This window comes from Mytilus edulis, chromosome 1 (assembly GCF_963676685.1).
Source record: "Mytilus edulis chromosome 1, xbMytEdul2.2, whole genome shotgun sequence".
NCBI lineage: Eukaryota > Metazoa > Mollusca > Bivalvia > Mytilida > Mytilidae > Mytilus > Mytilus edulis.
In genome coordinates, this window is record NC_092344.1 from 103,636,159 (window position 1) to 103,708,247 (window position 72,089).

The 72,089-nt window shown below is 33.1% G+C and overlaps 5 protein-coding genes and 1 long non-coding RNA gene across 7 annotated transcripts; 2 read left to right on the plus strand and 4 right to left on the minus strand.

Moving 5' to 3' along the window:
* Nucleotides 1–4,925: 4,925 nt before the first annotated feature.
* On the plus strand, nt 4,926–7,818 carry LOC139498769 (macrophage-expressed gene 1 protein-like). Its single transcript, XM_071287312.1, has 2 exons — nt 4,926–7,130; nt 7,679–7,818. Exon 1 carries the CDS (start codon nt 4,955–4,957, stop codon nt 7,118–7,120), a length of 2,166 nt encoding a protein of 721 aa, XP_071143413.1. The 5' UTR covers nt 4,926–4,954; the 3' UTR covers nt 7,121–7,130; nt 7,679–7,818.
* A 7,883-nt stretch (nt 7,819–15,701) lies between these two features.
* LOC139498780 (uncharacterized) lies at nt 15,702–30,307 on the minus strand. Of its 2 annotated transcripts, none has more exons than XM_071287331.1 (4): nt 30,188–30,307; nt 19,250–19,491; nt 17,558–17,827; nt 15,702–16,409 (listed from the first exon to the last, which is right to left on the minus strand). In XM_071287331.1, exons 1-4 carry the CDS (start codon nt 30,192–30,194, stop codon nt 15,747–15,749), a joined length of 1,182 nt encoding a protein of 393 aa, XP_071143432.1. In that variant the 5' UTR covers nt 30,195–30,307; the 3' UTR covers nt 15,702–15,746. The 2 variants fall into 2 exon arrangements, with proteins under 2 accessions (XP_071143432.1, XP_071143422.1); XM_071287321.1 differs by lacking the exon at nt 30,188–30,307 and adding an exon at nt 21,757–22,103.
* Nucleotides 25,857–28,204, minus strand: LOC139498788 (tropomyosin-like). The gene is made up of 3 exons (XM_071287343.1): nt 27,847–28,204; nt 27,391–27,443; nt 25,857–26,686 (listed from the first exon to the last, which is right to left on the minus strand). Exons 1-3 carry the CDS (start codon nt 28,121–28,123, stop codon nt 26,027–26,029), a joined length of 990 nt encoding a protein of 329 aa, XP_071143444.1. The 5' UTR covers nt 28,124–28,204; the 3' UTR covers nt 25,857–26,026.
* Nucleotides 30,308–32,646: 2,339 nt separating the features above from the next.
* On the plus strand, nt 32,647–39,105 carry LOC139498805 (hematopoietic prostaglandin D synthase-like). The gene is made up of 5 exons (XM_071287365.1): nt 32,647–32,959; nt 36,393–36,485; nt 37,028–37,143; nt 38,106–38,216; nt 38,484–39,105. Exons 1-5 carry the CDS (start codon nt 32,827–32,829, stop codon nt 38,646–38,648), a joined length of 618 nt encoding a protein of 205 aa, XP_071143466.1. The 5' UTR covers nt 32,647–32,826; the 3' UTR covers nt 38,649–39,105.
* Nucleotides 38,709–39,153, minus strand: LOC139498813 (uncharacterized). Its single transcript, XR_011658022.1, has 2 exons — nt 39,033–39,153; nt 38,709–38,825 (listed from the first exon to the last, which is right to left on the minus strand). It is a non-coding gene; the product is annotated as an uncharacterized lncRNA (long non-coding RNA).
* Nucleotides 39,154–39,604: 451 nt separating this feature from the next.
* On the minus strand, nt 39,605–46,276 carry LOC139498795 (SUN domain-containing protein 2-like). The gene is made up of 3 exons (XM_071287356.1): nt 46,141–46,276; nt 41,783–41,918; nt 39,605–40,227 (listed from the first exon to the last, which is right to left on the minus strand). The coding sequence occupies exons 1-3, from the start codon at nt 46,145–46,147 to the stop codon at nt 39,690–39,692; spliced, it is 681 nt and encodes a 226-aa protein (XP_071143457.1). The 5' UTR covers nt 46,148–46,276; the 3' UTR covers nt 39,605–39,689.
* Nucleotides 46,277–72,089: the final 25,813 nt, after the last annotated feature.

Sequence of the window (72,089 nt, forward strand, 5' to 3'; positions counted from 1 at the left end):
CTTGTATTTGTTTGTGAGTGAATTGGTCGAGTTTATACACCAGTAAATTCTTTTAAAAAGGCGTGTAATCCTATAATATCGTCAATATAAAGCATCACTCCATTTAAGTTTGAATCAACATGTTAAAAGCATACGTTAAACAATTCATAAATAAAGGCAACAGTAGTATAACGTTGATCAAAAGTCATAAATCGATAGTGAGAAAACAAATCCGGGTTACAGACTAAAACCTAAGGAAACACATCAACTTTAAGAGGGGGAAACAACCAAACAACAAAAACAAACGCCGACTTACATTTAAACGGACTATACATAGCTATTTGATAACAACTGCAATAGTCCTTGCTTGGTACAGGACTTTAGAAAAATATGGTGTGATGAAACTAGTATATTGGCTAGCCGAACCTCTCGCTTACATGGTAATGTTAAAGAATATCGCTAAAATGATAACACCACGAGACAGGAATACATTTCGTGTTGCTTAGTCTTTAGATTTCTATGTTGTTTCTTGTGTACTATCATTTGTCTGTTTGTCTATTTTTTAGCCATGGCGTTGTCAGTTTATTTTCGATGTATGTGATTGACTATATCTCCCTCTGTTATCTTTCGTCCCTCTTTTACAAACAAATGCAAGCTACTGTACGAAAACTGTTGGCAGAAAAACGCCCGCCCGTCGTATTTTATCAATTACTCATGCCTAGTAAACATATCAAGTCATGACACAACCATGTCATGTCATATTTAAGTATCATTAATAATGACAATACCGTATGGAGTTATATCAAAACATCATTTAGTAGTTATAAAACCCATCATGTAATTACAAAGGATCGTCCGGCAACGATAAAACCCCGTCACGTAATGTCACAGCGCCACATAAGACAGCTATGGGAATCCAGTTTTGCACCAGTGCAAAATGTCTTGGAAATGGACGGAGACGTAATATACTAGACAAGTAATGTTCTAGTTTTCACAACATATTGTTGTTGTTGTTATATGCATAAGGTCAAGTGGCAAATACTTTTTGCATATTTAAGACAAAAATAACAAGAAAACAAATAGGTAAGTTTGCTAAGTGAGTCGACTGGAATGATAGATGGGATATTGCCACTGGAAAACGAAGGTGGTAAAAATGGAAGCAACACGTTATGAATTTGACGCGTCTGATAAGGTTTTCTGGATCTGCCTTCATTAGAAACGCTTAAAGCCGAATATGTATGTATGTATAAGGACCGAAAACGGACGGAGAAAGCATGCTGCCTTGCAAAAAACAACTTTTACATACCTGTGGATGAGTTGTTGAAAAGGTTCTCTGATGTGCACAGACACTCTTACTTCACAAGTCACCCAATTTTACGTCCGTGTTCTGGTGTAAATATATCCCATAACCAAGAGAACACGTTCACTGTCGAATGGAAAAAGTCAAGGTTACCATATTTCTCCACCTTAGTCCACCCTCGGCATTACTTTATTGTCATACTATGAGATATAAGTAAACTAACAAAAATATCGAACCCCAATGAAAATTGAAAACGATAAGTTTCTTACGTCTAAAATTCTGGACTTAACCTGATCTTAGAACTGGATAAATTCTCATTTGTTGACCATGATGATACATATTTCATATCAAATTCACAAATATTGCAAGATGGTCTTGAAGCATAGATTCTGGGTACTGACGTTGTTCATCATCTTAAGGTGGTACCAAACACCTTAACTAAAATAAATTTGGCTCGTCTAATTTTCATAAAATTTTGACAAACTATTCACTTTGACCCTTTGACAAAAAATATAGAAAAAATTTGAACCAAACACTTTCTCGGAGAATGTGCATTGAATATATAACAGTTTGACAAACACTTATTTTGATCATTGAGAGGCTTACTAGTTCCTTAACAATCGATGTGATTAAAACGTTTGGTTGATGATACAGAGTTATCTCCCTGTAGTGTTAGGTATCACCTTAATTACGTGTTCTAATATGACGTCCTTATGAAGCTTTGTAAACAAAGCCGTGTCAGACGAGCACAACATTAATTTGACAAATCCGCACAAATTTAATGTTTTTATTCTCGTTATTTTTATTTTTATAAAATATAAAATTGAGAAAGGAAATGGTGAATATGTCAAAGCGACAACCACCCGACCATAGAGCAAACAACAGCCGAAGGCAACCAATGGGTCTTCAATGTAGCGAGAATTCCCGCACCCGTAGGTGTCCTTCAGCTGGCCCCTAAAATATGCATAATAGTACAGTGATAATGGACGTCATACTAAACTCCGAATTATACACAAGAAACTAAAATTTAAAATCATACAAGACTAACAAAGGCCAGAGGCTCCTGACTTGGGACAGGCGCAAAATTGCGGCGGGGTTAAACATGTTTATGAGATCTCAACCCTCCCCCTATACCTCTAGCCAATGTAGAAAAGTAAAAGAATAACAATACGCACATTAAAATTCAGTTCAAGAGAAGTCCGAGTCTGATGTCAAAAGATGTAACAAAAGAAAATAAATAAAATGACAATAATACATAAATAACAACAGACTACTAGCAGTTAACTGACATGCCAGCTCCAGACCTCAATTAAACTGATTGAAAGATTATGTCTTCATCATATGAATATCAGGTACAATCCCTCCCGTTAGGGGTTTAGTATCATACTATCATAAAATATATGAGAAGAACATAACCCGTGTCATGTCAACAACTGTTTTTTTAGAAATAAATGTGTTTAGTTCCGATGCAAAGACCCTATCAGTGAATCAATGTTAAAGCCAAAATATGCAATCTTTAATGACCTGACAACAGTATCGTAACTATATCCCCTTTTAATAAGTCTATTTAAAGGTTTTGTTAGTTTCTGAGGAGAATACTGACATTTTTGTGCTTTATAAAGAATATTTCCATAAAATTTTGGATGTGAAATACCTGAACGTATAAGATGTCTGCATGTTGAGTTATATTTACGAATTATTTCCTTATACCGGTGATAAAATTTAGTAAATGTTTTGACCAGTTTGTGATATCGAAAACCCTGGTGTAATAATTTTTCAGTAATACATAAATTTCTCTCGCTAAAATCTAATACATTGTTACATACACGAGCGAATCGTACAAGTTGAGATATATAAACACCATAAGATGGTGACAAGGGAACGTCACCATCTAAAAATGGATAATTAACAATAGGAAATGAAAAATCATCTCTTTTATCATAAATTTTTGTATTAAGCTTCCCGTTTATGATATAGATATCAAGATCGAGGAAAGGGCAGTGGTCATTGTTATCATTAGCTTTATTTAAAGTAAGTTCTACAGGATAAATTTCTTTAGTATACATACTGAAGTCGTCATTATTTAGAGCCAATATATCATCCAAATATCTAAAAGTATTGTTAAATTTTTGTATCAAATGTTGTTTTGATGGGTCTTGTATATTATAGTAGCTGACATAAACGTTAATTATATATTGTTTATGAAAGAACATATATTAACGGTTTTTAGTTTTAAAACTTAATTAATATGAAAATACAATGTACAGACTCAACGGGCAGAAAAAGAAAACAGCCAAACATTTTTAAGGAATTTTCGTACGCTTCGAACTATAAAAATACAGTTTTTACTGTATTTGTCCTATTATAATCGAAATAATTCCTTCGTGTCATGCTCTATGCTCATTTTAACATGGGTAGGCATTATATTTGTCGATATTTTACAATGAGCTATATAAAATATTGACAAATATAATGCCTATAATGCCTGTTTTCTTTGCCAAATATGTCTAAGGTATATGCCTGGGATAAAAAAAATCCTTAGTTTTTCAACAAAAAAAAGTTTTGTAAACAGGAAATTTTAAAAATGGCCATATCATTGATATTCATGTCAACACCGAAGTGCTGACCGTTGGGCTGGTGATACCCTTGGGGCGAAACATCCACCAGCAGTTGCATCGACCCAATGGTGTAAATAGTTATCAAATGTACCAGTATTTTAATTTAATGCGCCAGACACGCGTTTCCTCTACATAAGACTCATCAGTGACGCTCAGTAAATGTTTGTTTATATATCTGTTTGTTTTTATAGTGGTTAAGATAATAACACAACGTTGACTGCTGTACCTATATTTTTGACATGTTTACCTATTATGTCAATTTGTTTTGTTCACATATCGGTGTCAATATAATGGAATTTTATACGACAGTCAGACAAGTTAGAGGTTTAGCTCGCTTCAAAACCATGTTTAATCCTCTAGTTTTCTATTTATGAAAATGACTATAACAAGTCAGGAATATGACAGTTTTTGTCCATTTGTTTGATGTGTTTGAGCTTTTGATTTTGCCATTTAATTTGATTAGGGAGTTCCCGTTTTGAATTTTTCTCGGAATTCAATATTTTTGTGATTTTACTATTTAGGGCAGTCGCAAAAGTAACATTATACTGACAACTATGCGTGAGCAAAACAGACATAGTAGGTATTATAGTCAACAATTGAGATACAGCTATCGTGAGTTGTTGCACATATATTGGTGACTATTTCCCCATTACAAATAGAACTACAAAACTTACAAGCATTTAATATTCTACTAGGGGACAATACTAACAATTTTCAATATGTGTTATCATCCAATAGAATCCATTTCATTAATGATTATCAATTGTTCAATATCATAAACCTCGTCAAATTAACGAAATGTTGGAATTTGATCTTTTATTATCTGTAGACAGATATGTCATATGTCCTTGCAATTTTACTTGTAAGACCCGTGCACTTAAAATACGAATTGAAAGTACGCATAATCTATGGGAAAATACATATCAAATTCGTTTATCATAACATGTACCTTGAGGCATCCGTACATTAGATCTAATTATCAAAGCAAAGATAACAAGCTAGATATATATAAATAAATCACCCAGCATTCGGGCTTATTTCTCAATCCGAACCAAAGATGGAAAGTCATAGCTTAGCTTTGATTGCCATTGTTTGTGTATCCTTGGTAGCTGGTGTTAGAAAGAGCCCAGAGGAATGTTTCAAAACACTTACTGACACCAAGCAAATTTTTGAAGTTCTTCCAGGAGTTGGCTGGGACAATTTACAGAACACTGAGCAATATCGAGTACTTGATATTTCTTACAATGAATGCCAAACAACTGCAGATCGGAAATTTCTGGTTCCAGATGGATTTACTGTTGAGCCAGTCAAAACTAGCGAAATCAGTATTTTTGCAGATACTTTCAGTACCCACAATTCATTTACCAGTGCAACGTCTGCATCCGTTAACAAGCAATTTTGCGCCAGCGATTCAACTCTGTTCGAAAAATCGCAGATAAGTGGTTCTTATTCTAATGATGCTCAATTTTCAGTGAACAAGCAACTTGAAACAGATTCAACACTGGTACGCGTAACTGCTAATTTCCCACGTTACCGAATTACAATAAAAGAGGATGCTCCTCTTGATCCTGTTTTTCGTAGACGGTTACAGAAAATAGCGGCCATGTTGGACACTAACCAAGATCAAATGGCAACCTTCGAATCAGAACTATTGACTCGCGACTACGGGACACATGTTTTGTCTGATGTATTGGTAGGTGGATTACTTGTGAAAAATGATTATATTATAAAATCCAGCGAATCTACAACTGTGTCTGCCTCTGATAGAAGTAGCATGAACTTTCAAGCAGGACAATCTTTCAATAAATTCTTTTTCAAGAAGGGAGCAGAAGGTAGAAGTTTTACACAAAATAATTCAAAATCTGCAACAGACACTGAAAAGTACGCGAACAGTTTACAATACTCCAAGGTAACCACATATGGTGGACCTGTATTTAATATGGGACAATTTAGTATGGACAACTGGGAAAAGGGACTAGAATCTAATTTAGTTGCGATTGATAGACGTGGGCAGTCTCTTTTTGATTTTATAAACCCATACACGCTGCCAGAAATGTCACCAACAACAGTTTTCAAAGTAGAAAACCTCGTATTGATGTCGTCCTCTGGTTATTATAAACATAATAGCGTGTATGGCTGTACCGATCCAAAGGCAATTAACTTCAATAGCAAAGCAAATATAGATGACGGTACATGTGGATTGAAAAGCGATTCCTTCTCAATCGGGGGATTTTTTCAAACCTGTGAAGAGGGCGACGGTCACTTATGTGATCATTTCAGCTTTGTTAATCCACGCACAAACCAATATTCTTGTCCTGCCGGGTACAGGACAGTTCGTCTTTGGAAAGCGTACAAATCTTATGGTGCAATTTGCCGTGACATGAAAGTTAAAAGTTTGTCTTGTTCATTCCTCAACTCTAAAAATATCAACGAATATACAGAGCTTGAGTATTCTGTTTACTGGTGTTCTCCAAATGCTCCACAAGGACAACCAGCACAATCTGCAGGATTTCTGTTCGGCGGAATGTGGAACCCGTCTTTCCAAAATAATCCAGTCACTGGGGGAAACTATTGTCCAAGTGGATTTTCTGAAATTACCTTGGGAGTAGATCTTCACTTGTGCTATGGAAATGATGTTGCTGCCAATAGACTCAAGGCCGTTACATTTGGTGGCCTTTTCAGCTCCATGTCTGGAAATCCTCTAGCTGGACCTAGTCCTAAAAATGACTCTGGCGATACAAATCAGTACGCAGAAAAATGTCCAGGAACATTTTCCAAATATCTAGCAACAGTCGATGAAAACGTTGACATTTACTACTGCAGCGTTCATCCCAAAGATACGGTGTTTGAGCCTAGAGAAGCCATTCGGCCACCCTTCATGAAGAGACCTCTAATCAAACCTTACGATTTAACAAGTGCCATGGTAAAAATGACCGATATGGAAGCAGCAACAATCAACTTGCTGTCGCTAACAGGTTCAGACTCAAAGTTGACGGCGTTTGAAAAGGCTGATCTTAAATACCAACAATTAAGCAATGAGGTACCTGATAACCAGAATAACGGTGGATCCAACGGACAGAGTAGCACGACAATCATAGTCGTGTCAACGGTTGCAGTAGGAGCAGTGATGCTTGCTGCAATTGTGCTGACCATCTACATAAAGAAGAGGCGAGGACAAAACGAAGAATACACTCGATTGACAAATAATTTACCAAAAAACTAAACAGAAAAAGGTTAGTTTGAATATATTGATAGATTACTTTAACGAAGTCCCGGTCGATAGGAAATTTATTTATTCGTATGATTTGGTGTATGCCAAAGCGACAGCTCGACAATAACAAAAAAAAAAAAACAGGAAAGACATTTTGAAATTAATGTACGGTTCTGAACAAGTGATAAGTCTATCCATAAAACTGGTTACTATTTTCCTCAAGTCTATGTAATTTGCGATACATGTTCTAACTTGTATAATTATCCGTACGTTTCGAAACAAGTGTTTACTGGAAATTATAAAAGCAACACTGGCGTTTAAAGTAATATCTAAATTGTAATCTAAAAACGTATTATTCTATTTGGTTTATATTGCGTTTATATTACACGATTGATTTTAGGAATAATGTAACCAAAAAAATATATCGTTTATGGTACAACTTACATGATTTAATTTTGAATAAAAAGTAGAACTTGAGAGTATGAGAGTATGATTTTGAACCTTAACCATTTTTAAGGGGCTGTCGGTAATACAATTTCTAGTTACATGTATATTATTTTTATATTTCAGGGTTTTGACTTAGACAACGACGCTTCCAAAAAGACTAAGAGACAAGTTGAATGATACAGACTCGTATTATAGTTGATTTATTGTGTGATCCTTATACGTATAGTTATAATGAAAACAGAAATATTAAATGATGTCTTTTACTTTTATTTGTTTTAGATCCTGTGAGGGATAATATACGGGTTATGTACTGAGTCGGTTTAATATAATTTTGACTATTTTCAAAATAATAAGGAGATGGTGTTTAATTTCCAATGAGACAACTAACTATCATAGACAAACGTACGAAGATGTTAACAACTACATGTCACTGCACTACTTTCAACAAATGAGCAACGCCCATACAGTAAAGTAAGCTTTTAAAACCCTGACATGACAAAGTGTGAGATTAAAAGGGAGATACGAAACCTCAAACATGAAGCTCCATAGAGATGATCGCTAACAAGGTAAAGATGTATGCAACATTCAAATCATAAGAACAGTATCTGGAAAAGCCCATGTTTCACACATGAGTCTGATAGATATATACCATTATCTCATTGTTCATATATTATTGTGTACAGTTAATTAAAATGTCTTTGCCTAACTTAAATCAAAGCGCTGTAAGCGCTGAGGGCAGTTAACCAACAACCAAGGCAAACGTAATTATGAAAACTGTGGCAGTGTTGCTTCAACATTAAACATTCATATATTGTACATTTATGTTATCTAATGAATTAATTATTAAGGCAAATAATGTTTATGTTATTAAGGTTTCAAAAGCAATGCATATATCGATGTATATGTTTTTATGGTGAGTCTGCAGAGTGGTACAATTTCGCAATGATTGCAGTTGTTCTAGTTGGTAGTTAACGTTGGTTTTAGTTGACTGTTAGTAGTACAAGTTGACTTAGTATGAACATTTAATAGTATGAATGGACTTGTTTCCATAGAAAGAAAACTGAGTTTGTGTTCTATAGTACAAAATTTATGAGACACAAATCAGACAAATGTTTTCTACTACAGGGATCAAATGTGAGGTCTGACTGACCTACCCATAGCAAATGTAAATGATTTGTGATATTGTCCCATACATGAATATACATGGTTTAGGGGTGGGGATCTCGACGGTTTTCATGTTTTCAAACAGGAGGGGTAGGGTGACCCCAGGTACTCCCCTATAATCATTTAATTTGTTATATTGTCCCATACATGAATATGTATGGTTTAGGGGTGGGATCTCATCGGTTTCCAAGTTCTCAAACAGGAAGGGGTAGGGTGACCCCAGGTACTCCCCTATATTTCATTTGATTTGTTATATTGTCCCATACATGAATATACATGGTTTATGGGTGGGGATCTCGACGGTTTCATGTTCTCAAACAGGAGGGGTAGAGTGACCCCAGATACTCCCCTATATTTCCTTTATTTTGACATTAAAATTTGTCAAAAAGTAATTTTGAGTTTCTGTATAAAATATTTTCTGTTTTTTTCATTTCTTTTACATATATCTTTTGGTTTTCAATTCTAGTGTTTATATTCATTTACCATGCATAGATGTATTTTGGCTGGATTATTTATTTTTGTAGCTGATCGCCAAAACCCGCAATTACACTTATCCGCTTCCGGACTCTGATCCGATATTGTAATTGTCTTCACGGCATTCATTGTCATTGTGTTTTCAATGTTGTTTTTGTCAGTCATATACGATTTTACCCGAATTTACAAATTATTTGTCGGCGATTTTCTGTATAAAGCTAGCGGTTAGACAAAATGAAAATCGCTGTCATGAATAATAATGATGAAAATAAGTTTTGATATCCTTTTATTTGGAGACTGGTGAAAAGGTTTGCCGCGAAAGTTATTTTTATTTTCTTTCAGTGGAAGGTCCGTCGGGCGTAGCTAGTAACCAAGTCGAAAGTCCGATTGCAACAGTGGAAGGTCGCGGACCTCGGACTACCGCTAATTTGAACCCCTGCCTCCAAATCGAAAAGATAAGAAAATTTCATCTTCTAGTTTGAAATTGCCGCCAACAGCATGAACAGTTGAACTTATGTAATAGACTACTATATTGTGTGAGTTTGTGGTCTAGTGGTTAAGACCGTTGGCTACAGTGCTGAAGGTCCCGAGTTCGATCCTGACTAGGGATGCTAAAAATGTCAGTACATCAGAAGGGCGATTTTAACCCTCTCATACACATCTGGTATCCAGACCGCAATTTAAACTATCTTGGATACTTCGGGGGACTCTGTAGGTCAAAGATGTTCCTAGCTTGACCTGGAGATCAATCTTCAGAAATCTCTTCGGGTTGTCTGTTCCTGTCGAGAAGCCCGGTGGTTCTCTCCGAGTACTTCGGCTTGCTCCACCATAATAACAGACTTCTCGGTGTCCTACATGCTCCCTTGGGCGGTGTTGGGATGGGGATTGTTCTGGTGGTGGGTTAATATTGTAAAGGACACATCTCCATTAATCCTTAGGGAGTGTACATGGATCCGCTGTACCCTTGCAGTCAATCAAGAGGTGCGTCTATACTGGCGGAATCTCGAAGTACATACATACTACTGATGTAGTTGTACTACGTATTGACGACAAACAATATTTCTACGACTTTTGCCATTTGGGAAATCTAAACTACTTGTCTTTAGAGATTTTCGGCGATTAAATATGTTATACAATTGTTCTTTGACATCGTAGCCAAAAGCACAGGTGATAATACACTACATAAGGATTCCTAATGAGCACTACTTCCTATGTGCAACTTCAAAACTTTTGGGTGATTCGACGATCATTTAAGGTTTTTCTGGTCATATTAAAAGTATTAAAAAAAGCGTTCAATTAGTTATATATAACATATACATGTACATTGGCGGATCCAGGGGAGGGGGGGGGGGGGGGGTCCGGAACCCCCCTTTTTTTGGCCGCTCAATGCATTTGAATGGGAACATATAGTTGGAACCCCCCCCCCCCCCCCCTTTGTCCTGGGTTGGGAACCCCCCTTTTTAAAATGGCTGGATCCGCCACTGATGAAGATAAAAACAATGTCACGTATTTCATCATTTATTGGGTAGAACACAAATCTAGGGTGATCGCATAATGCAGCTTAACTGCATAAAAATCACTTATAAAAAATACCACATTTGTAGTTGTGATAAGTGAATGTAGAATCAAAAATCTTCAAACTGGTATATGAAAGGACAATACAACATCTTGCTTTAATCCAAGGTCTTTTCAGAATAACTCAAACTTTGGTGAAGATAGCAGATCTTTGGTAGTCCTTGTTAAAACGTGTTCCCCATTCATCTACACTATAAACCCAAGGGTTGACTTAGGTATATATAAACTCATCATAGAGCATCATAGATACCATATTTAAAATTTTGGATGCAAGATGGGTGTTTCATCTACAAAAAATCATCAATGATGCTGCCGCTTTGATCAAATAAGTTAAGGCCAACTAAAGGACAAAGTTGAAGAGCATTGAGAACCCAAGATTAAGAAAGTGTTTGCCAAAGTTCACTCAAGGTAGTCTATACCTGGGTTAGAAAATCATTATGACCATATCAATCATAATTCATGCCGACACAGATGTGGAGACTACTCATTTATCTTCTCAGAGGCTGATTTAGGGGGCAGGGTGCCCAGGCCACCCCCTTTTCTGGAAAAAATATGGTTGATTATATAGGAAATCACTGAAGCATGACCGGAGCGGGTCCCCTCTTATGAAAATTTCTAGATCCGCCACTACTTCTTCCCACTAGTACTAAAAACATTGTCAGAGGAAATCTATTTGGCTGTACAGGATGTAGTAATTTGCAGCCACATCTAGAAAAATGGGAAACAAGTCCTGAGGGCCCTCTACTAGGGAAAATTTCTTTCCCTATCCAATTTATCATCATTGTCCAGTTGCATCCCAAATCTACCACCAGTCTTCCCAGTTCATAAAATTGAGAATGAAAATTGGGAATGTGTCAAAGAGACAACAACCCGACCATAGAACAGACAACAGCAGAAGGTCACCAACACAGGTCTTCAATATTTTTTACATTTATTTAAAAAGTTGTTTTTATCCTGAACATGCATGACATATTTGTCACTGGACATAAAAAAAACAAATATCAATCAATATATTTTATTCTATACTATGAACGATTTAGAACACTGTTGACACTAGTCTATAAAGACCTTTAGATGTTAATTCTGTTATTTTTCAAGGAGTTTCTGTCTCGTTTATACAATTATATCTCATAATATCTCTATAGTCAATAGTAATAAAATTGAGAATGGAAATGGGGAATGTGCCAAAGAGACAACAACCCGACCATAGAAAAAAACACAACAGCAGAAGGTCACCAACAGGTCTTCAATGTAGCGAGAAATTCCCGCACCCGGAGGCGTCCTTCAACTGGCCCCTAAACAAATATATACTAGTTCAGTGATAATGAACGCCATACTAATTTCCAAATTGTACACAAGAAACTAAAATTAAAAAAATACAAGACTCACAAAGGCCAGAGGCTCCTGTCTTGGGACAGGCGCAAAAATGCGGCGGGGTTAAACATGTTTGTGAGATCTCAACCCTCCCCCTATACCTCTAGCCAATGTAGAAAAGTAAACGCATAACAATACGCACACTAAAATTCAGTTCAAGAGAAGTCCGAGTCTGATGTCAGAAGATGTAACCAAAGAAAATAAACAAAATGACAATAATACATAAATAACAACAGACTACTAGCAGTTAACTGACATGCCAGCTCCAGACTTCAATTAAACTGACTGAAAGATTATGATTTCATCATATGAACATCAGGCATAATCCTTCCCGTTAGGGGTTTAGTATCATACCATCATAACATATATGAGAAGAACATAACCCGTGTCATGCCAACAACTGGTTTTTGAATAAATGTGTTTAGTTCCGATGCAAAGACCCTATAAGTGAATCAATATTAACGCCAAAATATGCAATCTTTAATGACCTGACAACAGTCTCGTAACTATATCCCTTCTTAATAAGTCTATTCAAAGGTTTTGTTAGTTTTTGAGGTGAATACTGACACCTTTGTGCTTTATAAAGAATATTTCCATAAAAAATTGGATGTGAAATACCTGAACGTATAAGAAGTCTGCATGTTTAGCTATATTTACGAATGATGTCCTTATACCGATGATAAAATTTAGTAAATGTTTTGACTATTTGTGATATCGAAAACCCTGGTGTAATAATTTTTCAGTAATACATAAATTTCTCTCGTTAAAATCTAAAACATAGTTACATACACGAGCGAATCGTACAAGTTGAGATATATAAACACCGTAAGATGGTGACAAGGGAACGTCACCATCTAAAAATGGATAATTAACGATAGGAAATGAAAAATCATCTCTTTTATCATAAATTTTAGTATTCAGCTTTCCGTTAGTGATATAAATATCAAGATCGAGGAAAGGGCAGTGGTCATTGTTAGTATTAGCTTTATTTAAAGTAAGTTCAACAGGATAAATTTCTTTAATATACATACTGAAGTCGTCATTATTGAGAGCCAAAATATCATCCAAATATCTAAAAGTATTATTAAATTTGTTTATAAGATGTTGTTTCGATGGGTCTTTGCTTATTTTTGTCATAAATTGTAACTCATAGCAATACAAAAACAGGTCCGCAATAAGTGGTGCACAGTTAGTCCCCATTGGAATTCCGATAATCTGACGATATACGGAATCCCCAAAGCGAACAAAAATGTTATCTAGTGAAAATTCAAGGGCATATATAGTATCAAAGCATGTCCAATTGACATAGTTTTTTTGTTTATTGCTACTAAAAAATGACCTAAAAGAGTTTGAACATATATATTCACATTCTGACTTTTTAAATGCCCATTTAATTAGATGTGTGAATTTTTTCTTAATGAGAATGTGAGGCAATGTGGTATACAGGGTAGAAAAATCAAAACTCTGAACAGATTTAAAATCACCAATATAAGCATGTAATTTATCAAGTACTTCCAACGAGTTCTTGACACTCCAAAAGTAATTAATTCCACTATTTTCGAAGGCCTTATTTGAACAATTTATTATCAGGTTTTTAATTGTACCAAGTGTGCTGGTAAGAAGAATAGACAATTTAGTAGTGGAACAATGGCTTGAAGACGAAATATATCTATATTTGTAAGGTGTTTTGTGTAGCTTCGGAAGCCAGTACATAGTTGGGACTTTCATTGTATTTGGCTCTGCTTGTAAAGCGGTAGCTAAAAGTTTATGTTTGTTACAGATGTCGTTTTCTGAAAATGGAGTCAGTTGGAATGTTGGTGAATTGGTGATTTCTTTTTTCAGAACCTTAATGTAAAATTTACGTCAAACACTAATAATATTATTAGCAGCTTTATCGGCCGGGACAAAAACAAATTTCTTGGCTAGTTCTTTTAGTTTATGTTTGATACGAGAAATAGGTTTTTTGTGGTTATTGTTAATAGTAAAATGTTCTTTAAAATGTTGAAAACGTATATCAACTATCTTCATTACTGAATTAAAAAAGAGTCCAAAGATTTTTTGTCAGCTTTTTCCCGTTTTATCCATTTCATACAGTAAGTATGGAGTGAGTCGTGGATGATATTACGACACTCATTCCAATTAATAATTGACGGGGGACGATATTTAGGTCCTTTACTTAGGAATGATTTTAACTCTCGGTCTTGAACGATGTTAGGATCTCCTGTTATAACATGGGAAATGGGTCCATAAATATATTCAGAGGTACTACAAATACATGAAGTAGGTGTATTTTCACTGATATTAACATCTTTACACAGTTGACTATAATTAAACACAATTTTCGGGTAGATTTCTTGTAAATATAACAAATAAGAGGTAGCTCAGTATTGTCAGGAATATCCAGGAATTTGTTCTTTAACAAAATGGTCGTTAAATCAGGAACATATATTGTTAGATATACTGTTCCCAGGTTAAATATACCGGCAATATTTACAAAATCAAAACCTTTATTGACATACTTTTAATAAAATGTTTTTTATGATCTTCAGGGCGATCAATTTTGGGAAATAGTTTAGAATAACAATATGCCATAATAATTTGAACAATTTCATACTTAGGACTGCTATATGAAATTATGTTGCAATCCTCCAAAATTTTATTTAACTTATTAACCGGTAATGAACAGAGTTTTGTTAACAGATAATGTCTGCGGATGTTTTTTGAAATAGAAATTAGGTCCGAAATATTGGTATGATTGGTCCGAAATTTTCTTTGATTGCGATTTGTCCTACGACCGTGAGAACGGTTTTTACGAACAGTTTTAGAAACTATATCCAAAATGTTAACGGAATCGGTTCTAGATATATTACCAATTCCCATGATATTATCATTAAGACCGAGAGGGTAGACTGTCTGTAATTTTTTAATCCAATTTAATTCAATTATTTTCCGTGATCGTACAAACTTTGAATGAGATTCACCAGGCTGCTTATTTACTACTTCTAAAGGTTGAACTGCTAAATATTTAAAAGGATGGTTGTGCTTTTTAAGGTGTTGGTAAATGATACTTTTGAACTTATTGGGTCTTTTAAAACGATACAGATGTTCTTGAGTGCGTTTAGATAAATATCGTCCAGTTTCTCCTACGTACTGAATACCACATCCGGGTTTGTTTCATGTGAGTAAATAAATAATACTGTTTGTTATTCAAGTTAAATCAGTTTCAAAATTCAAAGAAAATGTGCGACCATTAAACGTGGACCTAACCGTATAGCTCACATCAAGTTCCTATCTCAAAATGAATAGACAAACCGACATGATCAATCTTCATTATTTAAAAAATATTGGTGTATTCCGGGGTTGGAAACCCTTTTTTTTGGACGATCAATGCATTTGAATGGGGACATGTAGTTGGAACCCCCCCCCCTTTTGTCCTGGGTTAGGACACCCCCCCCTTTATAAAATGGCTGGATCCACCCCTGAATCTTACTGGTCCCCTGGACAGCATCTGACGTGGGACAATAATTTTGGTATTTTCCTCATAACCAGTAAATAAGTGTATGATATTAAACTTTATTATGAATCTGTATGAAATTTTCTTTCTTTATTTTGTTTCTTTGTGATGGTTTTCTTGATTTTTTACTGTGTCATTTTCAACCAGTGGATAACAAAATGTCAGTTGTTTAACTTTCTTTGATTTCTGGAAAGCTTCTGGAATTTCTTTCCTAAATTCTTCTACACAATGTCTTGATAACAAATCTGCTAGTTTATTAAATTCCCTTTGCTTGTGACAGGCTAAAAATTCAATGTTATACTTGTCCACTAATGATTGTAGAATTCTTGTTAACTTTGAATATTTAGAATATACTTTCCTGTTCACATATAATCCTCTATTGACAATATCTACAGTTGACAGACAGTCGGAATAACAGAGCACACGTTTATTGGCAAATTTATGTTTCCAGGTATAACAGGCTGTGACAAAGGCATACATTTCTGCAAACCTTGAACTGAAGGTTTTAACATGAAAAGACAAGTATTTGGACTGTACTTCCTGCGGCCAAAGTTCTGTAAACCACCGGACCTTATCTTCATTTTTAATGTTCAAATATGCACCAAATCCATAAAAGGATGCATCTACATGAATTATACAATCTGCATCAAAATTCTCTAAACTTGGTACAAATTCATGAAACAAAACACTTTTCCTTAGACTTCTCCTCTGTGGAAATTTTAAGTTATTTTTTCCATCAAGAAAGCAATAACACTGAAAAGAAAAATATCTCATATCATATAAAACTTCATCTTTTTCAAACTTTAAACTATAAATATTAAAACTTTTATGTAATGTTTTTCATTCATTTCTATTTTAAAGGAGTAGGTCCGGCAAGGGCCGATTTTGGCCTCAATTTTCAAGTTCATCTAACGAAAGATTTTAGACACTTTCTAAACACTTAAGTGTCTATTTCAATTGATTCAAGTAGTTAATGGGGAAGATTTTAACTTAATAAGTCATTTAAAACGCCCTGATTGAAGCTTAAATATGAAAAATCTATCAAATATGCCAAAAATCGTCACTTTTCAGCACAATTGTAGCATTTTAGTTAAATTTTAGACGGTTTCCGTCAAAAATGAAAGTGGCCGCATCCGTGTTCATCCTCAACCTTTATATATATTATGTATTATTATCAAATACAACTTACATTTCAATATTATGAATGAACACGAATGCGGCCACTTTCATTTCAGACGGAAACCGTCTAAAATTTAACTAAAATGCTACAATTGTGAAGATTTCAGTAATTTAGCATGACTTTATGATGCTAGTACCCGATATATGTGCATTGTTTTGTCAAAAACAGCCCATATTTATGTAGCAGAAGCATTCTACTTTGCAATAAATATCTAAACGATTAAATTTTCACAATTTTCTAAAACTGCTATATTTTGAGGCCAAAAAGGGGTCTTACTGAACCTACTCCTTTGACAAAGTAAAAGTAGCTATGCTATATTTTGGACATTTTTACCTATTATGTCTGTTTGTTTTGTTTTGATTCATGTATAACTTTTATTTACCTGTGCACTTTATTGTGGAAACATGTGTCTTCATGAATGTTACAATTCATTTTGAAATGAATGTTAATTTCAGAATGCTGCAAGATTGCCAATCAAAATAACCTATTATAATGAATCATACATCTAATGTATTTTAAAAAAGGACATGAACCTGGGGACATTTGTAGGTAACATGTCATCTCAGGGCTCTTTTAATGAGATCAATCCCATCTCTTTTTCAAAATCAAAATAATCTATTAGTTTTACCCATGCAACCCAATTTTTTTTACAGGTGAATTTTTAATATTACAAATGACATTTTTTTCCAGTCATACCCATGGCTTTAATGATGAAACTAACCTTGAGCTGCATAGCTGCTAGTAATGCTGCTTCAAACTGACTGTTGTATGGAGAGGTTCCGGTTGCATTCACACATAATATCAGTGGCCAGCGAATTTTAATTTCTGTCAACCAGCTGCTAATTCCATCCATAACAATTTGACTGGTACAATAATAAAAGTTTTTTTCACGTCTGACTTGTGGTCCATCAATTTCTTCATACATCTGTTCTATAAGCTCCCAAAGCCTCTCTGGAGTAACACACCCATTGTTATATAAGAGACCTAAATACTGAAATACATAACAGTACAAATGTCATTATTAAAGGTACACAATTACATTGGTATGAAATAATATATTTAATTAAAATGTCACCAGGAATGGCATCATACTGTTTTCGTTGTTGTTGTGTTAATATAAAACTCAGACTACACTAAAATAGTGACACAAGGGACAATTTTTCCCTATTGTTAATTTTCTTTTGGCACCATCTTACAATGTTTATTCATGTATATCACACTCATTCTCTATGCTCGTGTTTGTTGTGACATTTTGAATTTATAATGAACATAATTTATGTATTACTGGCAAATTATTATGTCAGGGATTTTGTTACCGCAAATAACTTAAAACTTTTATTAAACTTTTCTAGAGATACAAAGATTTGGTTTGAAAGTACTTGAAGAAAACTTATTTCAAACAGGATAGCACATCTTAATTTTGACAGAGCTGTTTATATATCGAGCCAAGAAATTAAGTTATGGTCTGGGTAACTCCTTTGAATAAACTTTTCCATAAGGTTACCCATTCACCACTGTAATTAGATCTTTGAATATTGCTTTTAATGGTATTAATATTGATTTTTTGACAGTAAACTAAAATCAAAGTTTAAAACTAAATATCATTAATTCTTTATATACATATGAACATTCATTACATTCTGTCAATACCTGTAATATGTCATTGCACAAGGTCATGTTTTTCTCTGACTGTTAATGACGTCTTTACACTAAATCCATTGAATACTAGATGTGTACTGATTGATATTTTAGTCTTAAATGCATGATTTCTTATTAGTTGTTATTCGCTTTGAACTAGCAGTCAGTAACAGTGAGTAATATCAGATCTGTTCTTTAGTGTCTTTTTTCGTGGGGATGTAGAAGTACCTTACATATGTCAGACCTGCAACGTCTGGTCTGTGTTTTTGTAAGATACATTTCTTTGTGTCAATCTTATATACTGTAACTGTGGATTCTTTTATTTTCGTGTGTATCAAATTTCGTGGATTGCTGAAAACATGCTTATTTGTGGATATCTGATGTAGTGGTTTTGCTAATGTCTGTCTAGAAAGCCTTTAAAAAATATGTTATTCGTTGAACATTTGGTTCACCTGTACACATGAAAACCCACGAAAATTGGTATGCAACTAATAATAATGAATCCGCTTAATATGATTGTAAATCGACCTAATATGACTATATTAAAAGTATCATAGCCAAGTGGGTAACTGTGGTGAAAATGTCTAAATCCACGAGATATGCAGTACATTTGTATATCCAAAATAAATTGTAGGAAATGCAATATCAATAAACCTGCAACAGAATTGACTTTTTCTTTCTTCTTTTATTTTTTGTAAAGAATTGTTATAACTCATCGATCACCCAATAGGCCAATACATTTCACAAGTTTTAAAGTATGCATTTTCTTACTCACCCAATACATTTCACAAGCTTCAAGGTATGCATTTTCCTTGGCTTTATTAAGGTCTGTATGTACACCAACACAAGTAAATCTTAAAGGAAATGTTAACTGAAGACAAGCCTTCCACAATCTGCCTTTAAACTTTGATGTACAGTGAAAAGTTAGTGCTCCTTCTCTACGTGATTCTTTCAATGGCTGATATAATCCCTCTATCAGTTTGACAGGCTCAGGAAATTTTGTTTTGTAGATTTTTACTGAAATGAGAATTTTGTATGTTGATCACATGTACATAATTTTCTTTAAAGTTTTAAGTTAACACAATGATACAATGCATTTGTTTTGTCCTTTAATTAATTTGACTCTTGTTCAACTTATTTTCAGTTATTTAATTATTTATTAGACAATTTTCATTGTGGACAGTTAAAGGTGTGCCACTGCTTTACTCTCACCATTCTTAACATGGAAAGTACATGTATGCAAGCTATGAGTAGATGAACAATGCATGTATAAAAATTACTCCCAATTTAAGATTGAAGTAAAAGCAGAAAGCAGACTTTTTTTTTAAAATATAATAATATTGATAACTAATTAACAATAAATGCAATATACAAATGAGTAAGTTCTGTTAGTGTCATATTTGGCCCCGATTATAAAATTGAATGGTACAAGATGAAATATGTTTAAAGTTGTCTTAAAGACATGTACGAAAGTAAAATAGAACTATTTGTGTCAAAGTTTTATTCTAAAGCCTTGATTTCTACATCCAAAATAGGTCAAAATAAGAGATTTTGACGAAATTTTACAAAATTGACTGGATTTCAACCAAATTTAGGACCAGGAAACATAGAGCGCAGACATCGACAAACTAAATATTACAGTAAAATATGTCAAATGTCATTACAAACATTGTGTTCAAAGCTCTTTGTTGTCGACATATGCGCTCAATGTTTCCTGTCCAATAATCTATGCAAATATACCAATTTTCATTGATTTTTCGTAGAAAATTAAAATAAGTACTGTTTGTAACGTCATCAGTAGAAAGCAGGAACGTAAATTTTTAATGAAAAGGCTTTTTTCCTATATTTGTATCTAGTCAATGTATTAGCTATGACTCTAATTGTGATATTGGTCAATAAATACTAATTTGAAATTTAAGGTAAAAAAGGGGGCCATTTTAGGGCATTATCGAACCTACTTCTTTATTTCTACTTTGATCAGAATTATCTCAATTTATAAATTTAAAAATCAGAGAAGACCTTGAACAGTGTATAAAGAAAGAGAGGTAAAAAATACCAAAGGGAACTCATAAATTGAAAACAAACTGACAATGCCATTACCAAAAACATTAACATGACAGAAAGACACAATCTAATTAAAAACCTATCTCTCATCACTCCCGTTTTCTGATATGTTGCGTAGGAGATCTAACGAAACCCGCTTTGAGGTCACATGTGACTGACCTCGTAGGTGTGTCTTTTTCGGCCAATGAAATCGAGTCTTCCACGATCCTGAAAGTTTATCGTAAGGCAAAGGGATGTAACTCATTTTATTTACGACGAAATTGCCAGTCAAAATAATTCATAAACTTTTTTGATTGGCTTATAAATAGGTCGTCAACTCATTTGCATATCGTTATAAATTCATAACTTCTAGTTCACTCATATGTGACCTCAAAGCCGGTTTTGTAAGATCTCCCACGCGACATATCAGAAAACGGGAGCGATGAGAGATCGGTTTTTAATTAGATTGAGAAAGACAAACAGTACAAGCAGTATAAAACAAAATACAACATAGAAAACTAAAAGACAGAGAAACAAGAACCCCACCAAAAACTTAAGGTGAAATTGGGCTCTCTGGAAGTGAAAGCAGATTCTGCTCCACATGTGGCACCCATTCAGTAAATCAAGTAAAAACAACTGTAAAACCTGGTTGTAAATATAATAAAGGAGGACTAGGTCACATTTGACATGTGTTTGAGGAAAAAAGGTTCTTTATTCTTTGAAAATTATCTTTTAAGTAATGTAGATTATTTACAATTTTTTTTATGTATGTACAGGTAGTCCATAGCTAGACTTGGAGTATTTTAGGTGCCTTTAGACAAGTTTACCTACAATGTATGGAATTTCAAAAAAATTAATCAAGCCATTGAACTTTCCCATTTGGGTTTTTTATTTCTTATGGCATGCACATTCTTTATTCATTTTTCACATCAAAAACTGCCATACACTCAGTATACTTCCAGGACTTCATTCCCACCAAAACTATACTTTTTGGTACAATCTTTTGAAATCTTCTGAGACTGACATTATATGATTATCAGATTATTGTGATGTTGACAATCATGACAATAAACCATTTAATTCTTAACAAGAATTTTGTTTAAAAGACAAACATTTCACTTTGGCAGCAAAAGGGATTGCTCATGTGTGTAAAATGGAAATAATTATAGACTATGAAGATGTTCAGAACTAGAGGGTGACACAGTACAATGTACAACACCAATATCCATATTTTCTTACCAGTCTCGACATCAGGCACACAATGTTTTGTTAGCAGTTTTGCTAAAAGTCTTTCTCTCTCTGCCTTATTGCTCTCAGAATGAATGTGGCATGGTAAAATTCGACAGGTTTCAATCTTAGAAATCAACGAACGTAAAATTTTAGTGCGAAAAGCATCTATTTTAAACATATTGGTTTTGAGCTTTTTTCGTTAAAGTCTAATGTTACTTAAATCATGCATCGTGTTATCCTTTATAAGTTGTTATTTGGGGTTTGTTTGTCTGTCTGTGTAGAAATATATATGAGAATATCATGTGCTGATGTTTTGAGGGCAAATTAAGTTCGGGGAAAGTCACGTTCATTAATGTGGATATTCTGTTATCTGTATGCAATATATTTCTACCAACATAGGCACACCTCCTATTTTTGAGTAAAGTTATCCAGGCTAACACCGCTATAATCATTGATTCCACAACAAGTACTAACACTTATAAAATAAATTGCTTCGCCAAGCGCAGATGAATACGACCGCAGAGGTCCAACCCTGAACCGTTGAGGAAAAAGTTAACACAATTTTCACACTTGATATAGGCTTGAATTTGGATTGTAATTAAATATTTGACACATAATAGGTTTCGGACACAGAACAACTGTAGTCAAAGAACTTAGAATTGGTAATATGCTCAATTTTTTGCTCTTGTCTAATACACTTTACTGTTGCGAATTGCCCCCTCCCCAAAATAAAAATTAAAAAAAAACTTTTTTAATTTTATGCAATACACTATGCACTGTTGAATATTTACCCCAACCTAAAAAAAAATTAGATTGTATCCCCCCTCCCCAATTTCTTTTTACACCCCCCATTTAAATTTTTTCCACCTCTAATTTATCCAAAAAAAAATTGTTTCCTTAACTGGTCATAATTTCAATTCAAATTTCCATTGGAGATGCAGCCATAATTACCTATTTTTAAAAATACATCTTTTAATTTAAAGGTCTTATAATAGAAAATTAATACATCAGCATAAATTTAATAGTTACTTCTTAAATAACCTCCTCAAGAAAATACAATATTTCATTATACATAATTTAAAACCAGTGTAAGGGAGGTAATCCAACATTTTATGTTTTTATGTTTAGAATACTTTTGGAATACCTCCCTTACACTGGTTTAAAATTTTCTTAATTGTCCATTAACCAAGAAACCCTTGTTTCCCCCCTTTCCCCCCCTAATTCCTAAACGGTTTGAGCCATGACCCCCCTCCCAAGCCATTTATAACCATCCCTTTGTGAGAGGGGGGGGGGGGGGGGGTAGAAGGGGTCCTGATCCCGAAATCCCGGGCTTAAAATAACGAAATCTCGAGGTCCCGAAATTCGAATAAAGAATTCCCGGATCCCGAGAGGGTCAATCCCGAAATCTCGAGCTTAAAAACATTCGATCCCGGAGTCCCGACAAAGGACCTATCCCCCCTCCTTTGTGGTATGGAAATTTGTGGTATAATTTCAGAGAGATCCATGCACTTAAACACAAGTTATTGTCTGAAACTAGAAAAATGCTTTTTTGAGCCTCTTTTTTGCCCATAATTCTTAAACTGTTAGGACCATATCCCCCTAAATCAATCCCAACCGTCCTTTATTGGTTAGTTATAAAACTTGTGTTAAAATTTTGTTGATTTCTATTGACTCATAATAAAGTTATTATCCGGAAACCATCTGTAGGGTGGTCATCTGTCTTCGGACGACACTGACGACGACGACGACGTGATACCATTATACGACCAACAAATTTTTAATTTTTGCGGTCGTATAAAAATATGTACAGGATCAACAATTTCATGTATGTTAATAATTTTGTGTAACATACTTATATAACAGATAAATAGTATTTCTTAAAACTATCAGTAAAAAAAATATCCAGAGGCAACTCTGCAAACACTCGGCTATGCGACCATGATATTTAATGCTTTATATCATAAAACAGCAGAAAAACAAAAATATGACTTGATATATATATATATAGACTTCGAACTATCATTGTTTACTTTTTACACATTGCCAGTGACTTGGATCAAGAGTCGGGCACTCAGGTCACATCTTCTTATTTCTATTTGTTCTGACAAGGAAGAAGGCAAAACTCAGAATGAAATTATAAAAAGCCACGGTAAAAACATAATATAATCCCTGGTTTCATATATCATGAGTGGAAGAACTGTGAAAAGACATTTACCAAAATATCATTAACAAAATTTTAAAAGTCTAAAAGCAGAGGGAGTATGTTTATGTGCAGCATTTCTAAGCGGCAGAAGCAATTGAAAAAAGTAAGAAATTGAGGATTTTTTGTCTGAATTACTGCCTCGATGCAAATGAATCTTCCATCCCAGTATTGGATACATAAACTACATAAACTACATACGTGTCCTTACAAACAACGGATATTGTAGAGTACATACAATCTAATACTCTTGCAAAAGTATTGATAGTTATTAAAACTTTTCAACACTTAACCCAAGCATTGAATTTCCCCATTCCAAACTTAAAGACAAATTGAAAGAGTTGGTATTGCTTTGTTTCATAAAAAAGAATGGCCAACGTAGATACTATAATCTTGTCTTAGGAAGGACACATCCTACTTTGTAAAAAAATCACTCTGATTCAACCAAAAAATTCTCTGAAACTGACTTCACGATGCTTGATTTCATGATTGACAACATATTTGTTGAGTTTAGAGGACGTGTTTTTTTCAACAACATATCGGCATTTCCATGGGAACCAATTGTGCCCCTCTTCTTGCCGACTTGTTCCCTTTTTATTGTGAGGCTGACTTTAAACGTGAACTTCTTATAAAGAAAGAAAAGAAGTTAGAATTATCCTTTAACTTTACTTTCCGTTTATATAGCTGATGTTCTCTCACTCAATAATTCAAAATTTGGTGACTTAGTCTATGTTGTACGCATCTATCCAATCAAACTATAGATAAATAATACAACAGATACAGTCAAGTCTGCCTCATATCTTGACTTACATCTAAAAATTGACAATGAAGATCGGTTGAAAACAAAACTTGTCGACAAAAGAGATTATTTCATCTTCCCAATTGTGAACTTTCCATGTCTATGTAGCAAGCCTGCATATGGAGTATATATCTCCCATTGAAGTATTACGATATTCCCGGGCTTGTGTTACCTATAATGATTTACTTGATAGAGGATTGCTGCGAGTGACTCATAAGGAAACTTTTAAATCAAGATTTCAAAATGGTGAAGTTGAAATCGTCCCTTCGTAAATTTTACCGACGCCATCACGAGTTAGTTGACCGTTATGGAATATCCGTTTCACAGATGATATCGGATATGTTCTTTATGTCGTAACTACAATCCCCTTCTCTCTTCACGAATGTGACCTACCGAAATAGACTATGAACCGGGTTTAAAATAGCATGAGCAACACGACGGGTGCCACAATGTGTAGCAGGATCTGCTTATCCTTCCGGAGCACCTGAGATGACCCTCAGTGGTTGGTGGGTTTTCGTTGCTTAGTCTTTAGTTTTCTATGTGGTGTCTTGTGTACTATTTTTTGTCTGTTTGTCTTTTTTTTTTTTTTTTTTTTATCTTTAAGCCATGGCGTTGTCAGTTTATTTTCAATCTATGAGTTTAAATGTCTCTGGTATTTTTCGCTTCTCTTTTACTGATTTTAAAATTTGCATCCTTAAAGGCATATTTATTCAAACATGTTGCCGATAGATATTTTTTATAAAAAGTTCACAAAATGTACATATATATACACAGAATATTTAAGAATTGAATGCTCTTTTTTGTAAATTTATTGGGGTGTAAAAGCGTTGACCGAAGTACATTTTGTATGAAGCGTACTAAAAATGTGCTCACGGTCAACGCTTTTACAACCCTATAAAGTTACAAAAAAAAAAGCATTCAATACTTATAATTACATTTTTACCTATAGGATCATGAAAACACGCCTTTTATCAAGTTTTTATTTCATTTACCTGTGCACTTTATTGTGGGACCTCGTGTCATCATGAATGAAAAGTTGCATTGTTTAATGCAATTGATTAAGGAATATCACGAGATTGCTAGATAGCCAATCAGAATAACGTATTATAATGAAACATACATCTAATGTAATTATTGTTAAATGTAAAACATGTTCATCTAAATAATGCATAAACATTACAATTGGTATTTTTTTGACATAGTACATGCGTTGAATAGAGTTACTATTAAGTGAAATCATTATGTTTGAAATAAAACTATGAATTCGAAGATATGTGAGTTTATTTGTGCTGTGTACGATATTTTGTTTTGGCGAGAACCAATGGTTGTCCTCTTCTGCCATACTGATATCGAGAACTACTTGAGTTACGGGGTGTCGTAACTTCACATTGTGCTTGTTTGTATGCCTTTAGATCGTTTAATGCGCTCATCATGTCTACGAATTTTTCTTCCATACTGTTAGACATGTCAACGATAGTTTGTTTTAGTCTATGTCGATCTTCACTAGCTTTTCCCAATTCTATTTTCAAGAGTTCCATCTGTCCTGACAAATAAGATATTTGTTCAGATTTTTCTTCGCTCTCAACTTTTAATTCTTCACATTGTCTCTGCAATCGATCAATCTCTTCGCTACGCTCACAAAGTGCAATTTCTATTATTCTATTCATTTTATCTTTATCTTGAAGTTCCTCTTCGATACCTGCCATTCTAACTTGCAGCTCTTCATATGATTTTAACTTTTCGTTTAATTCTGTGTTTTGTCTTTTGTAGTTCCGAACTTCAATTTTCAGCTCTTGAATTTTCTTGTACTTTTCGTTCAGTTGTTCTCTAACAATTGATTGCTGAGTTTTCAATCTGTCATTTTCCAATTTCAGTTCTTCTAAAGTTTTCTCTTTCACATATTGTTCATAATGTGACTTTTCTTCTCCCTCCTCTTCAATCTGAAAAAAGGAGTAATATAAGACATAGTGAACAACATATAATTGAAAAAAGTAACCCACTCATAAGAGTGGGATTCTGGATGAAATAGATGTTAATGAACGTTTAAGCAAACAACAATAGATTAACCATAAACGTGTAGACATATATACGTATGCAAATTGTTAACCCAATGTTCAGTTAACATGTTTCACTTTGGGTAAAGATATGAAAAACACAACAAAGTTGCTACTGAAAAAATTATCCTATAAAAGTATATTTATATACGTTGGTAAAGTTAAATGTTCATTTTAAAACATTAAAATTACATGAACCATATTTACTGCATTTCGACAATTAATGTTCCTTAATAAGTGATGCTCGGGGCCAAACAGAATGGAAACTTTCAAATCAAATGCAACCGTTAAAGAAAAGATAAACCATCAAAGGACCAAAACTAAAGAAAAATGAGCACAAAAAATAGGACTATGCATGATCGATATAGACGCCGAAATATAGAATGATTTCAAAATATGATTTACAGAGAATTTTAACAAAACATTATCTGTATTTTTAATGTGTATGTTTTATCTGTAAGAGCTGAATGCAGATCTACGTACTTAGTCTAAATTACCATAATTACCATTTAGACAAATGTAAATTAGACTATGACGCGTTTACTGAAAAAGATACTGAAACGTATATGCAGTTGTTATATAATACATACCGAGTTGACAGTGTACGTTTTCTCTCTGTTCATACCTTGATTGTCTTTTTGATCTAAAGAAAATACAAATGAAACAATCAAAAGACAGAGACAACAATACAACCAAAAGAAAAAAAATAGACGAAAAACAAGTAAATTATAGGCAAAAAATGCTACAGAAATCAAGGAGGATACACCCTCCTTGCAGAAATGTAAAAAAATAATTGTTGATTCTGCGTTAAAAACAATTGATTAAAAAAAAAAAAAACCAATTTAATTCAAATACAAAGGACACGCCAAATTGAATGTTCGAGAAAAAAATGCTGGATTGTTTTTTTATTTTGTTAGAATCTAATAATTAACCACTGTCAAATGCATGTAGGTTACAACTGTGCATCCACACGCAGATTAGCTGCAAATATGTATGAAGAAATTTAACATAGAATAGCATTTTCAAAAATAAATTTGAATTAATACCTTTTGGAAAATGTAATCCGACAATTTTATCCACTACATGATTGTTCCCTGTTGTTTTCAGCGCACTCAAAAAAGACTGATAAGCCTGTTTTCTGATGATCTTTTCGATGACCGAATGTAGCTGGTTTTCTAAAAGTGGATTTGCAAGAATTTGTGAACGTTCATCCATACCAATAATTCCATCCTCTATTAGTTTGTCTAAAATCTTCTCTATCTGTGTTGTGTTTTCTTTAATAAATGATAAACTACGTGTGAGTCTGCGAGTTTCGTCGGACATAATGGAATTCCAATGGTGGCAGACAGGCCTTCCGATTTCATAAGTAACCAACCTAACCACAGAGCTTCTGGTTTATTTAGAATCTATTTTATAGTATAGAATACATATCTGCCAAATATCTTTTCATATTTTAATGAATTTTTCAAACCTAATAAAAGACGAATAAGTCAAAGGTGCGATGGGACTTACAAATATGACAGGTACATTTTAATTAATTGCATGCCATTAACGAATATAATGATATTAAGGACTGATAATATTCAACTATCAGGGTTATTGTGGATACGTGATGGAAGGTATAAAAAACATAATAGATGTGCTGATTTAAAAGATTGTAATCACCATCAAAGTAAGGAAACATGATACCAATAGTTTAAAATCCATGCCAGTATTATTTGATATTTTATTTCAGTATACAAAATGTTTGTATATACATAAACATGCACCGAATTTGGCAACACTACAACAATTGCTTTAGTAACACGGCTACAATATATATCTATAATACTAAAATTACGAGGTCCAATTTGTCAGCCGTCATCGCGTAAAAACGACGAATCAAAGAATTCAACTTTATATACAACTAATATAGTACAAAGGTGTAGATTAAAAATTACACCACTCCAGGCCCTTTTGTTTTCCACGTAAATAATATTGCCAATAATTAGGAAGTTCCGGGTCGAGTCCGATAACGATACCAATAGTATAATCACCTGTTACCTATTACTTTATCTATACGTTCCGCATCTGACAGGCGCACCACCAAACGGTGTATTCAGGATTAATATGCTATATATACGGGTCATAATCACAGGGTTGACACTACTAAATTGTCAAAATGTTACCTATTGTAGTATTTTAATCCGTAAGACTTTCTAAGATAACAATACGAATACTAAAAATCTGGACTAAAAATAAGTTTCAATTTTTTAGCGGTCATGACGTAAAACAGCGAATCAAAGAATTCAACTTTATTTATAACTAATATAGGACAATGCTGTTGATTAAAAAGTACTCCATTCCATGACCTTTTGTTTTCCAAATAATTAATATTACCAATAATTGATAAGTTCCAGTTCGACGGGTTCAAACAGAAAGATTTGAAAGCAGAGAAAATTGTCTATCTTTTAATCGGCATGACTTTATCAGATGACAGTACTAATACTAAGATAAGGCTTGGGCATAGTTATATACTTTAATTCAGTCACGGACCCGCGATATCACGGGTATGTTCTAGTTCATATTAAACAAACAGGAAGAATCGCATAAGGCTTGAAAGACAATTACAAATAGATAAAAACTGAACTGAAAAACCAAACAACCGCAAGCTATGCATGAAGTTTGACAGTGAATAAAAAGTGAATCTTGAAGGTCGTATTCTCAACTTAAGAAGCTTGGTTTTCGTGTCGTTGGATTACTGTCTCATAAGTGCATACCATATGTGAAAATAAGGAGATGAGGTACTATGGTGGCCACTTTCCACCAAAGTTCAAATGAAGTGGACGTAATCAATCAAAGCCAACCGTAAGACCGTCAACGATGAGAAAAAAACCTATACCGTAAAGTCGGCTTTAAAAGCCTCCCACTCGAAATAAAATGTGAAACGATTCAATTGAGAAAAATGACGGACTAATTTATAAAAAAAAAACAAGAATGTGTCCCCAGTATACTGATGCCCCACTCGCACTATCATTTTCTTTTGTTCTTTTGTTCAGTGGACCGTGAAATTAGGGTAAAAACTCTAATTTGGCATTAAAATTAGAAAGATCATATCATAGGGAACACGTTTACTAAGTTTCAAGTTGATTGGACTTCAACTTCATCAAAAATACCTTGACCAAAAACTTTACCATGAAGCAGGACAGACGGACGGACGCACGCACAGACCAAAAGACATAATGTCCCTCTAATACCGTAGGTGGGGCATACAAAAAATAGTTGCCTCACACATGAACCACCGACAATCACTGAACTACATACAAAAGGAAAATTAACAATAGAGAAAGAAGTCGTCCCTTATGTCGTAATTTATTATGTAGAGTTTCTGGTGTATCACTGAAATACCTGTCATGTTAGGTGTCCATGTTCTGTGTATTCATGCAGTTATGCCACACAGTTAAGCGGGCTCCATTCATTGAGAGATGTAGTAACAGTACATTTCCTTGTGCAAATAGAAAACCAGTAATAAACAATAAATAAAGTGCATAACGACAACTAAAAAAATGCAAAACAACTGCATGTATTTCAAACGTAAAGTGTGTATTAAACTTTAAGAGAAATAGTTTAGATGCGCTGTGGCACCGTTAAAGTCCACAATTCCTTTAAAGTCAACAACACCGCTAAAGTCCACAGCAATTTTACGCTAAAGTTCACTTTAGCGGTGTTGTGGGCTTTAGAGGAATTGTGGACTGTAACGGTGCCACAATGCGCGAACACTTTTTATTTACATTTGCTAATCTAGTCTTTTTATCTAACTATGCGGTATGTGCTTTGCTCATTGTTGAAAAGAGCACGATGACCTAAAGCTGTGAATTGCTGTGTCATTTGGGACTCTTCTGAGGAGTTGTCTTATTGGCAATCCTACCACATCTTCTTTTCGATATTTCATACATAATCATTCTTTGCGGGACTTTTTTGTAAATGTATTTTGTACATGAAAAAGCTTTTAAGCTTTTGAGTCAGAATGCCAAATTTTCACAATATATAAAAAAGAAGATGTGGTATGATTGCCAATGAGACAACTATCCACAAAAGACCAAAATGACACAGACATTAATAACTATAGGTCACCGTACGGCCTTCAACAATGAGCAAAGCCCATACCGCATAGTCAGCTATAATAGACCCCCATAAGACAATGTAAAACAATTTAAACGAGAAAACTAACGGCCTTATTTATGTAAAAAAATGAACGAAAAACAAATATGTAACACATAAACAAACGACAACCACTGAATTACAGGCTCTTGACTTGGCACAGGCACATACATAAATAATGTGGCGATTAAACATGTTAGCGTAGATTTCTGAAATTTAACCAATTATATACAAAACATAACAAATTTTGTACAGTATGATCACTGTCCAGTCTGGCATTTAACACTGCAGACATTTTTGTATTCCGTGTTATAAAGACACACTAATGATAAACAAATTCAGACTTCTTTTTAATATGGTTCTTAATTTTTTGGCATTGTTATCACTCTTTGTCCAGTCCCATGTAATGCTGTTGAGATCATTCAAACATGCACCTATAGAATTGTAAAAAAGTAATGACCTCTTTTTTTTCAAGCTCTCTCAGTGTTATCTTAAACTAGATGCCATGTGTTTAGATATATAGAGTATGTAGTTGTTGTTTGCGTTATCTAAAATCAAGTGAAGTAAATAAATACATGTTAATTCAACATTTTTGTGTTTGTATTTTGTGCTTTTTCACGAAAATAGTTGTTTCAATTTTTCTGCATATGTAGCTTCCTCGGCCAAGGTAAAATATTTCGAACCCCTCATTATAGTGCAGACTATGTTTTGGGGGTTTAATACAGCCAAACAATTGATTGGAATGGAAACTGCAAGGGTCAAAGTATTTTGTTACTAGTAATTTTTGCTTACACAAGTTTTTGTCTATTCTTTATAGTTTTAAGATGATAAGCAAAAATGAAAAGAAGGGGTCAACATGGTTCAAGGATACTTCTCCTTTGAGAAGTCAATTGCATATTTCGGAATTTTAAATTATTCATAGATCTAATTTTACTGGTACAATGTAATTTTTGTTGTTCAAAGCTTCAGTTTATCTATTATAGTTTTAAAAATGTAAGGTCAAACACAAAAATATGTTTAAAACTGGTTTGAGGCTACAGACAAGTTTAAATACGTTGAATATATTTTTAGAACTTATTTTTGCTTTTACAATTTTTGTCTATCTATAATATATAAAACGTATTGCATATAAGGTCTGACCTTATATTAGGTGGTCCATGTGTGTCATTTTAAATCCTTAAAGAAATCGACAGATAATTTTTGCCATATTGTCCTATTTGAATATTATTTTGCTAATCATTTTCCTACTGGTCATGTTTGCAATTGACTATTTCTTGCTATCAACTATAGTTTCTGCAAAAACACATACATGATTAAATAGTCTTTCATGGAGTCATCTATATATATATATTATAGGTCTTATTTTGCAAATTAATTTTGTTTGTTATCCCTAGTGAGTTTTCAATATAATATCCTAAATATCAAAACATTAGTAAATACGTATACCCCCTCCCCCTTTTAAATGTAGTTAATAGAAAAATACGGGACTTCGTTTCATGTTAAAAAAAAATCTAAAAAGAATGCTAGTGTCGGCATTGAATGAATAGCAAAAACCGTTTATCAATTTTTGAAGCGCCTAATTTGTTTTAAATACACTTAAAATCTTAAAATTTTGAAATAACAATCGATTACCCTGTAGATTTTAACCACACAGATGAAAACGACTAGGTTAAAATATAGTAACAAGCAAAAGTTCTAAAAATAGCATTTACCTGTTTACAGTATTTGTGTAGATGTTGAGAGTTCTTTCTATTGACTATCATGTTACGGTTTTTAAACCAGAAAAGTATTGCTGTGTATTAATGATCGAATAGCCTATTATATGTTCTTATTTCTAATACAAGTACTATTTAGTGAAATACACATCATTACAGACGAACACCATCATGGCCGATTATAAACTGTACTATTTTCCTATTCGTGGTAGAGCTGAACTGACTAGAATTATGTGTGTCGCTGCTGGAATTAAGTTTGACGACATACGTATTCCAGGATCTGAATGGCCAGAGAAGAAAAAGAGTAAGTATTTTTGATTCACAATGTACAGATTCTGATATATTAAAAGAGGGGAAATGATGGAGCCGAAAATTTATGGGGAAAAGAAGGGGAGGGCAAGCACTGACCAAAATTTGAATAAAAACAGGTTTTGGAATGAAAATAGGTGCATATTCTACATAAACTCGTGGCAAATTAAGGTTCATCATAACAAATGGACAAATATGGCCGTATTTTTACCTAAAAAACTACTCTGTGTACAGACTTACCTGTGTTAAGTTGGAAAAGTTTAAATGCCTAGCATCCACTAGATATATAAAAGTTAAATGCATTTTTTGTTTAAGAAAGAAAGAATCTTTCTTGGTTTTTGATTGGCATTTTTTTCCTTTCTGCAGAAGGAATTACTTTGATACTGTCCACTCACTGACTCAGATAAACTCTTTAACTGACCTATAGTTGTAAAGATACCTCTTGTCCATGTTAATCAAGGACAATCAAAAAAATACAAACCGGTGTTTTACCTGAGGGAGCATCTCATAGTTGTACACAACTTAGTTAATTTTCACCACTTTTGCATGAAGGAAAAAAAATGGCCAACAAAATCCATAAGAGATTTTATCTTTCTGAAACACAAAATGCATTTAACTTTATTATATCTAGTGGATGCCAGGCATTAAAACTTTTCCAACTTCACAGGTAAGTCTGAACTCAGAGTAATTTTTGGCATGTAAATACAGCCATGTTTGTCCGTTTGTTATGATGAACCTTAAGGAGACCCGGCAACACACGAGACAAAACCTTCTCAATCTACAAAAAAAACTATATACTATTCCTCGTGGCATTTTCTCTTTACGTTTAAGGGGCCTGACAAATGCATGTTCACCGATTTGACTCAAATTCTCATACTTGGTTTGAAACATACATAAACCACAAACGTATATCCAAATTATAATATACAATTATTGTCCGTAGAAAAGGTGAATAGCCCAAAAGGTCAACACGAGAAGGTTTTTTCAATCAGGGCGCATACTCTTTTTTTCATATCTCGTAGGCTAGATATAGTGCCCCTTTATTATTAAAGAAAATAGCTTGCACTATCTCATGGCATTACTGAAGGGTTCGCCTGTTTCCCAAATTGTTAAATTCCTTCGAGGGTGGTTTATTTTAACGATTAAAAGCATAAAGTCATAATTCTTTTCAAGGATAAAATTAGTACAAGGCAATTTGAAATTTGAATGTTCAGTTTATTTCATCTGCTCCATCGCTATCATGTTTGGTGATATTTCGAACCATAAGCGGTAGAAGAAAGTCTACTGAGAATTGGACTAGGACTAGAAAATGAGACAGGCAAATCTTTATTGCATCTTGATCCTTTTAAAACGTAGTATTTTTCAATCATAAAAAAAATCCTTGCCGAATTGTTTTACTGTTTACTTCAACATAAATTTTGATTACAATTTTTAAATAATAAACAATCAAAGTATCAGTTGCTAAAACAATGATGTGAAACATACACAGGCGTACCAAAATTTACCCGTCTTTACATTACTTACATCTGCCACCAACTTCTGTCGCCACTCTCCCTAAACATTTTACAGAAATGACAGAAAAATTATTAATATATCAACATTGTGTGTATAAATAAAGATTGACATTAAACCTCAAGAAAAAAAAAAATGAAAAATGATTTGTGATATTTTGTTTTATATTGTGGTTGCAATTCCCGATGCCACTGAAACATGACTGATTATATCACTAGATAAATGAACAATTTAGAACTTTGTAAAGAATCGGCTGTTTCCAAACTTAATGAGACTGAAGAGTATTTTTCGATTAACTATTCTTAGCATAAAGCACATCTAGTCAATATACAATTGTTTAATTTCTGCTTCTTTTATTTTTCTTCCTGGATTTGATTTTTTTTGTCGAACCTGCGACTTTTGTCGCAGAAAGCTCGATATAGGGATAGTGATCTGGCGGCGGCGTCAGTTAACTTCTTAAAAGCTTTTTATTTTAGAAGGTGTAAGACCTGGGTGCTTCATACTTTGTATATGGATGCCTCATGTTACGAAGTTTCCGTCAGTCACATGTCCAATGTCCTTGACCTCATTTTCATGGTTCAGTGACTACTTGAAAAAAGTTAAGATTTTTTGTTATGTTAAATTCTCTCTTATTATAGGTTATAGGATAACTATATTTGGTATGTGTGTACCTTGCAAAGTCGTCATGCCCGTCAGACAGTTTTTACTTGACCTCGACCTCATTTTATGGATCAGTGAACAAGGTTTAGTTTTGGTGGTCTAGTCCATATCTTAGATACTATAAGCAAAAGGTCTAGTATATTCGGTGTATGGAAGGACTAAGGTGTACATGTCCAACTGGCAGGTGTCATCTGACCTTGACCTCATTTTCATGGTTCTGTGGTTATAGTTAAGTTTTTGTGTTTTCCCAATTGGTCTGTTTTTCTAATTCTGTAATGCAATAGGTCTACTATATTTGGTGTATGGAATAATTGTAAGGTGTACATGTCTAACTGGCAGGTATCATCTGACTTTGACCTCATTTTCATGGTTTATTGCTCAGTGTTAAGTTTTTGTGTTTTGGTCTGTTTTTCTTAAACTTTAAACAATAGGTCAACATTATTTATTGTATGGAAGAATTGTTAGATGTACATGCCTGGCTGGCATGGTTCATCTGACCGTGACCTCATTTTCATGGTTCATTGGTAAAGGAGTAGGTCTGGTAAGGACCGATTTTGGCCTCAAATTTCAGGTTCATATGACGAAAGATATTGACCGCTTTTTAAACACTTAAGTGTCTATTTTATTTCATTCAATTAATTTATGTGAACGATTTTAACTAATAAAGTCATTAAAAATGCTCCGATTCAAGCTTAAATATGAAAAATCTACCAAAAATGCTGAAAAATGTCACTTTTAAGATGGTTTTTGTTAAAAATGAAAGTGGCCGCATCCGTGTTCATCCTCAACCTTTATATATGTTATGTAATATCATCAAATACAACTTACATTTAAATATTTTGGATGAACACGAATGCGGCCAATTTCGTTTTACACGGAAACCGTCTAAAATTTAACCAAAAAGCTAGAATTGTGAAGATTTCAGTAATTTACCATGACTTAACTGTGCTAGTACTCGATATATGTACATAGTATTGTCAAAAACAGCCCATATTTATGTAGCAGAAGCGTTCTACTGTCAAATAAATAACTAAAAGTATACATTTTAACAATTTTGTAAAACTGCTATATTTTGGGGCCAAAAAGGGGTCTTACCGGACCTACTCCTTTTTAGTTTTCTTGGTTAATGTTAAGTTTATGTGACAGTTGTAATAAAGCTTTATATTCATTTCTATCAACATAATATCAATGATTAGTAAAGAAGGCGAGACATTTCAGCATGTGCACTCTTGTGAAATAATATATTTATTCTTCAGCCTTTCCTAATGGGAAGATGCCTATGCTAGACTACAAAGGACAGTATCTTACACAAAGCCTGGCCATTGCAAGGTTTATTGCAAAAACTTGTGGTAAGTTAAACACAGCATTTCCTTCTTCTGAACTCGCGATAGGGAAGAAATTGTAGCTTCAGTTATAAATGTTCGCAACAAAATCACAAAACTACTGGAAGATGAACAGTTACTGAACCAAATGTCACGAATAACCATAGCTTAAAATTTGTCAGAAAACTGGGAAAAAAGAAGAGAGAACTGATGAATAATTGTATTCAATCTGATTACAATTTAGATCGATCTTAACTCACTCACTCCCACCTGAGCATAAAAAAATCAGATATTTTATATTTAAAATAGATCAACTTATTTTACATCCTAACAGGTAATGATATACATGTATGCTTAAGAACGGCTAAAAAGAGCAGTTGAGATAATAACGGCTAATTATAATTATCGAATTGAAAATTATTACCTTTTGAAAACAAAAAAATATACTGCAGGATGGCTGTCCTTCGATGAATATTATAACGTAAAAATTTTCACAACTGCGTTTGATTTGTTAGACCAGTTTCATTTGTACATGTCTCTGATAATTGATTTATAGCTTCTTACTTCAGGATTAGCAGGTAAATCTGACTGGGACCAGGCCCAGGTAGACCAGATTGTTTATACCGTGAATGACTTGTCTGAAGAATTTTACAGCTATTATCTCGAGAAAGATTCTGACAAAAAGGTATGCTATACATTATATTCTATTATACACCACCCTTATCTTCTTAAGAACACCAGTTACCAGTAAAGGGAAATACTATTTGTGAAGTAAAAAAATGTTTAGGAAGTTTGTGAACTTTTCTGGTAATTGGTTAAGGTGAGTTAGTTCTTCATACTAACAAAAAAACCCGCAGTTGCCTGATTTCAGCATCTTCGCTAGCCAAGGATTACAGCTCTTGGTTGGTAAAGATAAATTTCAAATACTTTCAGTTATTGTAAGAATACTAAAATAGGTAGCTCTTGTCTTTTGTATATTGTTTAGAAACTGTAAAATTCCTTAGATGACCATAGAAAAAAAAGAACTCAAGATCAACCAAATAAACCAACAATCCACAACCCAACATATAACATTCTTTAAAAAAACAGTACAGGAAACTAAAGATTACCCAACACTAGTACAACAAACAACAATCCGCCAAACACAACACAGAAATAATTGATCATCACCCAACAAATAACAATCCACATACAGAAAAACACAGAAAACTACAGATCGAAAAACAAATAACGAGATTTGCATTCATTGTTTTTAAGTCTGACATTCTCTTGTCGTTAACGCAAATAAATATCCATCTATTATCGAAAGTATTGTATAAGGATCGTATCTAAAATTATGAGCTCCATAAACAACATTACTGTAAAAATGAAGATGTGATAGATATCCCGTTTGTATTAAGATTTCAGTCAAATTTCCAAACGATTTGTTTCAAATAACGAATTAAGTACAGAATTTAAGTAGTGTGTGGTAACGAAATGACCATCTGAATTATTTTCCAGTTATAATACATAGCCAACGTTCATTGAAATCACCGACTTATTATTTACCAGTTATAATACATAGATAACGTTCATTGAAATCACCGACTTAATTATTTACCAGTTATAATACATAGATAAAGTTCATTGAAATGTTTTTAATTGAAGGAGGAAAAGATTCGGAAAGTGTTGAATGAATATGTTCCTGATAAGCTTGCAACTTTTGAGGAATGGCTAAAACAGAATAAAGGTGGAGATGGTTTCTTCGTTGGTTCTACGGTAAGAAGAAGTAAATTTTGGAGTATTTTTTCTTCTTTTTTCGACGTGCTGTACAATTTCTGTTTTCATGTTAAGGATGAATGGATCTTTTGTCAACTATGAAACTTGTCTTTAAAAAATCATTTTACACTTTCTACAGGTTAAAGAATAATGATACAACATAATAAAGACAAAACTGCATGATAACAAATCTTACATTATACCTGTACCGGTTTTTGAGGGGTAATATTTTATTCAAACAAATGTAAAACATTTCCTTTATTTCAGCTTACAATGGCTGATGTAGCCGTATACGAAGGTTTGACCAGCGTTTTGCAAAAGGACACAAATTTATTGGACAAGTTTCCCAAATTGTTAGCTCATCGACAGAGAATAGCAGGTTATCCTAGAATCAAAGAATATTTAGCAAAACGGGAATGCACCGAAGTTTAAAAATATGGACTCAAGTCTGTATGTGTGGCTTGTACATATTACATATTTATAATATACAAATGCATGGGGTATATATTTATTGAAATGTAGTTTCTTTCACATTTATAAAATTCACTTTCGTTTATTTTCATTGCATACTTCTAATCAAGTTGTGACTACTTGTCGAATTTTATGAGCCTTTCTCTAGTTAGAAAACATCTATGAGCCTTTCTCTAGTTAGAAAACATCTATGAGCCTTTCTCTAGTTAGAAAGAAAACATCTATGAGCCTTTCTCTAGTTAGAAAACATCTATGAGCCTTTCTCTAGTTAGAAAACATCTATGAGCCTTTCTCTAGTTAGAAAACATCTATGAGCCTTTCTCTAGTTAGAAAACATCTATGAGCCTTTCTCTAGTTAGAAAACTTCTATCAATGTATTTTGTAACAATAAAATTAAAAAAAAACATCCTCTGCATGAGCTCAGTATTTTTGTTATTTTACCTTCCACATTAACCCTTATCATTCTTAAGTCTTGTAATGTCTTTAAACTCGATTAATGTATGTAGAATTTAGAATACATCCATCAGCTGACCTCACATAAGTTTGAACCCATTATATACTGGTACAATCAAACAACATTTCAATATAATAGCTTGTAGATGTATAATATTAACTGACACACTGTGTTTTGCAGAAAAGCCAATAAACTATGAACCTTAAAATTATTTCATTGATTATAATGAAACTTTAAAAAAAAAAAATTTGTATCGGGAAAAAAAAAAGACAATTTAATTTCTCAAATATGAGAGCCTGGAACATTTGTAGCAAGTGTCCATTTTTCATTCACACATATTTTAACTAACATAAAAAAATTTGCTACATTTCCGAAGTGTTTTAGTACACATGAATCAGCAGAAACGGTAAAACTTGTATAAACTTGATTTGTCAACTTACAAAGGTACACAGATAGCTTTGAATGAGAGACAACAATTTTATTTCATGGTGATGAAAAGACGAACATTTTAATAATGATATCATGATTTCTACATGTATTCCTAATTTTTATTCAGTAAATGATTTTGGAACATCATAGTCTTGTGTTTCCTCGTCGTCTTCTGTGAATGTTTTTGGTACATCATAGTCGGGTGCATCTTCGTCTTCGTCTTCAACATGTTCTAACGTCCTTTTCTTAATTGACTTCGGTGCCTGAGGCCTATCGTAAGTTTCAATTGTTTCTTCGACACCGTTCATATCGTTATCTTTTTGAATGTTTGCTTTCTCCATTTTAGTCGTTTTGTTTTCCTTTGGAGGCTTCTTTTTTTCCTTCGGAGGATCAATTTTCTTGTCTTTGAGATTTTCATAATCTATATCGGTATCTGCGTCGGATTCAGTTCTCTTTTTCAGATGAGTTGCATTTTCATATTCATGATTTTCAATGGACAGATATCCATCCGCTGTTGAAATTCGTACATTGATATCTTGCTTTTCTTTAATATCCTGAGAGTAAACAGGGTTTTCGAAAGAGCGTCTTGTTTCTTCGACTTTCGTAGGAACAGCTTCTTCAATTTTATTTGGATTATCTTTCTTTGAGGGACAACATCTAAAATATAGAACAGTGGTCAAGAATTATTTAAAATTTGTACAATACATCGGATATAAAAAAAAAATAAAAGTGTAGTCAAATACCCCGAAAGTGTTGATTAGGAGGATTAATTTTTAAAAAGGGGCATCATTGTCTGGTTGGTATAGACTGTAGATGGTTACATTATACAGTATTATACCACATTTTTTTAAGATTCTCACCATCAGTCATTGATACACACTTGTTCGTATCTTTTGACCAATTGCTTCGAACTCACATATATTTGAGTGTATGTTGATGATGGAAGTGATTAACAACCTAGACTGGCTATACAGCCCTCTCACGGTCAGCAATGTAATCTGTTTTAAATCGGATTTTCTGTGAAAAGACATGAGCGAGCTAAATAAATTTATTATTTCTAAAAAGAAACAACACAGTTTGGTACATTGTATGTAATGCACCAAGAAAACATTTTCAAAAGTTAATCTGATTTTTGTTTACTGGGTTTGAAGCTGTATATTCAAAGTTTTGAAACTCATGACATGCGTGTTACTCAGTAACTAAAAATCTAGTTTTTCCGTTATTAAAATAAGACGGGTTTGTGTCATTTGCTTGGTCTCTAGTGAAGACTTGTCTCATTGGCAATCATACCATATCTTCTTATTGTTATATTAACGGTATATCTTCTTAACGAGACTAACAATCTAGACTTATATTCAACTTCACGCTACATGGATTATGTCCTCACATCAAATAATTCAAAGTTTGGCGAGTTTAATGATTGTGATTGCGTCTATTCCAATGTACTTTAAATAAAGGAAAACATAGATAAAGATAAATGATCTGCTTCATAGCTTGATTGACCTATAGAAATTGACTGCGAGCTCAATCTTATTAAGACAAAAGAGATAACATGCAAATTTCATATTGGGAACTCTTCATTTTCATGTAACACAATCAACCAGTATCGCCTGCATCAAGATAGTGTATCTCACAATTGAAGACTTTCAAAAGCTTGCGATTTTAATTATGATTTCGTCTTTAGCTTACAAGGAACCATGTAAACCTGCACATTGTAATGATAAGAGTTTAACGGAACTCAACATGGTTTGTTTCAGTTACTAGATATTTGTGAAAGATGACCCAGATATGTTCTATATGTCTCGTTTAATACATTACTAGATTTCTTCTTGAAATGACCAACAATGGAGAGTGAACTTTTGAATTCCCAGTGTATTTGAGTTGTCTACCTTTTTGTAAAGTGATTGATGTTGCTCATGCTTCAGCCATTGTTGTTTCTATGTTGAAGGTCTTGTCTATTTTTGTCCCAGACTTTATTATTTCTTTTAAAAAAACTTTATTTAGAAATAATAAATATATTTAGCTGGCCAATACCTTTCACATAAAATCCGATTTAAAACAAATTATATTGATATGAACTTGCTCATTACTCTTCAAGTGTGTTCAAATTAAACACTTTTTGAAAAGTTATTTTTAGCTTTGTCATGTTTTAGTTGTGAAAAGATGTTGCCATTCTTACAGAACTTGTGTATTTAATATGAATAAAACTCACCGTCTGACTATAGCTTGGTAAATTGATGAAACTACAACAATTATAACTGCCACAGCAAACAGTGCTGCACCAACAAATATACCTGCCTTTCTGGCTGAGAAAAATTGTTCATAGTCTGTAAACTCACCGGTCCTCCCTTTGAAAAAAGTAATTTAAATTTAAATGAAGAAATGTAAACCTTTCGTTTGTTCGTTCTGATGTTCATTTGAACAAATACATGAATATTTGCAATAATAATATGAAAAGAAAATGTTTAAAGAGCAACAATAGTTAGTACTCTACTTATCTCCCCTGAAGGCCTTTGAATAAGTCCAATATTATAATACTAAATAAAAACAACTAGGCAGGTAAGCTTATGTAGATTAAGAGTTATTTATCATCATGGAAGTATTATATATTAATTCCATAGTATCAAAAAAATTTAATGATATCAAGAATGTTACTTACATCCTTGATTTTATCATGATAAGTCAAATATTTGGATGTTGAGAGTAAAGATACGTTCCTGTGATAGTTTTTTTCCTTGTTCTTACACATTACAAATATAAAGGAGTAGGTCCGATAAGGGCCGATTTTGGCCTCAATTTTCAAGTTCATCTAAGGAAATATGTTAGATACTTTTTAAACACTTAAGTGTCTATTTCAATTGATTCAATTAGTGTATGTGAAAGATTTTAACTGATTAAGTCATTAAAAACGCTCCTATTCAAGCTTAAATATGAAAAATCTATCAAATATGCCAAAAATAGTCACTTTTCATATAGTTTTTGTAAAAAGGAAAGTGGCCCCATCCGTGTTCATCCTAAACCTTTATACATATTATGTATTATCATCAAATACAACTTACATTTAAATATTATGAATGAACACGAATGCGGCCACTTTCATTTAAGACGGAAACCGTCTAAAATTTAACTAAAATGCTAAAATTGTGAAGATTTCGATAATTTAGCATGGCTTAATGATGCTAGTACCCGATATATGTGCATTGTATTGTCAAAAACAGCCCATATTTATGTAGCAGAATCATTCTACTTTCCAATAAATAGCTTAACGATTACATTTTCACAATTTTATAAAACTGCTATATTTTGGGGCCAAAAAGGGGTCTTACTGAACCTACTCCTTTTATAATTAACTATTTTGTTCTAAAACAAAAAAGTATGATACCTTTGTTTGAACTGTTCCGGTTTTGTTTTTTAATATATATTTTTCAACAAATCAGAGGGAGAATGCATTTTAAGAAGGCTAAATTGATGACGAAACGATTGAGTTAGAAATATAATATCTTGGATCTAGGAAATGTTATAACGTACGTTAATTGCAGGCAAATAAAAAAGCAATCGTGCCTTTTGGTTCGCAAAGCAAAATAACAAAAATTCAAATAATTCAAAAATATATGATGTATATATAATAGAATGGTCTCACGCTCATTCTTTTGAAGTTCATGCACTTTTGGATCCTTTCACTCCCAAATATATATTCTCTTGTATTCGGTTTCGCAAATGTAAGTGCAACCTATACACACGTTACTCACTGTCTAGATTGATGTGGCATTACACATGATAACGGATACGTTCCTAATGTCGTAACTTCAATCCCGTGCCCTTTTTTCTTAAATGTGACATGTTGATTTAGACTTATTACCGGGTTTGTAATACTATGAGCAACACGGCAGGTTCCACATGTTGAGCAGGATCAGCTTACTCTTCCGGAGAACCTCTGATCAGCCTTAGTTTTTGATGGGGATCATGTTGCTCAGTCTTTAATTTTCTATTTTGTGTTTTGCGTACTATAGTCGCCGTCAAGATCATACTGGTAAAGAATAAATAGTAGCCAAAATATTCAATATTTATATTCATTTACTTTTTTACTTTTGATGTTGTACATTTTTTTATAGGTATGTGGTAGTTAACATGTTTACAAGGAAGTTTAAAAGTTAGCATTGACGAGGAAGTAACTATATATATCACATGCATGAACACTTTGTTACATCGAATTATCTTAAATCCGGGATGACATATATTTATATACTTTTTTTATTGTGCGTGATTAAATCAGGTGTAAAGTGCTATGTTATCTTGATGGACAAATACGAGAGTAAAATGGTTAATGCACCTATGAAAGAACATTTAGTTTCATTTTTTTCAGAAAATTAAAATCTCTAGTTCTTTACGTTTTCAATTTGAAATGTAAGTCCAACCTTAAAACTTTTCTTTAAAAATACGAGATACATGTATACAAGAAGTGATTTATGCACCACTAAAACGACATGAGCCTTTTTTTCAAGAAATAGATTTCCCAGGTTTTGCTTTGACCATTTTTGATGGATGTTATAATGAAAGTGCTACACCAAAATCAAAGTCAATTTACAAAAATACAAAACATAAACTGAATGTAGTTATTTAGAATACCATTATTTAAATATTTTCACGTTTTACTTAGGGAGCTACCATTTGAGTTTTAGCTGGGACGCTAGGATGCAATTTGAAGAAAAACAGGACAAGTTTTGATTAAAAAAACAGGCAGGATTGGCAACTTGAAGACAATTAATATATAAAAAAGTCAGGATTATAACTAATAAAATAGTCAGGACCAAATAGATTGAAAAAAAAAACGGCAGGACAGAGGTTACAACTAAAAAAATGAAGGACGAACATTTTAATCCCGCCCCCCCCCCCCCCCATAAAAATCTGATGATAGCTCCACAATGACCTCCTTTTCCTCATCCAGGATTTTGGAAAGGGACAAAATTCCAGAAAACCGATATACGCCTAGGACGATATTTTGCTTATTCAAATTTTTATCCATCTATTATGACTTTTAAGATTTAGATAAAGGGTCGACTGACAATTTTGACCAGGCATATTTTTGTTTGTAGAACTTGTTTTGCTGCCTAAAACTGAAAACAGCATGATCAAATTTGTCATTCAAGGGCAGTAACTCCTTTAAGAAGTCGTTTAACAGTTTTGACGCAGAAAACAATTGGTAGAGCTCAACATTCTAAACATTTTTGCTCAGTCAGATTTTCTCTATTTTTAACGGTTTTCAAAATAATACACAAATCTTGCAGTTTACCCCGTATGTTCTTTTTTTCAGCAATGTCGGTCATCTTGGTTGGCAGACCTTGTTTCGGACAAAATTTGTATACTAGATACCCGAATGATGTTTATGGCCAAGTTTGGTTAAATTTGGCTAAGTAGTTTCAGAGAAGACGATTTTTGTAAACGTTAACGACGGTCGAAAACAGACGACGACGAACGCCAAGTGGTGAGAAAAGCTCACATGGCCTTTTGGGCCAGATGAACAAAAAATTGAAATCGTTTATATCTAATAAAAAAACAGCAAGCAAACGCCAAAAAATTGCCAAAAGATATACAGAAGACAAGACACAGTCATCAAAAAAGGACAGGTGTGTCTACAACATGTGGAGAAGCTCTGAATCATTCCAAGTCTATGAAAAACAAAAAACAAACAGAAAACAGAAAACGCGAGGGGCAAAACAAAACAAACAAAACAAAACAACGACAAAATGGCAAGTCTTATTTACAAAACATTACTAAGAAATCTAAAGATTGAGCAACTTTAGTCCTATCAAATTAGGTATTGAACTAAGATGGGGATCCCGTTGTGTTGCTCGTGCAAAAAAAAAATGTTAATACATTTTGTGCATTCAACTCTCTTCTGTTAATCTTTGAATATCGCAAGGTCTACGGAAAATAGATTATAACTACATCAGGTAGAAAAATCCGCTGTACTCAATATATCGGCGGTGTTACATTAGAAAACAAAAAATGACTGAATGTAAAACTATATTCTACTAAAATACGAAGAAATGGCAGCCATGAACCATAAGTCGAATAACAACAGACAGCACAACGGCCCAAATAATTACCAAAAACAACTGATAACACAATGGTCCACAACATAACGAAACGACAAACTTAGTCTACACTATTTTTTGTGTATTGCGACAAATACTGAAAGCCAACACATAACATCATATACATCCTCTGTCTGGACTAGTAAGGTAAAGTGTTCTATAATTTTACTTAAAATTCCTATTTTTGTTTTTTAAACGATTTATAAAACTATGTAATTAATGAAATATAATTCAAATGACGCACTCTATCTATATATTATTTTTTTTGAACTGTCACGTGATTTTTATCAAAATATATTTTTTTGCGATAATGTATAGAATAAATACAGAAAAAATATCAGCTAGCTCTTAAAAGCTTTTTATAATGAAGTATCATTATTATTGTACGGCCTTATGTTGAATTAGCGTAAATGCAATACATTACAAAATATATAAAAATATAAATTTTCATCAAACAAAAATTTCAATGTCTTACCCATCATTTAACCTTTACCATCCACATGACTTTATGTAATTGAGTATAACAATAATTTATATCCGGATGACGGTATTTATACCCCAACAACGGAAACTTTTACACTTCAAAATCATTATCAACCGTGTAACACTTCACTTCACTTTAGCAAATTATACACTACATATCCTGTAACATACATGTATGTGTAGATGCTGGACATCTTTTTGTGTCAAATCAAAGTTTATTCTTCTCTTTTGTTGGTGCTTGGTTATCTTTTAATTGTAAAGAACAGTTTTGAAAAATATTTACTTAAACAGAGTACTGCAACAAATTGAAAACAACACGTTTTATAATTCAATGCGACAACGTATGTTGTTTCTTCTTAAAATGTCCTATACCAAGTCAGAAATATGACAGCCCGTTTCTACCTAATACTATGTTGAAGTTTGCTTTTGTTGAGTTCAGTGTTTCTGTTGTTCCGTTGTTTCCCTCTTATAGTTGATGTGTTTTCCTAGGTTCTGCTTTGTTACTCAAGTTTATTTTTGATTACTCGAATTATGACTATTGAGCAGCAGCATACTACTGTTGCCTTTATTTGATACAGTTTGGATTTGGCGGGTAAATGCACGGACGCCATACAATGATCCAACCTTGAAGAAAATAATAAATTTTTAGTGTAAATGAGCGGAAGTTGAAGCGAGAGATTAACGGAAAGTATATGATACTTCATTTCCTGCTTTGGATACAGGTTTATCTTGAGAAGAAGGGGATAAGGGCATAAGAAAGTTTCGGGTTTATTTTTATTTTTTTTGTAAAAAAAAAAGAACAGGGAAGTAAAATGCCACTCAACTTCTGTTGCGAAAGGACTGCCATGATGAATACGAATCTAAATTACAACAGGAATCGTTATTATAAATTGTCTCACACCATCCATCACACCATTTTTCTGTGCAACATATTTGATATTATTATTTCATTATGTACATTATCACTTTTCAGTATAATGCGCGTACGCGTATCATTACAAATTTTGTCATACTACTGAAGTTCAATAATATAATTTCCTCAAAATAGATTTATATTACGAGTAACAGAGATGCTGATATTTTTCAACTTATCTAGTATTTTAAATGACAAATGTTCCTTTTTTGGAACCTCCCTTTTATGGAATCATAAAACAACATAAACTTTCGAATACATATAAAACACTTTAGAAGTTAAAGATTATTTTATTCGTCAGTATGAGAAATATGCTCCTTGTGCATAAAGCTGTTAAACAATGAAGTTTCAATTTGCCCTCGATAGTTAGTACATGTATGGAGATATCCTTCTTTTTATATTATTTTCTTGACTAAGTTTTGGTCGTTTTAAACTAAGCTGATAAGCTGGACATTTCCTAGTTTGGTTAAACATATATTTTTTATACTCGAGTTTCATTTTTTTTTTTTTTTTTTTGCAGTTTAGACATTATGCAGAACGGGGAGTAGCCTAATTATGCTCCCTGAAAGCTATTCCTTCATACAGGTAGAACGTAGAGATACAAACCATGAACAGAACTGCTGAATGTGGAATTCTCCGTTGATGCAAACAAATATATGGACCTCTACATGAAATAAATACTTTGGGCGAACTTATTCCTTAATTATTGATTAAACAATCCTAAGTCAGTTGATTGATTGTATCGTTGTGGTGTTATCAATAAAAGCAAACTAAGTCTATCATGGAAAATAGTGAAACAATGCTGTAGTTTTTATGTTGTGGATCTCATTTATGATCTCATATTTCGGTTGCATCAACATCTAGGTTCAGCTGAGGTCTATTCAGAAATCCATTGTACTTGAATTAGAGAATAACTTTTTATGACAGTATCAAAAACAAAAGTATAGGATAGGTCACATATCTAAAGAAAAGAAGCAGATTTGAGGCGGAACATATATTTGACTCTAACATAGTTGTATACATTAAGTTTAAATAGTCATCATCTTAATTACTAGTAGTAGTATTCAAGACAGTCATAAACATTTTTAGTACGATTATATTATTGTACCGATTTGGTGTTTCGAGTACAAATTGACTACATTTAACACATCTATCACATCGAATTTAAGATAAGGTATACAACAAATTCATTCAGGTTTGCTTCTTTTCTTGACTTACATCTAGAAATTAACAATGAGGATAGGCTGAGTTCAAAACTTTACGACACACGAGTTGATTATAGCTTCCCAATTGTGAACTTACCCTTTCTATGTAGCAACATTCCAGCAGCGCCTACATAATGATCATATATTTCCCAGTTGATAAGATATTCCAGGGCTTGTATTACTTAGCATGATTTCCTTAATAGAGGGTTGCTGCTCTTTGAGAGATCTTAGTAGTGAAGTTAAGATCATCCAATGGAAAATTTTGACTGACGCCATCACGAGTTGGTTGACTGATATTGACAATATGTGTTTCAGATTGCTACTGATATGTCCTAATTGTCGTTACCCCAATCCCGTTCTCTTTCCCTTGAATATGACTAGCCGAATTAGACTTATCACCGGATTTGTACTTACACATGTACACAGGATCTGCTTACCCTTTCCAGGATATCTGAAATCACGATTTCGTGTTGCTCAATATTTAGTTTTCTATATTGTTTATTTATACTGTTGTTTGTCTATAGCGTTGTTCGTTTGTTTTCGACTTGTGAGTTTGAATGTCCATTTGTGTATTTTTTTGCCTATTTTTCTCATGGACACAGTTTTATCACGTATTCATTTGCTGTACATTTACTGTTAAAAAATACAAGAATGCGAAGTTTTTCTTCCCAGGCCTAGCCGTATTTAACGCAACTTTTGGTTTTCAATGTTCTTAATCTTTTATTTATTTTTATTTTTCGGCTTTGCAACAGTTATTGTTCAAGCACCACTAATGAATCTTTTGCAGACGAAATACGAGTCTGGCGTACCACATATATAAACCTAGTATATTTGAGGAGTTTTAACATAACAAAGATGAAAGTTGAAATATAATATTTACCTTCCTTGCACGTATATATATATATACTAAAATTTCATATATTCTAATGCTAGTAATAAAGAAATTTGACAGTTCTTTGTTTTTTAAAGCTGCAAACTCACACTGCATGGCATCCCTTCATGCTGTAATACATCTATACCATCATCTTCACTAGCCAAGGGTTACGATCCACTCCCGCTCTCTTCACGTGAAGAGAGCGGGAGTGGATCGTAACCCTTGGCTAGCGAAGATGCTATACCATATGCATGCTCTTCAAATATTTGAATGTGATAAGCCATTTTGGTTGTTTTGCACTTTGATAAGGGGGACGAAAAATACCAAAGAAACATTCAAACTCATAAGTTGACAGTAAACTGACAACGGCATGGCTTAAAACAAAAAACAGACAAATAATTATAGTACACAAAACACAACATATAAGTCTAATGACCGTGCAACACGAACCCCACCAGACAAGTGGTGTGATCTTATGTGCTTTGGGAGGGTACGCAGATCCTGCTCGAGTTAGTGCAAACACCTATATAAGTCTAATTCGGTAAGTCACATTTGTGAATGAGAACGGGATTGCAGTTGACATTGGGAACCTATCTGCCACTATCTGTGAAATGTAAACGCATATTCCATAACGGTCAATAGACTGTGTTATGAATGAGTTTTCGTAAGAAACACATGTCAATTTCACTGTGATGTACTCATGTGCGGTTCATGTGGATTATCAGCGGTTCCAAGAAAGTTGAAATTGAAAGAAAACATAAATATTGTTTGGGCTGTTATTATCTTCATTCTATAAAAATCAAATACATTTAATTCCAGGCAGGATCAGAACAATAAAATCATTACAATTATCATTGTTATTACATACATTAATTAACATTTCGTCTTACATCTAGACATGTAATAATATAGCTCCTTAAATATTTAAGTACAGACAAATTTTCATTTGTAAAAAAACAAACAAATTTTTACTCATGTATAAAATTAGGACAAATACAGTTTATCTCCTTGAAAAATATCTCCCTATCATTTTTGTATGCTGGACAACTAGTTATAAAATGTTGTTCATCTTCAACCAGATTTAGAGTACATTTCTTACAAAGCCTTTGGTCTCTTTCTATATATAATGTTTTATACCTGTCTCTTTCTATTTTGAGATCATGTGCACTGATTCTAATTTTACATATGACACTTCTCAATTGAAAATTGTTTAAAGATAGATACATTTCTTTCGAAAAACAAGTTTTAAGTTTGAAATAAGTATCTAATTTACTACTCTGTGTATCTGTTCTTTTTGTGTTCCAAAATTTTACAAAACTATTACAAAGTTTTGCTTAACTGATTTGATAAAAAAGTTGAGCTTAAATTAAAGCTCCGATGCCGGGAATCGTGTGAAAACCAAAAATCCTATGCTATCCGACTACGTTATGGAATGTACCATCCCTTTCAATTGATTCAATTTATAAATAATGACGACAATATGAATTGGAATTTAATGCATGTCTCAATTGCATTACATATATTGTCAATTTTGAATGTAAGATGTTGAATAAAGTGAAATCAGAACGTACATCCTAGGGTCATATCCATATTTATTTTCAAAAGGAGGGGGTTGTAATTGAAAACAATGCTGCGAAATATTTTTCCATGATTTTATGCTAAACATTATAGATCATCCCTATCAACGAGGGAGCAGGACGTACGCACTCCACCTATATATACATTCGAAGCTGACACTACTGGCTAGAGTTCGCTAAAATGAATGTGAAGGTGTAAACCACGAAATTATGATACGCCACATTCGATTGCATACGAAAATAAGTAGAAAAAAAATATTACATTGAATTTGACAGTTGTAGTTAATTAATCCTACATTTTATTCCAGTAAAATTTTATTCCAGTGGTGGTTATTTTCTTATATGCAATGAAATGTTATGTGAAATGTTTTTTTTATTTATAGTACTGGACAGGATAAAACACTCATGCCAAGTATTTCTTTATTTGAAACAAATTCTGCACAATTTTTTGAAAAGTTTAAATTTAAAAAAGACTAATAGGGGAAACTCAACGGTGGTAGTCACCTATAGTTCTTGACACATTATGTATGACTTGTTTTCCCAAATGTCACGAGGTATACACAAACATAATATATTCTACACCTTATATAACTTTTTATTTGCTATTTGATTTGTCACTTTTACACATTGTAGTTTTCTCGAAAAACGGTCGTTAATTATATCCATTAATCGCTTGTTACAAAGATGTACTTTATTACAGTTCAAAAACCTGTTTGCGCTAATACGTTTTCCATTTCAAAATAGCAACTATCATTTGCTGCAGTTATATTCCATCTGTCTGTACTGAAACATTTATGTAATCATATTAACCCTTTGAGCGCCGAGACGTTGTTTTTTCACATGGTTACGTTGCCATACATATTTCAATGACGTTACTAAAATGGTTCTCTTTCCAATCTTTTCCTCCCCCTCCCCCAAATTTCTTTGTATCTACTGTATTAATTTTTAAGACACGTCCATCTAAATTAAGTCTGATTGATCTCCAGCTAGGAATAGATATTGAAAAAGTCGTTATATTAAATTCCATTGAGTCTAAAACTAATCCAAATCAGATTTCTTTTATTCGGATATTCTTAGATACATTTCTTTTTTGGCGGAAATGACCAAACATTCAATTTGTTTTAACTCTCTTTCTGACTTTAAAACACTGATTTAAGATTTATGTTGTACGCAAAATATAATAAAATTTTTATGTTCAAGCTAAGATGAAAAAAAAGGGACGAGAAACCTTTCTTTTTTCCTATTTTGAAACTACGATGTTTGTACACAGTTAAATTTTGTCGCAATTTTAAGGCAGAAGTCGGATTCGGGGGTGGGGACGAACATGTCGTTCACCCTAGGATTGGACAAAGTATCGTGTTTTGCCTTAAAATCGTCAATATTGTTTTAGTCTCGCTACACTCGGTGATATATTTTTTTAATTTGATAGAATAACGCCCCTGTCAACATCTAGGAACCGCCCCTAAAGGTAAAAATAGATTTGAACTGTGCAGTATATCTGAGGTAGTTAATGCACACCTTTGCTGTGCATTATCCAGATTATAGTACAGTAAGAACAAAGAGATTTTGCCCATGTCATGTGTTAATAAAATGATACGTAACGTAACGTCAACACATTACCGTACAAGCACATGCACGTTTCCTCGTTAATCGATTAATTGGACATCTCATACATTCGGGGAAATTTCCTATATCTCTGGTGACCTTTGAATTAACTTGAGTACACGTAGCAAACTATGCGTAAATTCTATGTTCAGGGATTTTTGCTTAATTTTCGGGCTAAAATTCGAAGTTATTTTTATTCTTTTCTAGAATACTATTAAAAAAACCCGACAATATGGAAATGAATGAAGATTCTTATAGCATAAATATTATTAACAGTGAAAATATATTGAAGAACATATAGCTCAATTACTGTATTTTGATATTAAGAGGGTGGTAAAGGGTTATTTTCGTGTAACATGTTTTGCTATTTTTATATCACGTGCAGCCGTGAAAAAGGTTCATTATTCACCGTGTTTTGTGAAAACGGTAAAAAAAATCAACGTGCAAGAATTTGTAATTGTTCGTTCATCGTGAAATGGCAACTTTATTTCGCCTTCCTTCTTTCAGTTACCCCTTTTCTTTACGCCCCTCTATGAAGCATCATCATATGTAAGATTTGATATCATCAAATGATTAAAAAAAAAACGAGCAGTGTTCTCAGTTTCTTCATACTTAGCTCAGGTCTGGTTTTTTTCTCTAAAGCACCATCGATGAAGAGTTCGACTTAACACTTTGCAGATCTTTTCATATCACCACAATATTAGGGATACAAGTAAATAGCATTGTAATAATTCAACCATCATAAGTCTCAAATAATTGAGTACAAAATAGTTAAGCGGAAAACATTTCATAAATATACAACAATACTTATCTTTTTTTTTTCCGATAACGTATAATCTGAAATAACTTTGCTTTAACTTAACAATTGTGTGACTTATCTTTCATTTTGATTTGCCTATTTGGTTTTGAGGAATGTCACTTTTCTGACTAGACCAGTGCATGTAGTAGTGAACATTTAGCATTTATTTTGCTTCTTTTTTTTATAAATATATCCTAAACTGATTTTTTTTTATATTCAAGTCAATCAATATTTTACATGTCAACGGCATGCAAATTTTCATAATTTCACTAAATATTTTTTTTTTATGCAACACTTGATGTCTCAATTTAATGTATTAATATCTGTGGTTCACTTGACCTTTTAATGGTGTAATCTGATTTTTACAGATACTATTTCTATAAAATGTTATGAACTTAATATCAGTAAAAAACACAATTATAGGTCCGATGCTGCATGTGCTAAATACAAGTCCGACTTAACCTCAGTCATTAAACGGGGTCTGTCGATAAAAATATTTTATTTTTCTTGTTGCGATCTTTGACATCGATAATCTGATGTAGATCCCTTTTTCATAGGTGTGATTTCCGCAGAAAATGAGGAGAAACTATCTAATCGTAAAGACAAATTCTATTGGCAAGTTCTTTAGGTATTTTGTTAAAATCGACATAGCCCAAAATGCTTGAACTATTTTCTTTCATAGATTCCTACATTATGATGTATGTCTATTTTTGTTTAAACTAGTAGATGTACACGGTAAGGTTGAAGTTTGAAATAAAAGAGGTAAATGTTGGTACCACTAGTTTACTCCAATCATAACTTACGGACGACGTACTTTCCTTTTGAATGTGATTGATTCTATAAGTTTTGAATTTGATTTGAAACATGCACAAATATAATCACAAGCTCAATTTTAAAAAGAGATCCAGACTCGGTGTAAATGAGATTTGAAAATGACACTCCAGGACACAAACAAATTAACAAAGATATATAGAGGTCAAATTACTGTCTGAAAAGAAGATAGTCGGACATATGCATTATACGATATTTCAAACACTAAAAGCAAAAGTATAAATTGGCTGTGAATAGATTTATTCGAGACTACCAGTATTTGCTATATCATTCATTTCCTAAATCAAAATATAGCAGTCTGATATCAACGAACGCAATCGCTTGGACATTAAAAAAACCCCACTCAAATACTATCGAAAACAACGACTGAGACAATAAAACAACTCTCAGGCATGAGTGGAAAACATCGCCGATGACTGACACAGATAAATTGCCCCGGGTTAAAATGTTGTCATTCATATCCCATCCAGTTAGATAGAAGATAATACGCAATTTTAGACGACCCTTTATTTTCCAGTATTAAACCAAACGGAAAATTAAAAAAAACACTGGTCTCAGAATGACAAGAGATGCCTCATAATATGTTTTTATATTTTTAACTCTTTTCCATAGCTCTATTTGATTATATCTTGATCTTTTTTATGTTATAGTCATACGAAGTAGCTAGATTGGAGTCTTGTTTAATCTTTCCTAGTAATAATATTAATGAATCAGATGGACTGATCTACATGCTAACTTCTGTATATAAACAAGTTCGTATATCAATTGTGTGTGTTGGGTTTGAATTCTCAGTACTATAGTACATGTATACGTTTGTATGTAATTTTTATAGAATCATGCACTGCCGTCCGTGTTTATATATTGTTTATTCTTTAGCTGTTGTTGAACAATTATGTTTGTTAAAATAAATAATTCAGAATTTTCTTTTGGCACCAGTATTATTTTTGAAAGAGTCCGTTATGATATCTGAAAGTTATGATATCTGTAGTATGGTTTACAAATGAGACACATATAGCCACCACAGTCATCAGAACAAGGCTATAAACTACGGGTCGTCGGCGTACTGCCTTCGACAATAGTTATGTATATATGATCTCCCCCAGTTTTTGGTTGGGTTAATGTTGCTCAGTCTTTAGTATTCTTTGCTGCCTTTAACTTGTCTTTTGGACAGTTTTAGTGTTTTGCCATGACATTGTTAGTTTGTTTTCGACTTGTGAGTTTGACTATCTCTTTGGTATATTTTACCTCTCTCCTTGTATGCACGATTGGTCACTATATAATTCAATGTGAAACACTTAAAATGAGATAACCACGACATGCATGTTTAAGTATTGCAGGATCGAAAAAAAAACATGAAAAGAAAGTGTATGTGATACGACAACTTTGCCAAAGGCTTCTTCCTAGCTTTGGAATATCTCAGTAAATTTGTGTAGTCGTTAATTCCCTCCTCCAATCTAGAACTGTCGGGTACCAGTTTAACATTAGGATAAATAGCGAAAAGCTTTTAAAAAGAGCTTAACTTGTCAAAATTGGACCAAGCACAAAAAAAATAAAAACCAGCACAGTAACAAAGGACAAAACTAAATCCAAAAATACTCAGTAAGTGATGGGTAAATAAAAAAACACGATCTTAACTAAAAGTTGAATATGTATTCTAACATATTGAATTGACAACAAAGTGAGACGGATGTACAGTACACATAAGGTGGAGTATGCAGATTGTATGCCGTATTTAAGTATTAGAATGATCAATCAAAAAAATCCGGGTTTGATTTGGTTTTCGCAGAAATTATCTTATTAGACCGGCATTGTCAAAATTATTCCTTATAAGTTATAACTTTAATTGATTGTTTTAATACTAGTGAAGTAAACTAATGTTTAAGCCAACCCAAAATGGGTAAATTTCTCAAGAAATATGATGGGTAAAAGAGTGCATTCAAAAAGAGATATTCCCGGATTCTACCGACTATAGCTGCCGAGCTAACCTTCTAAATTTGAACAAACAGTTTTATTTAATATATTTACAAACAGCAAACTGTGTTGCCAATTATCGAATGATTTTCGATCTGTAACACTTCACATTGTAAAAATCGGTAAAAAATAAATGCTTTTACTGCAAAACGTTTCCAGTAATTTCAAGTACCTGCCACTTTTATACGCACAAACGTCACACACAGCACCAGTTTTGATGACGTCATTCAGATAAACGTTACAATTTAAAAATAAAATAACAACTGTATTTTTTTTAAGTCAACCATGTGAACTAATTTCATTCAGTTAACTTAATAAATAAAGGCATACAAAGTTTATAATTGGAGTATAGATTATGTAAAAATTTGCACATTATCACAGAAAAAATAGTTTTCAACACCAAAATTCAATATGTATTTGAGACTTTTATTTTTATTCTTGAAACACAGAACAAAGTCGATTATTTTTCTTTAAACCTTATATGGTTTCGGAAGTCAAATGAAGTTTTTTATGTATGTTTTTAATGCTTTGTGGTTTCTACTAAAAAAGCGACAAAAATGTCGTTTTGGCGTGCTAGCGGTAAACGACAAAAATGTCGTTTTGGCGCCGAAAGGGAGCTAACATTTGATTTTTAGGGGGAGGGACTACTAGGATGAAAATTGTTGTCCTGCCTTTTTTTTCAGTTGTAATCTCTGTCCTGTCTTTATTTTTCACTCTTTTCGGTCCTGCCTTTTTTTTCTTAGTTTATCCTGACTTTTGTACATAAATTGTCATCCTGCCTTTTTATAGGCCAAGTTCCTCATCCTAGACCCCCCTAAAAATCAAATGGTAGCTCCCTAATGAATGCAAATATATTTGCTGCAACTCATTTAAAGCCTTCTTCTCTAATGAGAAAGGTAAATGTGTTAGGTATACTTACTGGAGGTGTGATGAGATGATTGAAGCTGTTAATTTTCTCCGTGATAATATTTATATACGTTTCGGCAATGAAGTTTATCGACAGGTTGTAGGTATCCCCATGGGCACTAATTGTGCCCCTTTAATAGCAGACTTGTTTTTGTACTGTTACGAATGTTTTATTCACAGTTTATGACTAAACTCAGTAAAGACACGTCGAAATTGCATTTAATTGATAAATTCAACAACACTTACCGTTATCCTGATGATATTTTTTCTAAATAATCAAGAATTTTCTCAATATACTGCTTAAATTACCCCAAGGAACTTACTTTAAATAAATCAAATTTATTTGGTATAACTGTCCTTTCCTGGATTTAGATATTTCGGTTTTAAACGGGAAACTCCACACTAAAATTTACGACATAAGGGACGATTTTTCGTTCCCTATTGTTAATTTTCCATTTTTAAATGGTGATGTTCCTTTGGCACCATCTTACGGTGTTTATATTTCACAGCTCGTTCGCTATGCCCGTGTCTATTGTGACGATTTTGATTTTAACGAACGTAATCTATGTATTACTGGTAAATTATTAAACCAGGGATATCGTTACCATAAATTACTTAAAACCTTTAATAAATTTTTCCATAGATATAAATATTTAGTTTTGAAGTTTGGTTGTACTTCTAGAAAACTTATTTCAAACGGGATAGCACATCCTCATTTTTGTTGTTAACCGTGCCCGGAAATTTCGAAATGATCCTTGTAAACTTAATAAATCGCTATTTTAAATAAACTTATTCTAAAAGGTTACTAATTCAACACTTTAATAAGATCATTGAAAATTGTTTTTATTGGTATACTTTTTGATTGTGTTATCAGTAAATTAAAAGCAAACTAAATATTACTAGTATGATATATACATATACACATTCATGGATCTACAATCTGTCGATACCTGTATCTTGGCATTGCACAAGGTCATGTTTTTCTCTGGCTGTTTATGAGTCTTTACACTAAATCCATTGGATGTTGAATGTGTACGGATTGATTGTTTAGTCTTAGATGCATGATTTGTTTTATTAGTTGTTAGTGGCTTTGAACTAACAGTCAGATAACTGCGAGTACTCTCAGATCTGTTCCTAGTGTCTTTTTTGTCGGGATGTACAAGTACCCGGCCCCGTCCACTTGTATTTTTGTCCATCTGATGAGTTAAGCCTTTTCCAACTGATTTTTATAGTTCGTTCTTATGTTGTACTGTTATACCACTGTGCCAGGTAAGGGGGAGGGTTAAGATCCCGCTAACATGTTTAAGCCCGCCACATTACTTATGAATGTGCCTGTCTTATGCCAGGAGCCTGTAATTCAGCTGTTGTCGTTTGTTTATGTGTTACTTATTTGTTTTTCGTTCATTTTTTTTTATATAAATAAGGCCGTTAGTTTTCTCGTTTGAATTGTTTTCCATTGTTTTATCGGGGCCTTTTATAGCTGACTATGCGGTATGGACTTTGCTCATTGTTGAAGGCCGTACGGTGACCTATAGTTGTTAATGTCTATGTCATTTTGGTCTCTTGTGGAAAGTTGTCATTGGCAATCATACCACATCTTCTTGTTTATACTTGATGAGGTTTACAGAATAGAGAATAGAAAAAAAAAGAAGAAAAAAGAAAAACAAAGAATAGGAAAAAATGGGGTGTTAAGATAATAGAGAATATTGGTCAACATAAATAAACAATAGGAACAAAATTATAAAAAAAAAACATAAAAGAATAAAGAAATGAGGTACCCTTCCATCCAGACCCTCTAGATGATAAGTAACATTATGACAAAATAGAGGACATCATTTATATAGCGGAAAGTCAAATTAAAGGATAATGCTAACTTCTACAGACGAAGCTCCTGTGTATTGTCAGCCTCACATTAATAAAGGAACAAGTTGGCAAGGACAGGAGTACAGCTGGGTCCCATAGGAATGTCAATTGTTTATTGAAAAACAAGTCATCCAACCGTAACAAATACATTATCAATTATCTCGATAATGTCAATTTCAGAAAAAAAATTGTAAGAATAAGAGGAAGGTTGTAAAGCTTTCTAATATACTATACAGTACGGCTAAGAAAACAATAAAAAAAAATCGCAAAATTTGTTGTTGCAAATTTTAATTATGATCATTAAAACATAGATACATTTTACCTGCTACATAACTAATCTAAAGATATATCATTGGAACACTAATGTTTTAATGTGTTTGTATCATATTAATGGAAGAATGATCAGCTTTAATTATAAATGTCGTTCTTCAATTTCCCCAACTCATGACATATTTACAATAAATTGATGAAAGTTCTACCATCTGTCATTACAATTTCACAAATTTGCACATATAGATGTCGGTTATACGAAACAGCAACCTAGCGCTAAGATAACCAAAATCCATTTATAGGGCAACATATATGAACGATTTTTTGAAGGCTTACAAGGCGTGATACAAAATGAAACCAGAAGCATCTAATGTTTTTGTCAATTTTTTGTTAATAGAAAAATATAATTTAATCGGGGGAAATATGAAAATGACAAGATTGAAAAATCCTACGGCTTAATGGAAATGAAAATAATTATTCTCCCCCTTATTTTTAAACTATGCACCAACGCTGTTCATTTTTTTTTCTTGAAAAAAAACTTGTTTAAAAGTATTTATGTCTAGTACATGCGACCTAATGACCGGTATTTTGTCCTTGCACAATGACAGGTCGAAGTGTACGAATAAGAAATGATAAATGGAGAAAAGCAGTTATTTGTTCTTATGAATTTATCGTTACAAGAAGAGACAGATTATTTTGTAACTTACTATTTCTTTTATGTATTGTATCCACTCTATAGCCCGTCTTTTCAAACTTACAAACATATATAAGTTATTGTATTAATATGAATTCAGTAGGATCCAGAATCCTTGTAGCACAAATTTAAATTCTAACAAGTAGAAATTGGAATTCAGCTTTATGCTAATTTAAATACACTCAGTACAAATCAGAATTGGAATATCTACCACGAGAAATTGTGATATCCAGATTTGTACTAAAAGGATTCTAGATTGTTATAAAAAGCAGAATCATAAAAATACCGAACTTCGTGAAAAATTTAAAACGGAAAATCTCTAATCATACGGCAAAATCTAAAGCTCAAACACATTAAACGAAAAATGATACAAGTGTCATATTCATTACTTGGTACATACATCTTCTTATGTAGCAAAACAGTGGGTTTCAAACTTGGTTTTATAGCTAGCTAAACCTCGCATTTGAAGACAGTCGCATTAAATGACTACAATAGCTAGAATGAATCTGGATTCTACTTATTGTTTGTGCGTTAGTATTTTTCATTCTTACTGATACACTTGATAAGCCAGTTTGAGTAGAAAAATATAATAAAGGATAGAGCAATGCCACTTTGAAGACTTTTTTAAAAACAAGATATGTAAAATACATAAAATACATAAATTTCGTGAACTTGTTTATTCATATTAATGTTTACTAATGTCTTGTTTAATGATTGTTTTTTTTTATATACAAATTATTTGGATAACAGACATTTCAACGACACATTTAAAGTGAAAACTCGAAACATTACTGCATATTCAAACACCCTGTTCAGGGCCGTAACTAGGGTTCGAATGCAGGGGAGGCAGGGGTTTAGGGCCACCGATTGAGCCCCTTTGATAGGGGCGCAGCCCCCCCCCCCCCCCCCCCTCCGATTGTTTTCTCTCAGTCATTGGCTAAAAATTACCCGTTTCCCTTCGATTTCCTTACTTTAAGAAACATCAGTATTGCTTGAACCTGAGAGGAACTTTTATGCAAAAATAAGCTGAGATTGCTGTTCGGGGTGAGCCAAGGCTAGCTCCGTCTTGAAGGCTGTACTTTGACCTATAATTGTTAACATTAAATACATTGTGACGGTGGACTTTTTTCTCAAATGATATGGCTAAAATTACCTGTTTTCCTTCGATTTTCTTACTTTAAGAAAGATCAGTTTTGCTGGATCCTTCGATCAATTTTCATGCAAACAATTATAATCTGTATTTTCTGTATTTAAAAATATTTTTTTCGAAACCTGGTAAGTTCAAAAAACATATAAAGCAAGATTATAAAACGCAAGATATTTTTTTTTGATCGAGGATCTTGAATTTCAATATTGTCGAAAGCTGAACAGACATGTATATAACTACAACCAGGGACTTTCTATACTAGTCTAGTATACACTTAGTATAGAAAGTCCCTGCTACAACGAAAGGGAGTGTTTACCTACTAAGGCATTGACCATAATGTTCTCTTACGATCGGAAAACTTTAAAAAAAAACAAAAAAAAACGATCCAACAGCTGATTCAGCCGGTAACGAATTCCCGATATCTTAAAAGATTTACAATACAAAAGGAACTTCCTCTGCTTAAATAATTGAGCCCCCAAATAGATGTGAATAGTTAAGTTTTTATTCAAAATTATAGAAATCAAAGTTTCATATGTGTTCTCATATGAATACTGACCCCCTCAATACTGAATAACAAACGGACGGCCACACGAAAAAAAAAATAAAACAAACACTGAAACGGTTTACTTTAGATCAAAAATCCCAAAAACATATCACGTATCATGATAACACTGTTAAAACTGTTAAAACTGTTAACTTGTGTTGTTTATAATATAAATTCAAGTTCTTCGTGTACACATATTGTCAATATTTTATTTTTTTACTTCAAAAAAAAAATTTTGGTGTAGAAAATTCAGGGGAGGCAGTCCCCTGCCTCATAGGTAGTTACGGCCCTGGATATCTTAAAAGATTTACAATACAAAAGGAACTTCCTCTGCTTAAATAATTGAGCCCCCAAATAGATGTGAATAGTTAAGTTTTTATTCAAAATTATAGAAATCAAAGTTTCATATGTGTTCTCATATGAATACTGACCCCCTCAATACTGAATAACAAACGGACGGCCACACGAAAAAAAAAAAAAAAACAAACACTGAAACGGTTTACTTTAGATCAAAAATCCCAAAAACATATCACGTATCATGATAACACTGTTAAAACTGTTAAAACTGTTAACTTGTGTTGTTTATAATATAAATTCAAGTTCTTCGTGTACACATATTGTCAATATTTTATTTTTTTACTTCAAAAAAAAAATTTTGGTGTAGAAAATTCAGGGGAGGCAGTCCCCTGCCTCATAGGTAGTTACGGCCCTGGATATCTTAAAAGATTTACAATACAAAAGGAACTTCCTCTGCTTAAATAATTGAGCCCCCAAATAGATGTGAATAGTTAAGTTTTTATTCAAAATTATAGAAATCAAAGTTTCATATGTGTTCTCATATGAATACTGACCCCCTCAATACTGAATAACAAACGGACGGCCACACGAAAAAAAAAATAAAACAAACACTGAAACGGTTTACTTTAGATCAAAAATCCCAAAAACATATCACGTATCATGATAACACTGTTAAAACTGTTAAAACTGTTAACTTGTGTTGTTTATAATATTAATTCAAGTTCTTCGTGTACACATATTGTCAATATTTTATTTTTTTACTTCAAAAAAAAAATTTTGGTGTAGAAAATTCAGGGGGGCCTCCCCTGCCTCATAGGTAGTTACGGCCCTGCTGTTTAGCCGAGCAATCGCCACTCAGAAAGACAACGTAACTAGAAGTACTCAATTTTGTGACAGAAAGTCAACCATACCCTTGAAATCTGAATAATGTTCTAATAAAAAAAAGGATTCGAACAAAAATACTGATATTTATTTCTCAAAATATGAACGTGGTGAATTAATAAAAAAAAAATTAAAAAATGATACATTTGCTTATGACATGGTTACTATACTATATATAAAAATATTAATTTTCGCGAACCATTTAAGTTACGGAAATTCCAAAATATGGAATCAGTACGGAGAGTTGTACCAATAATGTGAATACACAGAACCCCCATCCAAATCATCTTTAGCTAAAAGTATTCATCTTTTTTTTAATTTTATATGTACTAACAACATTCCATTTTTCTAAAATTTCGGTTAAAATATTCCAAAAAATTTAACCAGCATCATCGCCATCATCAAAATTATTTATCGTTATCTTTGTGAAATTTCAGTTAAATATCTAGTTATATAGAGAAAATTTGGTAAGTATTACTTATTAATGTTAAGGTTCTCTAGATGTGCTTCTCTAAGACCTTTTTGACGGTATCCCCGATGACAGAAATGTCAACCCGACCTATTCGTGTCAAAAGTGAATATCTAATATATTAATTTTGATGAACTAATTTCTTCATAAACTGTACATACATTATTTCTGTATAACTTGATAACCGATCACATTCACGTTGCATGTTTGCATGATAATGGGTTATGTATTAGTGAATTGTGTAGCAGTGTATTGTACACTATTTGGCCCCTTCCCCTCAATCCTCAATCTTATGGCCTTATGACACAACTGTTCTCATTGGTGCATATTACGCCATATGTGTATCTTCCTCCATGTATTTTCCTCCATGTACTTTGATTTTGTTTTGCTGTTACGATTGAGGTTGCGGATGTTCGGGTATTTCAAAACGTACTGTTTTTGCAATAAAGGCCGAAATGATTTCTAACTTCCCCGTCATTTCCCTCCAAATTTGCTCAAAAGTCATACTCTATGTATTTGTGTCTTATATGAAGGAGGTTTTAGTTCATGTTTTCCTAAACACCTTATTGCTATTTGTCTTTATCTCTCTGGGTTGTTAAAATTAAATAAATTTAAATAAATAAAAATTAAAACCACAAAATCAAATATCCACGAATATGCAAGTTTTCAACATTCCGAGAAAATTGACATCCATGAAAAATAAATTAATCCCCAGTAAGATAACTTCCCTTTAGGTTTTGATAAATTTGTGAATGATACGTTTAGACCTTAAATTCGTTTTGGTCTATCCCAGTGATGAAATTTGCGTGGGAATTCGTCCATTGACAAAGTAATATTCTTTACGTTTGATTATTACGCTCAATTTTTGCAGCAATCAGAAGGACATTTAAAAACTTAAATGAAAAAACCTTCATACCACTATACAAAACATTAGTGAGAACAGACTTAGACTATGCTAGTTCAGTATGGACACCTTTCAAAAAGAAATCAATTGACAAAATCGAAAATGTACAAAAAAGGGCAACACGCCAGATACCTGAATTCAATAAATTCAGCTACCGGGAAAGATTGAAAAAACTGAAGCTGCCAACATTGTCATATAGAAGGGTCCAAGGGGACATGATTGAGACATACAAGAAACTTAACGGTAAATACGATCCAGAAAGGAGTTCATTTCTCAAATTAATTTCAAACACCGAAAAGAGGCATAGCACAAGAGTAAGTAGTAATCAAATCATTCACCAACGATTCAAAACAAGTCTAAGGAAAAACAGCTTTACAATTTAACCGTGATTCGTCAGATGTCTCAAATAATTATCATTTACTTTAACGTAATATTGGAAAACATGATTCGTCAAATTCAGCTGATTTTTTTATCGTCTGAAAAAAAATGTACATTTTATCGTCATGCACTATAAAAAATTACCGTTAACGTCATTTGGCAAGATTTACCCTTATACAACTAAAAGGTACCCCCATTACTACCCTCATACATGTAAATATATATGGTCCGATCATATGTTTTGGTACGTTATACGAATTTGTACTGTGCATGCCAGAATGAATTCTTAATAGCACGATAACCGATGAGAAGAGGATACATATGTCAACCACGTCAAAATGTGTGACACCCTATCAAGCTTGCGTTCACATTTTTCCACTTATTTAAAATCGCCAAATATCTCTCATTTTATATGACCGCAAAAATTGGTCGTACATTGTAAATATATATTGCAATGGCATCAGGTCGTAGTCAGCGTGGTCCGATGATTTCTGGCTAATAACTTAAGTATAAGTAAATAGAAATCAATAAAATTTTAACACTGTTGAAGGTTAATAGCCTTCAAAGGAAGTTTTGGATTGATTAAGGGGGTTTTGATCCAAACAGTAATTTGTTCAGGAATTAGGGGCCAAAAAGGGGCACAAATCAGCATTTTTCTTGGTTTCCACACAATTACTTTAGTATTTTAATTTTTTTTTAAATCTATGTAATTTAAAGACCAGCTTTATGACCACAAAAGGAAGGTTGTGATTGATTTTGGGAGTTTTGGTCTCAACAGTTTAGGAATAAGGGGCCAAAAAGGGAATCAAATAAGCATTATTCTTGGTTTTCGCACAAGGGTTATGACCACAAAAGGAAGGTTTGGGTTGATTTTATGAGTTTTGGTCCCAACAGTTTAGGAATTATGGACCAAAAGGGTCCAAACTTTGTTTCATTTCATCAAAAATAGAATTATTGGGGTTCTTAGATATTCCGAATCAAACCATGTATTCAGAATTTTGACAAAGGACCACAATAGGTAAATGTCCAATTTAAATTTAAATGTTTTAAGTTCTTAGACTACATTAATTATGTGTCAGAAACCTATTCTGTGTTGACCATTTGATCACAATTCAAATCTAGAGCTGTATCAGGCTTTAAATGTTGTGTCCATACTTGCCTCAACTGTTCAGGGTTCATTGACCTCTACTGTAGTATCAAGCTGCGCCCTGCGGAGCATCTGGTTTATTTTAAGTGGGGATGTTTCCAACCTGTTTATTAGTGGAATTGTGAATCAGGTCATTACTCTTTTCAATTGTATTAATGCATACTTTTCATGTCGGGACAGTTTCCCTCATTTTTAAAGGCTACATGGTTGCTTATAATTGCTTTGTAATTTGAACCTTTGTGGATAGTTGTCTTATTGGCAATCTTATTACATATTTTAATTTTTATGTGTATCCATCCTTCAGAAAAGTTGTTCCAAATGTAATGAATCCCCTCCAGGCTTGCCTTCATATTCCGTTATCTTCATTGGAACATATCATTTTTTTTTTGGGGGGGGGAGGGTTCCAAAACTGTTGTTTATAAGTTGTAAATCAGGCCATAACTTTAATTTCTTAATTTAATTGTTGCTTTCTTAACATGTCTGGACTGGTTTTTTTTCTCATTTTGTAAGGCTGTATTGTTGTCTATAATTACTTTGTTATTTTAACTTCTGGAAAGCTGTCTCATTAGAAATTATACCACATAGAATGAAATTCAAAACAGTGTGGCTGTGGCCATTGATTGACACATTAAATTCATCCATTGACTGGGACAATTTAGGTGAACGTTTGTATGTAACGACCATTGCTCACTATGTACTTTTTAAAGACACTTAAACTATGGGGTCACCAAAGGTTCTCAACACCTTTTAAGTAATTCAAAAAAATTATCAGAAATAACACGATGTTTTGATTTATATCAATTATATAAATCAAAACATAAAGGTTATTCCTGATTAATTTTTCGAATTATTTTATAATTAAAGGCGTTAAGAAACATTTGGTGACCCCACAGTTTAAATGTCTATCGTAGGTACGTCGTGAACAGTGGTCGTTACAGACAAACGTTCATGTAAATTGTCCCAGTCAATGGATGAATTTAATGTGTCAATCAATGGCCACAGCCACACTGTTTTGAATTTCATTCTATATACATATTTTTATATTGATTGCAGACCTGAAAAAGATGTTCAAAGTTGAATATGCTGCAAACTTCAAACAACCTACTACTTATTTACCATGTTTATCATGAAACTTTTGATCAGAACTATATATAAGTGATTTCACCATGTATTCATACGTGTACCACTATCAATCAACAGAACACATGCAAATTTTTTTTTTATATATTTGCATATGGTTGCTTATAATTATAAATATCTAGTTATATAGAGAAAATTTGGTAAGTATTACTTATTAATGTTAAGGTTCTCTAGATGTGCTTCTCTAAGACCTTTTTGACGGTATCCCCGATGACAGAAATGTCAACCCGACCTATTCGTGTCAAAAGTGAATATCTAATATATTAATTTTGATGAACTAATTTCTTCATAAACTGTACATACATTATTTCTGTATAACTTGATAACCGATCACATTCACGTTGCATGTTTGCATGATAATGGGTTATGTATTAGTGAATTGTGTAGCAGTGTATTGTACACTATTTGGCCCCTTCCCCTCAATCCTCAATCTTATGGCCTTATGACACAACTGTTCTCATTGGTGCATATTACGCCATATGTGTATCTTCCTCCATGTATTTTCCTCCATGTACTTTGATTTTGTTTTGCTGTTACGATTGAGGTTGCGGATGTTCGGGTATTTCAAAACGTACTGTTTTTGCAATAAAGGCCGAAATGATTTCTAACTTCCCCGTCATTTCCCTCCAAATTTGCTCAAAAGTCATACTCTATGTATTTGTGTCTTATATGAAGGAGGTTTTAGTTCATGTTTTCCTAAACACCTTATTGCTATTTGTCTTTATCTCTCTGGGTTGTTAAAATTAAATAAATTTAAATAAATAAAAATTAAAACCACAAAATCAAATATCCACGAATATGCAAGTTTTCAACATTCCGAGAAAATTGACATCCATGAAAAATAAATTAATCCCCAGTAAGATAACTTCCCTTTAGGTTTTGATAAATTTGTGAATGATACGTTTAGACCTTAAATTCGTTTTGGTCTATCCCAGTGATGAAATTTGCGTGGGAATTCGTCCATTGACAAAGTAATATTCTTTACGTTTGATTATTACGCTCAATTTTTGCAGCAATCAGAAGGACATTTAAAAACTTAAATGAAAAAACCTTCATACCACTATACAAAACATTAGTGAGAACAGACTTAGACTATGCTAGTTCAGTATGGACACCTTTCAAAAAGAAATCAATTGACAAAATCGAAAATGTACAAAAAAGGGCAACACGCCAGATACCTGAATTCAATAAATTCAGCTACCGGGAAAGATTGAAAAAACTGAAGCTGCCAACATTGTCATATAGAAGGGTCCAAGGGGACATGATTGAGACATACAAGAAACTTAACGGTAAATACGATCCAGAAAGGAGTTCATTTCTCAAATTAATTTCAAACACCGAAAAGAGGCATAGCACAAGAGTAAGTAGTAATCAAATCATTCACCAACGATTCAAAACAAGTCTAAGGAAAAACAGCTTTACAATTTAACCGTGATTCGTCAGATGTCTCAAATAATTATCATTTACTTTAACGTAATATTGGAAAACATGATTCGTCAAATTCAGCTGATTTTTTTATCGTCTGAAAAAAAATGTACATTTTATCGTCATGCACTATAAAAAATTACCGTTAACGTCATTTGGCAAGATTTACCCTTATACAACTAAAAGGTACCCCCATTACTACCCTCATACATGTAAATATATATGGTCCGATCATATGTTTTGGTACGTTATACGAATTTGTACTGTGCATGCCAGAATGAATTCTTAATAGCACGATAACCGATGAGAAGAGGATACATATGTCAACCACGTCAAAATGTGTGACACCCTATCAAGCTTGCGTTCACATTTTTCCACTTATTTAAAATCGCCAAATATCTCTCATTTTATATGACCGCAAAAATTGGTCGTACATTGTAAATATATATTGCAATGGCATCAGGTCGTAGTCAGCGTGGTCCGATGATTTCTGGCTAATAACTTAAGTATAAGTAAATAGAAATCAATAAAATTTTAACACTGTTGAAGGTTAATAGCCTTCAAAGGAAGTTTTGGATTGATTAAGGGGGTTTTGATCCAAACAGTAATTTGTTCAGGAATTAGGGGCCAAAAAGGGGCACAAATCAGCATTTTTCTTGGTTTCCACACAATTACTTTAGTATTTTAATTTTTTTTTAAATCTATGTAATTTAAAGACCAGCTTTATGACCACAAAAGGAAGGTTGTGATTGATTTTGGGAGTTTTGGTCTCAACAGTTTAGGAATAAGGGGCCAAAAAGGGAATCAAATAAGCATTATTCTTGGTTTTCGCACAAGGGTTATGACCACAAAAGGAAGGTTTGGGTTGATTTTATGAGTTTTGGTCCCAACAGTTTAGGAATTATGGACCAAAAGGGTCCAAACTTTGTTTCATTTCATCAAAAATAGAATTATTGGGGTTCTTAGATATTCCGAATCAAACCATGTATTCAGAATTTTGACAAAGGACCACAATAGGTAAATGTCCAATTTAAATTTAAATGTTTTAAGTTCTTAGACTACATTAATTATGTGTCAGAAACCTATTCTGTGTTGACCATTTGATCACAATTCAAATCTAGAGCTGTATCAGGCTTTAAATGTTGTGTCCATACTTGCCTCAACTGTTCAGGGTTCATTGACCTCTACTGTAGTATCAAGCTGCGCCCTGCGGAGCATCTGGTTTATTTTAAGTGGGGATGTTTCCAACCTGTTTATTAGTGGAATTGTGAATCAGGTCATTACTCTTTTCAATTGTATTAATGCATACTTTTCATGTCGGGACAGTTTCCCTCATTTTTAAAGGCTACATGGTTGCTTATAATTGCTTTGTAATTTGAACCTTTGTGGATAGTTGTCTTATTGGCAATCTTATTACATATTTTAATTTTTATGTGTATCCATCCTTCAGAAAAGTTGTTCCAAATGTAATGAATCCCCTCCAGGCTTGCCTTCATATTCCGTTATCTTCATTGGAACATATCATTTTTTTTTTGGGGGGGGGAGGGTTCCAAAACTGTTGTTTATAAGTTGTAAATCAGGCCATAACTTTAATTTCTTAATTTAATTGTTGCTTTCTTAACATGTCTGGACTGGTTTTTTTTCTCATTTTGTAAGGCTGTATTGTTGTCTATAATTACTTTGTTATTTTAACTTCTGGAAAGCTGTCTCATTAGAAATTATACCACATAGAATGAAATTCAAAACAGTGTGGCTGTGGCCATTGATTGACACATTAAATTCATCCATTGACTGGGACAATTTAGGTGAACGTTTGTATGTAACGACCATTGCTCACTATGTACTTTTTAAAGACACTTAAACTATGGGGTCACCAAAGGTTCTCAACACCTTTTAAGTAATTCAAAAAAATTATCAGAAATAACACGATGTTTTGATTTATATCAATTATATAAATCAAAACATAAAGGTTATTCCTGATTAATTTTTCGAATTATTTTATAATTAAAGGCGTTAAGAAACATTTGGTGACCCCACAGTTTAAATGTCTATCGTAGGTACGTCGTGAACAGTGGTCGTTACAGACAAACGTTCATGTAAATTGTCCCAGTCAATGGATGAATTTAATGTGTCAATCAATGGCCACAGCCACACTGTTTTGAATTTCATTCTATATACATATTTTTATATTGATTGCAGACCTGAAAAAGATGTTCAAAGTTGAATATGCTGCAAACTTCAAACAACCTACTACTTATTTACCATGTTTATCATGAAACTTTTGATCAGAACTATATATAAGTGATTTCACCATGTATTCATACGTGTACCACTATCAATCAACAGAACACATGCAAATTTTTTTTTTATATATTTGCATATGGTTGCTTATAATTTCTCACATCTATTTTATTTGAATTTTAAGGGAAACAAGTGCTATTTATATAAACAAATTGTATGTCGATATATAACATGATCAACAATCAAACATCAACACACACCAAACTGGCTATAATTGAAAGACATCTAGAGGTCAATATACAGTCTCAAACAAAAGACCAAAAAAGGGAAAATATAGCGAACTTTGGAGAATTTATATTACTACATGTTCACATGCATTTGAAATATTTAAAATATATTTTTTCACAATTTTTACTTTTAGGTTCCACCAAGCTACATATTAGAAAACTGGGACTTCAATGCTAGTCTATTAGAGGTACATTCCCAGTGGCGAATCCAGAAATATTCATAAGTGGGGACCCACTGAATGCCTAAGAGAGGGCCCGCTCCGGTCATGCTCCAGTGGTTCTCTATATAACCAACGAATTTTTTCCAGAAATGGGAAGGCCCCGCACCCCTATAAATCCGCCTTCGATTTCATTGGTTGTAGATATGGAATTTCATTTTATCAAGAAGTCAGATTTGAACACGACTTGGGGAATGAAGGTGAAGTAAAGACCGAATGTTAGTTTTAGTATTATGTATGTACTTTTATTTTAGACTTACATGTATATATGTGTATATATATCACTGATTCAGTGGCAATGGTAAATAGCTATATATAGTGTTACACCTCAATATGAATTAAAAAGACAACATCGAGTTCTTATACAATATTTATATATTGCAAACATGTACCAACTTTTCACATCGAGCAACAACCTTAAAACTGACCAGAAAATACATTAACTCTGTCTTTATCTTTGAATGTTAAACACATTAGAATAACCAGAAACTTTAAATGTTCTTCAGTGGCAACTTTATGGCCATAGATAAATAGCACTTAATTGCGACAGTTCTAGAGAGTTCATTCAGATGCTAAGAAAATATTACTATTTAAGTTAACAGGCGTCACAGTCAAAGTTCATTGTAATGTCTATTGCACAAATAATACTAAAATTTGCCTTTTAACAATAGACACTGACAAGTCTTAAATAACATTTTATAGTTTTGAATATTTCTTCATCAGTTGACTAAAATTAGGTGGAGGTATGTTTTTATTTCCAACAGAGGGCACTCATGATCAACCTATATCAATTTGTGCATGAAGCGATTGAGAGTTGCCAGATACTGAATGTCAATGATTAAACCACAATTTGTGAAAGTTTTAACCTGTGCATGCATATATACTTAAAATACGATAAAAAAATATAATTTCTTTTTCAGGCCTTCTGATCCAACCATTTAGTGAAATTGACTAGTATGCATGTTGCGTGTTGCGTGTTGCGTGTTGCGTGTTGCGTGTTGCGTGTCATGTAATGAAGGGTTATATAATCTGAGTGACGCCATTGAAACAGCAATCAAACAACACCAACAAAAAGAAAGAAAATACTTCCCTAATGTACAAAAAAAAATATTTTAATTTGTCCTTTAAGTCAACATTCAACACGCAACATTCAACACGCAACACGCAACACGCAACACGCAACACGCAACACGCAACATGCAACACGCAACATGCAAAATAGCAGTACCCCCATTTAGTATGGCATGTTATTGAGATATGGCTCTGGTTGATAGATGTTCATGAAGGACCTGTACTACAAAGTATATATCACTGGATTGAGCTCTCTGTCTAAGTATATTATTAAAGTGCTTTG

Bases quoted from the DNA above. Each gene is read 5' to 3' on its own strand.
- LOC139498769 (XM_071287312.1), top strand. From the start codon at position 4,955: ATGGAAAGTCATAGCTTAGCTTTGATTGCCATTGTTTGTGTATCCTTG.
- LOC139498780 (XM_071287321.1), bottom strand. From the start codon at position 21,925: ATGTTTAAAATAGATGCTTTTCGCACTAAAATTTTACGTTCGTTGATT. The intron at 17,828-19,249 runs GTGAGTAAGAAA...TATGTATTTCAG, and splicing joins AAGCTTGTGAAATGTATTGG to TATTTAGGTCTCTTATATAA. The intron at 16,410-17,557 runs GTTAGTTTCATC...TTTTCTTTTCAG, and splicing joins TAGCAGCTATGCAGCTCAAG to TGTTATTGCTTTCTTGATGG.
- LOC139498788 (XM_071287343.1), bottom strand. From the start codon at position 28,123: ATGTCCGACGAAACTCGCAGACTCACACGTAGTTTATCATTTATTAAA. The intron at 27,444-27,846 runs GTATTAATTCAA...TATTTTCTTTAG, and splicing joins CGGATTACATTTTCCAAAAG to ATCAAAAAGACAATCAAGGT. The intron at 26,687-27,390 runs GTATGTATTATA...TCCTTTTTTCAG, and splicing joins AAACGTACACTGTCAACTCG to ATTGAAGAGGAGGGAGAAGA.
- LOC139498805 (XM_071287365.1), top strand. From the start codon at position 32,827: ATGGCCGATTATAAACTGTACTATTTTCCTATTCGTGGTAGAGCTGAA. The intron at 32,960-36,392 runs GTAAGTATTTTT...TTTATTCTTCAG, and splicing joins ATGGCCAGAGAAGAAAAAGA to CCTTTCCTAATGGGAAGATG. The intron at 36,486-37,027 runs GTAAGTTAAACA...TTCTTACTTCAG, and splicing joins GTTTATTGCAAAAACTTGTG to GATTAGCAGGTAAATCTGAC.
- LOC139498795 (XM_071287356.1), bottom strand. The intron at 40,228-41,782 runs GTGAGTTTTATT...TCTATATTTTAG, and splicing joins TACCAAGCTATAGTCAGACG to ATGTTGTCCCTCAAAGAAAG.